Source organism: Bos grunniens, chromosome 19 (assembly GCF_055505025.1).
Source record: "Bos grunniens cultivar Pamir isolate PY7600 chromosome 19, Bosgru_T2T1.0, whole genome shotgun sequence".
In the NCBI taxonomy this organism is placed as follows: Eukaryota; Metazoa; Chordata; class Mammalia; order Artiodactyla; family Bovidae; genus Bos; species Bos grunniens.
Genome location: NC_141183.1, coordinates 37,699,353 through 37,770,362, shown reverse-complemented (window position 1 = coordinate 37,770,362; position 71,010 = coordinate 37,699,353). Strand labels below are relative to the sequence as shown.

At 51.2% G+C, this 71,010-nt stretch overlaps 1 protein-coding gene across 5 annotated transcripts; it reads right to left on the bottom strand.

Moving 5' to 3' along the window:
* Positions 1–14,374: 14,374 nt before the first annotated feature.
* On the bottom strand, positions 14,375–60,900 carry WSCD1 (WSC domain sialate O sulfotransferase 1). Of its 5 annotated transcripts, none has more exons than XM_086359499.1 (9): positions 60,614–60,900; positions 49,484–50,186; positions 42,547–42,661; positions 42,015–42,199; positions 40,171–40,292; positions 25,342–25,501; positions 24,176–24,340; positions 20,671–20,871; positions 14,375–19,066 (listed from the first exon to the last, which is right to left on the bottom strand). In XM_086359499.1, the coding sequence occupies exons 2-9, from the start codon at positions 49,908–49,910 to the stop codon at positions 18,714–18,716; spliced, it is 1,728 nt and encodes a 575-aa protein (XP_086215625.1). In that variant the 5' UTR covers positions 49,911–50,186; positions 60,614–60,900; the 3' UTR covers positions 14,375–18,713. The 5 variants fall into 5 exon arrangements, 4 of the variants coding, with proteins under 4 accessions (XP_086215625.1, XP_086215627.1, XP_086215626.1 ...); XM_086359501.1 differs by lacking the exon at positions 60,614–60,900 and adding an exon at positions 60,564–60,606; XM_086359500.1 differs by lacking the exon at positions 60,614–60,900 and adding an exon at positions 60,122–60,463.
* Positions 60,901–71,010: the final 10,110 nt, after the last annotated feature.

Genomic DNA, 71,010 nt, shown 5'->3' with positions numbered 1-71,010 from the left:
TGCCAGCCCATGCTTAGCTGAGCACACCAGGACTTAACAAGATCTGAATTGTTTCAAGGAGTGTTTTTAACAAGTTGTAAGTGTATTTCACCAAGTACCATTGCTGTATATAATTGATGCAGCTGATGGAAAGCAGTCATGATCCTGTGAATCATTTCTGTCTGTTTACAAGTACATCTCTCTCCCCGTCTTCCAGAAGGATGTGCAAAACAAACTTTAAAGGAAAATGTATGATATTGACATATGGTAAGACTGGCTCATGTGATATGTGAAAAAGAAAAAAGGCAAAGTCATAATTACTATAGATTTTACTTTTTAAAATGCCCACAGATAATTGCTTTTAAGTATAAACAAGGGCATTTGCAAGAATGATTATTTTATCTCCACTTGGTTTGCTTTAAGAAATATGGCTAACACCTTGAGATGTAATTATTTGCTTTCACGTCTTTCTCTCTCACTTCAAGAAGTATTAATAGAAAGCACCTCATTCCAATTTATGGCCACCCTTACTTGCCCCCCATTGCCCTTGCTAAGGCTTAGCACAAGTCTTCATTTATTGAATGTATGAACAAAATGCATAAAGGAATAAACCTGGAAGAAAAACTAAAAACTTTAATAGGGAAGCATTTCTTGCTTGTAGCGATTGAAGTGGTCTAACAGCTTGTATGGCAGTTGGACTAGGGGAATGAGAGTAGAGGACTTGAACGAGCAAGGCTGTATCAGTCAGTTATTGCTATAGTCATTCTGCATAACAAACCACCCCCTCAAACTCAGTGGCTTAAACTATTAGTGATTGTTTTCACAGTCTTGGATCTGCAAGTTGATTATAGTATGGTTTAATCTAGGTGGGCTCAGCTCCAACCTACAGGATAGACTCAGGTCTTTTTCACTTGTTTTTTTTTTTCTGGGGCCCAGTCATAAGTGGCAGCATCTGCCTGGTACATAATCTTCTCAAGTGGATCACTGGAGTATAAAAGAACCAAACTCATTGCACAAGAAAACTTCAAGCCTCTGATTGCTTCACAAATACTAACATCTTATTGACAAGTCATATGGTCCACCCAAAAGTCAAGGAGTGAGGAATAACATGAGGCCATAGAAAGGGTGGGCAAGTAAAATTTATTAGGAAGCAGTGAAGCTTTAGAACCAAAAATGCAGACTACCATGAAGGAAGTCACAGGAGTACAGAGGAGAACAGATAAATGGGATGATAGAAAGAATAAATAGAAGGTGGGGGCAGATGGAATGTAAGTGGGAAGAGGCAGGGGAAATCTAAGATACATTTAGGTTACCAAGCCAAGACTTTAGTCCCCTGAAAAGATAAGAAGCACTACTGTAGGCTGGGAATTCCTGAACTCAGGACACTTCCTAAGGCATCTCAAAGGCCTTCCAACATAATGATGTTATCGTGGCATAAAACTTATTCTGTAATATTGTAATTTCCTAAGAGGTCTTAAGTCTATTGATGAGAATAGAGAACAAAAAGCAAAGTTGGAGGTAAGATGGTGGGCATGTAGCTAACCCACCCAGTATCAACTCTGGGACTCCTTCCCCAGCCGATCAACTCCCCTCTCACCTACCTGCCCCGTGGCTTCTGCTCCCCTCTGGGCCCCACTCTTCTGACATGACTCTCACCAGCTCATCCGTCATTTTCTCCATGCTAAATCCAATGGACACCTGCCACCTCTCCTTTTAATTCTGTCTACCATGGGACACTCAACCACTCCCATCTTGAAATTCCCATTCCCTGGGATTCTTCTTTGTGATTTCCATTTGCATCACCCTCCTATCTCCCTGAACAATTTTTTCTCACTGTCTCTTTTTTTCCCTGGCTCTTTTGAATTTCCAAGGAGGGAAATATTGGCGATGGAGATAGAGAAGAGAAGTAGATGGCAGTACATTGTCCAAAAATCTTTTGCCTTGGAAACAGCTAGAGCCTGATGCTAACAATGCCTGCTGTGATGTAGAATTGGATGGATTGTGAGCTCATCTGGGAGTTATACTGCCTGTTTGAACAGTGACTCCACCGCCCCACCCCCAACCTCCTACCGCTTCCAGTAATAAATACAGCCAATATTGGCCACATCAACATTTATAACTCCTTTCTGAGTTTCTGGAGGGAGATTTTGAAGCTGAATCATCTGAGTCTCCCACACAGCCCTAGGATGGGGTCTGGCACACAGTAGGCGTGCTCTATTGATGGTATCAAGTTAGCATGTATCGTGCATGCAGAGCAGAAGGGGCACAGCCCTGAGTTAAAAAGCTAGAAATGTGCTTCTCCCGCTTCACAACCACTTTTAACCCATCTTCCCATTCCATCTCTCCACCGTTCACCCATTTGTGCTTCATTATGTTTCTTGGTGGCTCAGACGGTGAAGAATCTGCCTGCAATGCAGGGGACCCAGGTTCGACCCCTAGGTGGGGGAAGATCCCCTGGAGTAGGGCATGGCAACCTACTCCAGTATTCTTGCCTGGAGAACTCCATGGACAGAGGAGCCTGGCCGGCTACAGTCTATGGAGTCGCAAAGAATTGGACTTGACTGAGCAGCTTTCACTTTCAGTAGTCTGTCTGAGTCACCATTCACCTCTCCGCTCTCTCCTACCCTTTCTTCATTCACGTATGTGCATGCTAAGTAGCTTCAGTTGTGTCCGACTCTTTGCAATTCTATGGACTGTAGCTTGCCAGGCTCCTCTGTCCATGGGATTCTCCAGGCAAGAACACTGGAGTGGGTTGCTATGCCCTCCTCCAGGGGATCCCCACTCAGGGATCAAACCTGCATCTCCAGCGTCTCCTGCATTGGCTGGCAGTTTCTTTACCACTAGTGCCACCTGAGAAGTCCTCTTCATTCACAGTTCCGTTCAAATGCCACTTCTTCCACAAAGCCTTCACTGGTTTTCCCTCAGGAAACACCTGCTTTGCCTCTGAACTCCCATAGCCCTCTCTCTGCATTTCTTCTGGAGCATCCTTTTTTTTTGTTTTTTAACTTTCCACCTTGTGTCACTGTTTCTTTTGTCTGCTGCTTACATACTTCCTTACCTGATGGCCAGTTCCTTGTCAGGGGAAATTTGTTTCAAGTTGTGCTTTTCCCTAGTATTTAGCTAATGATGTGAATAGAGAAGGTCCTCAATAAATTGGTCAGTAATAAGCAAATGCGGGTGGGAGTGGCCATCTGGGGAGAAATCTGATATGCTGTTAAAAACTCCCTTCTCAAGCCTGTAGGTTCGGCAGAGGGAAGAGTAAAATCAGTTTTTATTGAATCTGTCTCCTGTTTGCAGAATTATTTTGTGGTTTCATTCATTGGGCCAATTATGTTTATGAAGATGAATTACGACAGGCGAGAACCCACTTGCCTGCATTACTGTGTGTTAACTGTGTAATTAGCGGCCAGCGTCTAAGGAGGGGAGTTTGGTGGATATTTCCATCAGAAAAAAAAAAAGCCACATTATGATCCATAAAAAACAATGAGCAATGATCATTTCCTTTTTATTGGTCATTTAAAAACATTCACTGATAATTCTCCCCCTGCTTAATAGGCATATGTTTGCTTCCTTCAAAATATCTCTGTAAAACTGTTACCACCAAAAAAAAAAAAAGACTCTTACATAATCGTTCAGCCTCCTTCCATCACGAAACCTTAATGAAAGATTTTCAAAGACGGAAAGTGTGGAGTTCAGCGAGGGGATTAAACAATGGTGGTACAAGTTATCCTGATTCAGCAGGTCTTTCCCCAGAATGTGGCCTAGGCCAGGCCCCAGGCAAACTGCTGCCTTGTCCTCAAGCCAAGAGACTTTTCACACCTGAGAGGGTTTATCCTCTGTTTTCCATTTGAATTAGAACTGGATGAGTCCTTATGACTAGCACTCCTGGCTTTCCATAGATAATCAAGAGGGGGCTCCTGGTCCTTTCAGGGTACATGTACTCCAGCCAGGCCAAAGGTAAACCCAAGGCTTGCTTTTGTTGTTTAGTTGCTGAATCCTGTTCGACTCTTTTGGACGCCGTGGACTGTAACCCGCCAGGCTCCTCTGTCTGTGGGATTCCCCAGGCAAGTATAATGGAGTGGGTTGCCATTTCCTTCTCCAGGGAAGCTTTCTGACCCAGGGATCAAACCCATGTCTCCTGCATTGGACCTGAGACAGGTGACAATAAATGTTAACTGTATGAGTGAATGACCCTCGGCTGGCTGGATGGATGAATGAATGTTAGTTGGATGGGCAGATGGAGGGCTGGCTGGCTGGATGGATAGATGGATAGATAGAAGTGTGGAGGGACGGATGGATGGATTCTGTTGAATTGGATGGGACTTCCCATATCCTATTTCTTGTGGTTGTGGCAGAGACTGTTTATCTCACTGCCATTGGTTCCTAGCTCTTATGGAAGGACAAGCAGATTCTTGAGCTCCCAGGGAGCTAGTTACAATCTCTAGATCTGCCTCTCAAGTTCAGAAAGGAAAACACTTTCATGTGTTTCCAAAAACACCTTAGGAAATTATTTCAATCTTCCTAAGTAGAAATTCAATCCTCCCTATGAATTGTGTTTTCTTTTTCTTCTTGTTCTGTTTGGCTGTGCAACTTTGTTCTGTGGCCCCTGTCGTACCCTTGGCATCTAGGTTCACTGTCCTACCATGTGCAAGGCCAGAAAAGTGCCAAGGCTGACCATGAGGATTGAAGAGTCAATTGGCAGCCTCTTACAGGCTGGAACCCAGCTCAGCAGCCTTCAGGACATGTTGGTTTCTCTCCAGAAACAAGATCCACCAATTGACTCATGCTTTGAAATGCTGGAAGCCTGACCAAATTTCTCAGCACGGGGGTGTGTGTGTGCATGTGCGAATGAAAGTCTGTATGAGCCCATGTTTCTAGAATTCTCCCTGTGAGGGGGGAGGTGGGAGAAGGAAGGATGGAGAACACTCTAGGACTTGCTCCCCTCCTTCTGAGCATCAGGCAGGACTGGGTGGCTGCCATAAGCCAGTGGACCAGGCCACAGTCTGTATGTTTGCTCCTGGCTGAACTGCAGGTAAATATGGCCCCTCCCTGAGCTAAGCTTGTCTGGCAAGTGCTTATCCAGCATGCTAGGTGTCTCTGGGACTAAGACAGGTTACTCTCCCCACATTCCTGCACCAGTGACCTCCATTTTGTCAGTACCTGTGGTTCCCCACAAGCGAAGCCCAGCTGCAGCCTGGCGCCCGCTTTGCCATGGCGGCTCTCCATCTGCCCTTCTCTTCACTTCCTGCATTCCATTTGGCTTCCTTGGGCTCTCCAGACATCTCCTGCCTGCACTGCTCTCTGATACTGTGTAGCAGCTTTCAAATCAGTATTTGTCCCTGGAGGATCATGGAAGGGGCTGAGAAAATGAGCCAGAGACACCCATCGCTGCTAGCCTGGCTGCAGCACTAAGTTCCTGTCTTCCTGAGGGTCATCAGAGGATTGTCCTGGCCCCAAAAGGATGAGACATGCTTCTCTGTATCCCTTAGGAACATATCTGGAATGACATCCACTGGTGTGGCTTCTGTAATAAGCGTGTCCTTGGAATTTTCCTGAGTTGTGAGGGGTCCACAGTTGGATGATGGAGGAAAAGGTTTATGATCATGACTTAGATTCTAGGAAACGCCTTGCTTTAGTCAATGGAGTGGATAATTTTTCTATATTTGTGTGATTTTCCCCCTCATTACTCATTTGCTCATTGATGTGTTTGATTATTCACTCAACAAACATTTCACAAGCACTGAATGGAACCACTGGGTAAGAGCAGTTAGCTGGCAACTGGGCACCCTAGGTTCAATTCTCAACTCCCTCATTTCCACACAGTTTTTTCAAGCCCCCAATTCCTTATCTGTGAAATACAATTAGATATAGAATCTGCGTCATTTTATTGTTCTGAGGGATCAGTAAAATCACCTTTTAAATCCTCCATAAAAGGCCACTATTATTACTGTCGCTGATGCTGTCATTGTTCAGTTTAGTTCAGATCAGTCACTCAGTTGTGTCCAAGTCTGCGACCCCATGGACTGCAGCACGCCAGGCCTCCCTGTCCATCACCAACTCCCAGAGTTTACTCAACCTCATGTCCATTGAGTTGGTGATGCCATCCAACCATCTCATCCTCTGTCGTCCCCTTCTCCTCCTGCCTTCAATCTTTCCCAGCATCAGGGTCTTTTCCAATGAGTCAGTTCTTTGCATCAGGTGGCCAAAGTATTGGAGTTTCAGCCTCAACATCAGTCCTTCCAATGAATATTCAGGACTGATTTCCTTTAGGATGGACCAGTTGGATCTCCTTGCAGTCCAAGGGACTCTCAAGAGTCTTCTCCAACACCACAGTTCAAAAGCATCAATTCTTCGGCGCTCAGCTTTCTTTATAGCCCAACTCTCACATCCATACATGACCACTGGAAATACCACAGCCTTGACTAGATGCACCTTTGTTGGCAAAGTAATGTCTCTGCTTTTTAATATGCTGTCTAGGTTGGTCATAACTTTTCTTCCAAGGAGCAAGCGTCTTTTAATTTCATGGCTGCAGTCACCATCTGCAGTGATTTTGGGGCCCCCCAAAATAAAGTCTCACTGTTTCCATTGTTTCCCCATCTATTTGCCATGAAGTGATGGGACCAGATGCCATGATCTTAGTTTTCTGAATGTCGAGTTTTAAGCCAACTTTTTCACTGTCCTCTTTCACTTTCATCAAGAGGCTCTTTAGTTCTTCTTTGCTTTCTGCCATAAGGGTAGTGTCATCTGCCTATCTGAGGTTCTTGCTATTACTTTTAGCCAAGTGTCTGGGGGGATGCTAGGGAAGCAGAGATAAACAGCATGGCCCCTGCCCTAAGAAAGCTCACAGTCCAACTGCAAAGGCAGATACAGATAAGACAAGGGTCATTGAGGGTTAGCGGCAGAACCATGGAAATGGACTGTGGGGATTACAGAGGAGAGACCTGTGAACCGCACTTGGGGGAACAGAGAAGGCTCCTCAGAGAAGGCAGGTCCATTCAAGTGGGTCTTGAATGGTATTTAAGATGCTAATAGTCAGAGATGGGAAAGAATGACATTCCAGGGAAATAGAAGACAATGAACTTGAGCAAAGGACAGCTAACCATCTATAGTAGCTGAGCATCACATGAAGATGGCAACAAGGAAGAGGATGTTCATGTGGCCAGATTACAGAGGGCTTTGCATGCCAAGCCAAGGCAGGGCGGGAGGGGGCATTTGGGTTTTATTCTGTTGGCCTTGGGCAGTGCTTCCAGCACCTTCAGCAAGGGAACAATAGGATCTGATTGTTGCCAAGGGTACAACCTGCCATTATAAAAATAAATACATTCACCCGAGACTCTGAGGAAATTGGCAGGAATAAGCAGCCAGATTTTCAGTGCTTTGCCTATGTGAGTTAGCTTCTTGCCACAGGCAAAGGGGCCAAGAAGAATGATGTCATGGGGGCCTTGGGATGCCTCGTGTGCAGAGCAGGTGGCCAAATTGCGCCTAGCAGGCACTGTGAGGCTGAGGAAGTAAACAGGAAGGCATTTAGCACAACGGCTCACTTCCTCCAATCCCTGTGGCTCCAGCCGACTCCTGGCAATCTGGGGAAATTATAGATGGGACGCCGAGGTCTGGTGGGACCGGTAACAAAGCACATTAGAGCCAGATGCATCCGAGTCTGAATCCTCATTCTGCCACTTAATTAGCTGGGTGACCATGAGGACCAATTGTTTAACCTTTCCAAGGCTCAGTGTCCTCATCTGTAAAATGGGAATAATAGTGACTGTTTCTTCCTGTACCTTCTCAGTGGGAGAAGGTACAGGAAGTTTTAAGCATAACACCAGATATGCAGTAAGTGCTCATGTTAGAGCAGGTGATATGAATGATTTTTTTTAAGTCGCTCAGTCGTGTCTGACTCTTTGCAACCCCATGGACTATACAGTCCCTGGAATTCTCCAGGCCAGAATACTGGAGTAGGTAGCCTTTCCCTTCTCCAGGGAATCTTCCCAACCCAGGGATCGAACCCATGTCTCCCGCATTGCAGGTGGATTCTTCACCAACTGAGCCACAAGGGATGTTAAAAGGGACTTTGGGACTCCCCTGGTGTCCCAGTGGTTCAGAATCTGCCTGCTAATGCAAAGGACATGGGTTCGACCCCTGGTCTGGGAACTAAGATCCCACATGCCACTAGGCAACTAAGCCTGTGTGCTACAACTGGAGCCTATGTTCTGAAGCAAGAGAAGCCACTGCAATGAGAAGCCTGAGCGCTGCAATTAGAGTAGCCCCTGCTCACCGCAACTAGAGAAAGCCCAGATGCAGCAACAAAGTCCCAGCACAGCCAAAGATTAATTAATTAATTAAAAGAATAAAATAAAAGGGGCTCTGGGGACTTCAAAAGGCTCTGCACACAGGCCTTCCTCACTTCCCACACCTTCCTCTGTAATATCTTCTTGCAGTTCCGCTCTGCCCACACTGCCAACAGCCCCGGAACTGGCTGGAGAAGAGCAGGAGTACAAAGATAGCTCCCCACCTCAGAGGGTTTATTGTCAGAAAAAACAAAAGCGTATCATACATTTTTCACCACTTTTCTCCTAAGAGGGTAAAATACGCATCGTGTATCTTTTTTTCCCCCCAGAACCTTACAAATTTTAGCTGTAAATGGTAAAACACATCAATGAATTTCCCCATGAATATTTATTGAAATTGCACTTTTAATACAAAGCCATTTGAAAAGTGAAACTCCAAGGAAAATGCATTTTGTGCAGCCATTGATCTTAAAATATTTACTATGAATATGCTCATCCTGGAAATATTGCACACTGCTTTTTATTATTTGTTCTGGATGAAATCGCAGGGATTTGGCCAAGATGGTTTTTACAAGCGGAGCAGTACTGGCAAGATGATCCTCTGGATGGCATTCAGCTTGCTTCCTTTCCAGTCCTCGGTTTTTTGGTTTCTGGCAACTGTTCCATAGACACCTCCGGGATTCAGACATGACTAGTGAACGGAGACTAGAGGCACACCTGGAGCAGGTGAGCTCTGAAAACCGCTAACTAGAAAAGCATGGGCCTGAAGTGGAAGGATCGTCGAGGTCATCTTGTCCAATGCCCTCACCTGTACATGACATGAAAGAAAAGTGAAGTCGCTCAGTCATGTCCAACTCTTTGCAACCCCGTGGACTATAGCCTATCAGGCTTCTCCGTCCATGGGATTCTCCAGGCAAGGATACGAGTGGGTTGCCATTTCTTTCTCCAGGAGATCTTCCCGTCCCAGGGATTGAAGTCGGGTCTCCTGCATTGTAGGCAGACCCTTTACCATCTGAGTCACCAAGGAAGTCCATGACATGACGGTGCCCTTAAAGATTGGATGCCATTTCTCAACTCACCTGCTGGATTGGTAAACCTGGAAAAGAGTGATAATTCCTAAAGCCTGTAAAGATGCAGGGAGATAAACATTGTATACATTGGTAATGAGAATATGAATCGTTGCAAACTTTTTTGAGAGCGGGCCATCAGTATTGATTAAAGTTGTAAGTACAGGACTTCCCTGGTGGTTCAGTGGTTAAGAATCCACCAGCCAATGCAGGGGACATGGCTTCCATCTCTGGTCTGGGAAGATTCCACAGGCCTCGGGGCAGCGAAGCCCCTGCACCCCAACTACTGAAGCCCCTGTGCCCTAGAGCCTGTGCTCCAGAATAAGAAGCCACCGCAATGAGAAACCAACATCCCACAACTGGAGAGTAGACCGTCCACTACAACTAGAGAAAGCCCATGCACGACAACCAAGACCCAACACGGCCAAAAATCAAGAAAATTTTTAAAAATTGTAAGTACACATACCCTTTGAATCAGCAATTTCACTTTTGGGAATCTGTCCTATAGATCTAAAAGCATTCGTGCAGAAATGCATATGTAGAGTGATGCTTTTTACAGCCTAGTTTGTAGGAGCCCTAGCTAGAAACTGCCTAGATATTCACCAAAAGGGAACTGTGTGAATAAAGCAGTCCCTGAATCTGTAGACTGGTGGTCTCTAAGTATTATTCATTGCTCATTTAATGATAGCATGTACTTCCAGAACATGGATATTTATTTTCATGTGTGAATATCTTAAGTGTAGGGTAAACAAATACAATGGAGAAGGCAATGGCACCCCACTCCAGTACTCTTGCCTGGAAAATCCCATGGATGGAGGAGCCTGGTAGGCTGCAGTCCATGGGGTCGCTAAGATTCAGACATGACTGAGCGACTTCACTTTCACTTTTCACTTTCATGCATTGGAGAAGGAAATGGCAACCCACTCCAGTGTTCCTGCCTGGAGAATCCCAGGGACATGGGAGCCTGGTGGGCTGCCGTCTATGGGGTCATACAGAGTCGGACATGACTGAAGCGACTTAGCAGCAGCAAACAAATACAAAATAGAAATTTTAAAGAGATGAGATTAAAAATAAAGAGATAGAACTTTGAATATTTTTTCTTTGTGCCAGTGGGGTGCAGGCTCCCTGTTTTGGAGGTTACTAGAGAATATCATGCTACCTTCCTAAAGGAGTGAAATCAAATATTGGGAACCATCATCTGATTTTGCAAAAGTGTGACTGTACAACGCAGATTGTTACGCCTTTTTATCTTCTACTAACTGATGCACTATCATTCATGGATATAGATATAGTCACACTCACACACACATGGTTTTACATATTCATAAGACTATAGAGAGCAGTGTGAATGGATTATACCAGGCTGTCACTATTGGGACTCCATTGAGGGCAGGACAGGAAAGTTAGAAAAGAAAAGAAATTGGGGAAAGGGGGAAGATCTTTAAAAAGACTATAGCAAAATGGGAAAATATTGCTAACATGAAATTGAAAGCTGCTCAGTCCGATTCTTTACAACCCCGTGGACTGTAGCCCACAAGGCTCCTCTGTCCATGGAATTTTCCAGGCAAGAATACTAGAGTGGGTTACCATTTCCTCCTCTAGGGGAGCTTCCCAACCCAAGGATAGAAACTGGGTCTCCTGCAGTGCAGATTCCATCTGCCAAGGAGAACAGGCCCGTGCGCCACAACTGCTGAGCCCCAGGGCTGCAAGTACTGAAGCCCGTGTGCCTAGAGCCTGTGCTCCTCAACAAGAGCGGCCCCAGCAGCGCGAAGCCCACACACTGCAACTAGAGAGTAACCCCTGCACGCCGACACTAGAGAGAGCCCTCGAGAAGCAACGAAGACCCAGTGCAGCCAAATATAAAATAAGGAAATCAGTAAAAGTTTAAAAAACAATTCACTTATGGGCTCCACTGTCCAGCACAGCCATCAGATCTGAGCTGACATCCTTTGCATCTCATGTCCTCTTCCCAGTTCCATGACTTGGCCTTACCCTGAGCAGCAAAACAAAGCTCAGTCCAGTGATGAGAAAGAGAGAGAGAGAGGTTTGGGCACAGGGTCCCCAGACAGGGCAGCTATGGTTGGGATAAGCTCTACTTGCTGCTCCAAGGGGCAGGAGACCAAGTCAGGCCCAGGATCTTCCTCAGTCAGAACTCACTGGTGCCAGAGATGGTCCCACTGTCCTTGGCTACTGGGCCGTTTGAAGGGAAAATTGAATTATAATCCTAACATCTTCTGTACATCTGAAAATTTGTCATAGTAATTAAATGCTAATAAGGCGAAGGAGATTAAATGGATAGTTTCCTTAAAGATTACACTCCACCATCCAAGGTCAGGTGGAAATTATAAGTAATGTAGTGGTGTAGTCAGATCACTCCGGCTGAATAAATGTCACGACCAAAGCAAGGAGTCACTCAGTTTTCTATATTTGAACATCTCATTAGAGCCTGTGTCATTCAAAGATGTATCGGGTGGCAGAGAGGTGACATTTAAGGTCTCTCATGGAAAGCCAAACCCTTAATTATCTGATGGAGGTTAATGTGGCTATGGAACAGGGGAAGCCTGAGTATAACAGGAAATAATGGATTATGCTAAGAGCTGGTTTCAATGGTAACCCCGGGGAGTGGACCATCCTGGTAGGATGTGGGGCCAGGGCCAGAGTTTTCCTGCCTTGCTGGTTCCCTGCCAGGCTGAATGGAGGGAACCAGGACAGTCCTCCTTGGTATCAAGAAGCGATGCCTGATGGAACTTCCCTGGTGGCCCAGCGTCTAAGACTCGGTGTTCCCAATTCAGGGCCCTGGGTTCAATCTCTGGTCGGAGAACTAGATCCGGCATGCCACAGCTAAGAGTTCGAAAGCTGAAACTAAAGATCCTGCCTGCTGCAAAGAAGATCAAAGATCCCGTATGCCACAACTAGGACCCAGCTCAGCCAAATAAATAAGTAAAATATATATAAAAAAATACAACACTGTTCCTGTCTTCACTGGTTTCAAAGCCAGTGAAACAAATAAGTAAATATAGCTTTTCAAGTGAATGGAAAATGTTGTTGAATTGATTGCTGCTGTGTTAGTCGCTCAGTCATGCCCAACTCTTTGAAACCCCATGTAGCCCACCAGGCTCCTCTGTCCGTGGGATTCTCCAGGCAAGAATACTGGAGTGGGTAGTCATTTCCTTCTCCAGGGGATCTTCCCCACAGCCAGGGATCAAACCCAGGTGTCCTGCATTGCAGGCAGATTCTTTACAGTCTGAGCCACCAGGGAAGCCCATTGAATTGATTATCAAATTTAAAAAAAGAAAAGGAAGAAGAGAAGAAATAAACAAAAATCATTTTTATGTTAAGAGGATTTTACTTCTCCCGGGGCACTATCCATTCTGGAGGAGACCTGACAAAGACTGGCTTTTTCAATATCCGGACTCTGGTCACTTGCAGTGGTCAGGATGGCTGGCATGTGATTTAAAGGGACAGCTGTCTTCAGCAGCCGGAGCCCACACCTGCATGTACATGGAAACACACACAGACTGCTGGGCTCAGGTCCACCAAAGATGCTTATCTAATACTGTTTTGGAGGAGCAGGGCCTTTCTGTTGCCTGGAATGCTTATGACTAAGGAGTGAAAACTCTGAGCTCCTGATTTAATTGTTCAGTCACTAAATCATATCCAACTCTGCAACTCCATGGACGGCAACACGCCAGGCATCCCTGTCCTTCACTGTTTCCCATAGTTGGCTTAAATTCATGTCCACTGAGTCAGTGATGCTATCTAACCACTTCATCCTCTGCCACCCCCTTCTCCTCCTGCCTTCAATCTTTCCCAGCATCAAGGTATTTCCCAATGAATTGGCTCTTCCCATCAGGTGGCCAAAGTACTGGAGCTTCAGCTTCAGCATCGGCCCTTCCAATGAATATTCAGGGTTGATTTCCTTTAGGATTAACTGGTTTGATCTCCTCGCAGTCCAAGGGACTCTCAAGAGTCTACTCCAGCACCACAGTTCAAAAGCATTAGTTCTTTGGCACTCAGCCTTCTTTATGGTCCAACTCTCACGTATATACTGGAAAAACCATGAAGTGAAGTGAAGTGAAAGTCGCTCAGTCATGTCCAGCTCTTTGAGTCCATGGGATTCTCCAGGCCAGAATACTGGAGTGGATAGCCTTTCCTTTCTCCAGGGGATCTTCCCAACCCAGGGATTGAAGCCAGGTCTTCCGCATTGCAGGCAGATTTTTTACCAGCTGAGCCACCAGGGAAGCCCCATAGCTTTGACTATACAGACCTTTGTCAGCAAAGTAATGACTCTGCTCTTTAATATGCTGTCTAGGTTTATCATAGCTTTCCTTCCAAGGGACAATTATGGTTCCCATCTCTAACCTCAGACCTTTGAAAAGCCCTCCTCCCTCTGAGGAAGGCCCTTAACATTGAACTCAGGTGCCCACCAAAAATATCTTGGCAAAGAATTAGCAGTGAAATGAATGGGGTCACTTCCAAACAAGCTGAATGTGCACAATTGCCTCAATTCTAGAAACTTCTGGAAGAGTTATAGGGATGCAATACAGGGGCAATCAGGTGGTTTCAGGGAAGGAGCCCATATTCTGGCCCTAGCCACCCCCACACCTCAAAGCTTCACAGGAAACTCACCCCCGTTCCCAATCTCATTTTTCTTATCTGCAAAATAAAGGATTTGAACTTTGGGCAACTCAGTCTCAGAAACTAAATTTGGTAAGGATTGAATGAGACAATTTATGGTTTGGGTTGGTCAATCAAGAGGATTGATTTTTCCAAGGAAACCCAGGTGACCTCATTATGTACCAACTTAAAAATGTTACTTGTCCTGGCCGACAGAGCACAGCTTCCTACTGAGCATCTCGCATCCACCCCATTCCTGCAAAAAGCAACTTCTTAATCCGACAGCTCATTGTTGTTCTTGTCTCTGTCTTCATCTAGTTCTGCCACAGAGATAGAGAATATCAGAATCCCAGGGTCTCTCAATCCAAGCCCTTTGTAAAAAAACCCTCTGGGCTGTAAGTAACAGAAACCAAACTCAACCCAACATAAACAATAAAGGGAATTTATTGGCTCATGTAACAAACCATCCACAGGCAGGGCCAGTCACAGGCAAAGATAGATCCTATGCTTAACAGCATCACCAAGGATCTGGTTTCCTTCTGCCTCGACTCTCCCTTCTGTTGTCAGCTTTATGCTGGGAGGGGTCCCTCCAGGATTCCCAAGACAGCCCCTGTCAAGACCCAAGGTTACCTACTTCTTCGTTGACATCTAGCAAGGTGAATAAAAAGAGCCTTTACTCAACATTTCCAGAAGTCTTGAAATTCCCTCTGGCTCCATTGCCTTAGGAAACATGACCATCACTGTAGCCAGAGAGATGGGATGAGGTGTGGACTTAGTCCAGGTAATGCATCCCACCCCAGAAATGATGACAGAGACAGCTCCAGCAGAACATAACCCGCCCCTGCCAAGAGACATCAGGGGCTGCTGGGAAAGGAAATGGGGAAATGAACACCAGGGATGCAACCAACAGCCTCCAACTCATCTCCCATTTTACAGATGGGGAACCGAGGCGAGAGAGAGAGAAGGCCTGTTCTAAGATCAGAGCAGTGAAGAGCTGGGACCACGACCCACCCCTTTAATCTGCAGACTTGATCCTATTTCCACTCTACTCTAATTCGACCTTGTTCAGGCCAACTCAGGAAATATTGAGTGGTCATCAATGTGGGTTCAGATCAATCAATTTCTCCCCAAACCTTAATGAACTACTTCGGAAGCATCACATTTTAAACACTTCCAACAAATTTTCAGCCAAAAGAAAACAAACCTCAGTCCCAGGAATTCTTGCAGCCACAAAGATCAACCCCAGCACTTCCACCTCCCCTCTTGGGGCCCCCTAAGAACCAAGTGGCTCCTGTTACTTTTAAGGGGAAAAAATGCATTCTGGTGTGCAAACATTCTCGCATATTCATGCACTCCAAATCTAATTTTAGCTGCACGAGACTTCATTATAAGACGCTCACATAATTAAGCAGTTTTCTTCCCAGGGTTTGGAAGCCTGTCTATTCTTCTCTCTCATTAACACATCACTGGGATTATCAAGAATGAGTTTCAGTTTTTTCAAATTATATATTTTGGTTTTTCCAAATTGATCCACAACGGGAGATGAAATCCATGAAAATTACATGTTTTAACACAGGTTTGTGCAACTCCACAGCTTTGCTATTAAAATTGGAATCTGTAAACAGGATTTCTCTGTTCTGGTCTGATTAGCTACATCTGCCATGCTTCTCTCCTAAATTCAAGCCTGTTTTACTCCTTGGCTGGCTGGGACAGCATCTTCTTTATGGAGAAGCTGAGAGCTAGAGATGAGACCTAACTTGAAGAAGGACAAACAGACTTTCCCAAAAGAACAGACACATCCCCTTCCCGTGCTTCTCAGGAGCTGGTGGGGGCGGTGGGGGGGGTGGTGGTGACTGCTGAGAACCATTAGCACATGGGGCCTTAACATCTTACTCACCCAACGTCCAGGATCAGGTGCTGAGGTTCAGGTATCTTGCCAGGTGGACTGACTCAACACAATGCACCCCAATCCCATCATTCCACTTATCTGCATGCCTGGCTAAGGTGCACAGTAAACTCCAAGGCCATCTGAGCAAGTGGCCCTCCACCTGAAGGAGCGAGGGTCTCTGGGTACCTGGCAGCAGGGAACAGTCTCATCATCTATCAGGAAAAACAGGCTGGGACTGCTGTTCTCCTGAGCCCAGGGGGCCATGCCCTGGCTGCAGTCCTAATCGGTCCTCCAGCCACTCCACTGCCCTTTGCAGACTCCTTGACATTTGAGTCTTCTCCCCAAAGACTGTCTGGGTGGCCAGGAGAGTGAGGGTCACTGCCAGGGAGCCAGTTTCTGGACTGGCTTCCCTCTCCTCCATCACCCAGGGCTGCAGTCTTCTTTGAGATTTTAGGTTCACTCTGGGATGCAGGTATTCCCTGGGCCCCCTTCCAAGGCAGGGTGAAAACTCCTGGTGGATTTCAACTGCTCCTGCTACTCAGGAGAATCAGCCTCATCAGGGCTTGTCGCATACTTGATCCTCGAGCCATGCTGTATCAATAATTGCTTATCAAGACCCTGGAGTTTCCAGCCTTGAGCTGAGCCCCAGCAATGCTTTAGGAGGATCTAAAATGGCCTCAGCATCGGTGTGGGTTTGGGGGAGACTCAAAAAGAACTTGGAGGCCACCAGGAACGGATGCTCAAGGCCATTCATTAAAAATTGAAGGCTAGGGAGGCTTCCCTCTGAGGAAGGGCCTCTCCTCTAGGGCCCTCAGCTCTGCCTGCCCCCACTGGGGTGCTGTCAGTTCCTGATCTCCAGCCAGGGAGCAGATGGTCCCACATTCCCATGCCCGGCTTTCCCAAACCCTTCACGCTGATGCAGAGGTCAGACCAGCAGGCCCAGCCCAGGCCTGGAGAAGCTGCAGAGGGACTCAGGGACTGCCCAAGTTCAAGCCCATCCACCTTTCTCCCTCACAGGGGTCAGTGTGTGGCCGAGCTCTCAAGCCCTCCCTGGGTCCCACTTGTCCTGGGCTGTGCTCCCAGTTTCACCTCACCCTCTAGACTTCAGACCCCTGGTCTCTGCAGCCCCATTTCCGAGCCCAAGATGTGTAGTGAAGGGTGACCCAAGAAGGTAATTAGCATCAGCACCCCTCCCCCTCCCAGGCTGAGCACTGGCTGGCAGTGAGGAGAGTCCTTTTCTCTGTCCCCTCCTCTGTCCTCACCCACCCACTCCCACCTTCTTCCTGCACAGACTCAGAGGCATGCACCCATACCCACTCATCTGTTCTCAAAACACACAAGGGTTTTTCCAAGCCTCTGAGCCTTCGTGCGTGCTGTTCCCTCTGCTTCAATTCCCCTTCCCCTTCGCTCCATTGGAATAATGTCTACAGACTCCTCAGGACCAGTGCAGAGCCGCTGCAATGCATTATCTGACCTCCACACCCCGCACACACACTCGTCTCTTGCTGGATTTCTCACTCCCTCCCCCAGCCCCTCTAGGCCCTGAGCAGCGAAGAGGAGGCCATCTTCTCAGGAGCCCTGTAAGCTCATACACAGCAGTGCCGGTAGCGCCAGCTTCCCATATCCCCGAATGGGAAAGATGTCAGTGTCACAAAAGAGACAGAGGGTGTGACAAAGAGACCCAGTGACAGGAAGTGGAGGGTGAATAACAGTGAACCGAGAGGGCTGGCGGGTAGGGGTCAGGCAGAAGCTGCAGCCGTGGCCTCCCCGCCAGGGTCTTGATGGGCCATGCTGCCCCCCACTTCCTCATGACCAGGAGTGGGGGGATCCTGCGAAGAGCTGTCAAGATGGGTGGGGCAACCAGCCCAGTGGCCCCCAAGACTCATCTCTCCTGGGTCTGCCCAGCCCAAGCAGCCCCCTCCACTGGCACTGCTGGGATATGGGCCCTCTCCTGGAGGCCCAGCCCCCTCCCACCCAACCCGCCACCCCCACCCCTGGTCTCCTCACCCCTACACCCTGCTTCTGGGATAAGGCGTGAGTCCCCAGCTTTATGGGGAGAGTCGGAGAAAGAAGCCAGGCAAGGAGGCGCCAATTCAAGGAGTGCTGACATTGGATGGGGCGGTGGGTGCACAGAGCTTACAGCCGGTCCTGAGGTGGGGGTGTCTGTGGGCGGCTCTGCTCTGCCCATATCGCCACCAGCCCATCCAAGGAGAAGGGAGAGGCCGGGCTACAGAGCCGGTCATAACACCACGCACACTGGGGGATGCAGACGTGCACTCAGGGCTGCCTGGCCCGGCGGCCATAGACTGTGAGCCCGTCTCCAGGCCAGGGTCCTGGCTCCTCGGGGCACTAAGCCCACCCAGCCCAGCATCCTGCAGTCAAAGCCCCTGACCAGCAAGCCTGCACTGGGCTGGCGACAGGAAACCCCGGGTCCCTGAGAACTCAGGGTGCATGTGTGTGTCAGGGTGTCAGAGAGACAGACAGGCAGCCCCTGGGAACACATAACCTGGCGTCTGCGGGCCTGCACTGACGTTCGTGTTTGCAAGTCTGAGAGTGTCAGGCACGCCCAGGGTGGTGGCTTAGGCGCATTAACGGGACACCGTGAGCAGAAAGTGGCAGGTCTAAGCAGGTCTGGCAAGGAGTGTGTGTCTCTTTGCATCTGTCCTGTGACATCGGGTCTGCTGGCTGGGAGTCATGCCCAGGTGTCCCTGTGCGGCAGGGACGCAGCCCCAGGGCGGGCCTCCGTGCAGGTGGCACAGGCCCCTCCTCTGAGCATCCCAGGGAGGCAGCGGCAGGCGAGCGTCCCAGCGAGCACGTGTGCAGCCCCGTGAAGGCGGCCGGCTCCCGGTGGGGTGGGCAGAGCGGGCCTGGAGCCTATCATCTGGGCACGTACTCCCGGGGCAGCCCGGCCCAGTTGTGGTCGCGCAGGGCCTGATCCACCGTCCGGATGTAGCCGTTGATCAAGTCCTTCATCTCCGGGGTGAAGGGCTCAGGGTCGTGTGGGCGCCGGCCGCGCCGCCGGAAGCTGCCTTCCTTGTTGTTCTCCACGCACAGCAGGCGCTCCTCACTCACGGACACGTTGAGGAAGGCTACCATCTCCCTCAGCGTGGGCACCAAGCTGCGCCTCAGCTCCTCGTAGTGAACCACCAGCAGTCGCTTGCCATACTTAAGCCAGTCCAGCACATGCGAGGACCACCACGATGCATAGCTGTTGACAAAGTCCGGCCACTCTGTGGAGAAAAGAAAGGGTGCCGTGTCAGAGCCCGGCCCGGCGGGCCTGGGGCCTCCCCTTCTGGGGGCCAGGATGCTCCATCCCCCTCTGCCTGGGACCAACCTGCCCGGATCCCCCCACCAAGGAAGGATCTCGTGAGGGGTGACCTTGTGAGGGGGACAGTTACTATGAGGCTGGGCTCTGAAGAGCCCCAAGCCTGCCTGGGAGATGTGACCTTGGGTCCGCCTTCCCCTAGCAGTTTCCTTGGAAACACACCAAGACACATGGGGTCTGAATGTTCCAAGAACTGGTTCTCCCTCTGATGGACCTTGACCTCTGGAACCATCCCTGGACAGGAAGAGCCCAGGGTCTCAGGCCTATGGGACACAGCGGAGTTAGACAGCAAGGCTGGGCATCTCTGTTGAGATGACCCTCAGTTCACCTTGATGTTGCCTTGGCAACTGTGCACATCATCCAGTCTGGGTGATGGGGGCTGAGCAGTGTGTGAGGGCAGATGCTGGGCTTCCCAAGGACATAAAGATGCTGTGCAGGCTGGGTTTCCTGTCCCAGGTGCTCCTATGCAGCTACACGGGGTGCATAATTGATGCTTATTGACACATGGGTGTGACCGCCAGTTTAACCAGTGATGTACAACAAGGCAAGGGTTGGAGCTGCAATCTTGGACAGATGATCTGGTCCATGACATTTTTTTTCCAGCAAATTTGGAAAGTCAGTGCCCCCACCCCCTCCCCGCCTCAGTGGAGAGAAGGATGCCAATATCAAGAATCACCCCCAACAAAATAAGCTTCCATAACTGGGTTATTGCACTGTGCTCAGTCACTCATTCATATTTGACCCTTGTGACTCCATGGACTGTAGCCCACCAGGCTCCTCTGTCCATGGAATTTTCCAGCCAAGAATACTGGAGTAGGTTGCCATTTCCTCCTCCAGGGGATCTTCCCTACTCAGGGATTGAACCCTCGTCTCTTGCGTCTCCTGCATTGGCAGGTGGATTCTTTACCACTAGCGCCACTCTGCGATGCTGTGGGAAGCATTTGCTTTCTCTGATCTTCTTAACGATCCTAAGAGGTAGGGGCCATAGGGTTTTAAGGTGAGAAAAGCAAGGCTCAGAAGACAGGGTCTGCAGCTTGCCTGGGGTCACTGGGCTGGTAAGAGGCCCAGGAGGGATCAGAGCTCAGCCTGCCTGCTGGCTCAAGGGGAATCAGAGGGAGGCAGGAATGGCTGGAGAGGGGAGTGGCCTAGGAGGAGTGTGTCAGGGAATGGGGAGAACACCCACCAGCCTCAGCTGACCACACAGGGACAGAAGCAGGAGCCTGCCCAGCCTTGTTTCTCATCATGCCACCCAATCTGCTGGACACAGCTGTATTTCTGACAGCTTCGTTTTGTATCACTCACCGCCCTGACTTGTGTCTCTCTAATCCATTACCCAAAGGTTAGACTGTGTGCCTGCCTTGAGGGTGGCAATCATGACCCCTTTAGCCAACCCCTGGCGCCTCGCTCAGCACCTGGCACACAGTAGGACTTCGGTTAGTATGTATCAGCAGATGACTCCAGGAATAAAGAGGCAGCCCGTCCCCTGCCCTGCTGGCCCCTTCGGCTCACCTTTGCTCTTCCAGTTGCGGTCAGCTGCGTAGCCCAGGTGCCCGGCGCATTTTCTGTTGAACTCAGCCACCAGGGACCTGTATGGGTTCCGGATGAGCAGGATAGCTGAGTCAAACATCTCAATCTCCCTCCTGCCACTCTCGTGGGTCTTCACGCAGATGGTACGCCGGCTGCGCCAGTGGTCCTTCTCGCCCTTGAACCCTGCCCGTGAGAAAGGCATTATGGAGACCCCACTGCCACAGTGGCAGACAGGTGTGAACCCTAACCTGTGCCCCCAGGGAGAGCCGACACTGGTGGGCACTGAGGGGCCACTGGGGCAGCCTCTAACCACAAGGCCTGAGCCTGCCCAAGAGATAGTGAGCGAGGGAGGCATCTAAGTGGGAAAAGATGGCATCTGCAAGAGAAAGCAAATCAGGCACCTCCTGTGGATCCTGGAAGTCAGGAGGCAGAGGCCTAATGATGCCTCCTTTGGGCACCTTCATGGCTATTTCACATGAGCATTGCAGAGAGGCTCATGAATGAACCGCAGCTGCAGGCTCAGAGTGGGTATGTGACTTGCTCAAGATCACACAGCACCACAGCATCAGAGCCAGGGCGCTCTCCATGTGGCTTTGTGTGTCCCTGGGAGGCCTTTGCCATTTGCCCACCTTCCCACGGAGTGGGCAGGATCCCCACCAATAGGCTCAAGGGCAGTCAGCAACTGTAGCCCCACCCTCTGACCTTATGTCCTGTAACTGAGCTCCAGTCTTGCATTCACGGAGACTCTCCCCAGCCCTACACAGCGTCATGCATTTATCAACAAAGATCATTGTGTGCCCATGCCGTGCTGAAATTTATGTCATGGATAAAGGGGTAAGACTCAGAACCTGTCTTCAAGCTTATAGTCTATTGGGGGGAGGGCAGGTGGTTCAGGGGTAAAGAATCTACCTCCAATGCAGGAGACTCCGGTTTGACCCCTGGGATGGGAAGATCCCCCGGAGAAGGAAATGGCAACCCGCTCCAGTATTCTTGCCTGGAGAATCCCATGGGCAATGGAGCCTGGCAGACTACAGTCCATGGGGTCGTAAAGAGTTGGACACAACTTAGAGAAAAAATAACAACAACAGCTATTTGGGGGACAGCCCAAGTGTATGTAATACAGAGGATAGGGGCTTATGGGGACAAAGAGTAGGGGGACCAGTTTGGGAGTATGGTGGGAGGTGATAGAAGGCTTCCTGCAAAGATGTCCCCTGAGGCTAATCTGGCCACATCCCAGTGTAGCCCATGGCATCAGCTCTGGGGACACGCTCCATAAATGTACATGAGTTGGTCTTCAGCTCTTGGAAACATAAAGGAGTCTCACCCCCACCCCATGAATGGCTGGGAAGCATCTATGTCTACAGCCAGCAGCGAGGGAGTCTTTGATGCCTGGAAAATGCAAGTCTCTTTTGAATCTGAAAGTCTGGGGTCACCAGCTGAAACTCAACATGTTTTCAAACTCATCTCTGCCATTGGCCAAACACCAAAAGTCTTTGCTTTGATTCATTCTGTCAAACAGCTGGGAAGTTCCAGGAAAGAATGAGTCAATCCATGGGCCGAGGAAGCATGAGATCTGGTCTTTGACACCCTGAGACCCAGGGTGTCTTTTGTACTGTCTTAGCCTAATTCAGCAGTGACCACTTTTCCTTATAACTCAGACCAGGCTCACCCATGACAGGTTTGGTGTTTGGGCACTGGAGTTGCCTTGAGAATTTCACGTGTGCACGTGTGTGTTCATTGCTCTGACAGTGCTCTGTGACCTGCGGCTATACCTAACCAGTCCCGTAAGGCTCAAAGATGCGCCCAGGTAGCTCTAGAGCCATTCAGACAGTGTCGCCGCAACCCTTGATACCTGGCTGTCGAGCCACTGGGTCACTTAGCCATGTGTCGACCAAGACAGCCAGCTGTTTGAATAAGGTAAAGGCCTTCTAGATGAATATGGTGGGCAGCTACAGCCTGTACACAGTAGGTGGTTCCCAGGGGACTAGACCAGAGTGAGCAGGACCACAGTCTTCATCTGGCTACTTTGCCTATAGGTGCTGTAACACTCAAGGCTCCCAAGGATGAGCTTCCCTGGTGGCTCAGTGGTAGAGAATCCCCTGCCAACGCAGGAGACACAGGTTTGATCCCCAGTTCGGGAAGATTCCAAGTACCACGGAGCAACTAAGCCCGTGAGCCACAACCACTGAGCCCGAGTGCCCTAGAGCCTGTGCCCTGCAGAAAGAGAAGCCACTGCGATGAGAAGTCCTTGCACCAAAACTAGAGAGTAGCCCCTGCTAGCCACTAGAGAAAAGTGTGCAGCAACAAAGACCCAGTATGACCAAAAATAAACAAATAAACAAATACATAAAAAGAAAACCACCCATCAAGCTTTGTGCTACATAATACTAATAAATAAACATGAGTTCAAAAAATTTTTTAAAGACTCCCAACTATGATGAGATATGGACACCCTTGGCTTTTTTACCAGCCAGATCAAGACTGCTGTGGGTAATCACAGAACCTCAGGAACTTTCTGTTTTCTCTAGGAGGTTAATGATAGGCTCCTCTTTCCCTAAACCCAACTCTGAGCTAAGAATCCCAGAGAAACTGTTGTAACACCTGACAACAGAGAAATCTATTTCACCAAATATGTATCCCACTTGGCTTATCTGACGTTCTTAGTCTTAAACAGTGCATAGATTTGAGCCGTTTTAAAGTTCATTTACTTGACATAATGAGGCCTCTTATTTCTACAAGAGAAATATTAGAAATCATTAAACTCTTGAAGATTTTTGGACCTAGTTTTAAGAAACAGTATTTTGATAAGCTACATTTACCTCGGGGGGAAAAAAAATGAACAGATGAAGTCAGTTTCCCCTAATTATTGAGGGCTGTAAAAATTAAGGAAAATTTTAAAAATGTTTATTGAGAGGGAATCTAAGTGACTAGGCTTTCCCTTTGAATCCAGATCAGATCTTGTGAATTTCCTCTCAAAGTGAGGTCCTAGAGCTGACTGCTTCAGCATCACACAGGAGCTTGTTAGTAATGCCAGTTCCTAGGTCCCATCTCAGATTAATCCAGTCATACTCTCTTGGTGGCGGGGTGGGTACAAACCAGGAATCTATGTTGAATTAATAAGCCCTCCAGGTATTGCTTAGGGCTTCCCAGGTGGCTCAGTGATACAGAATCTGCCTGCCAATGAGGACATCTAGGAGACGCCAGTTTGATCCCTGGGTTGGGAAGATACCCTGGAGAAGGAAATGGCTACCCACTCCAGTATTCTTTCTGGAAAATTCCATGGACAGAGGAGCCTGGCGGGCAACAGTCCCTGGGGTCTCAAAGAGTCGGATGTGACTTAGCGACTGAACATGCACACACAAGGCGATGTTGACACACATTCAAGAGTGAGAAGCACAGCTCTGGTGCTCCAAGGAGGACCTGGGCTGCAGAGGCTGCGGTCTGGGCCTGAGAGCTGCCTCCTCCCTTCCCGGCAGCCCTCGCTCACCTTTGTTGTAGAGAGTTCCGTCGAAGTAGTAGCTCCCTGTATAGAAGCCGGTGGCATGCTCAATGAGGTGCCGCGCCCATGTGTTCCCCGCTCCGGGGAAGCTCGACAGAGCCACGAACACCTTGGATTTGGTGGGCAGGAACCTCCGGTCTGTGCATCGAGTGTCTGAAAGTCCAGAAGTCATCTCAGGGTTCCCCATTTCCACTGTGACTCCCAGACTCACAGCCCGACTCCTCTTGGCAGGAAATGCAGACCCAAGCCCCCCATTTAATGGAATGGGAAAACTGAGGCTCAAAGAGGGGAAGGGATTTGCCACCTGGACCTTGGCTGCATGGGTCTGTGGCTGGCCAGAGAGAGCCCCAGTGATGACGAGACCTCCCACTGGACGAGTCTAGTGGGAATCAGTGCCCTGTGGGTGCCAAACCTCATCTTTCAAGTGGTCACAGCCAAACCCTCCTGGCCCAGCTCAGGTAGTTCCAGACTCTGCAGGGGAAGTGGGTTGGGGTCGTGGCCAGGCAAAACAATGTCACACACCAGGTAGAGCAGCAAGGAATCAGGATTCAGAACTTCCGGTGTTAGTCGCTGTGCCCCCTCTTTCTAGGAGGCCCTCCAGGGCTGTGTCAGGGGCACATGGAACCCTCAGGTGAAAGTCTCCCAAGACCCGAGGGCTGTGCTGGGTCACCATAGGTGTTTGATAAAGGTGACAATGACCTTCCCCACCTGCTCTTCCTCTTATCAGCCCCTAAGTTCAGCTGGGGCAGACCTGCTTCTCAGACAAGGAAGATGCTGGGGTCTTGGCACAGTCTAAGTGACTCACTGGTCCCCAGGTATGGGCTGGCTCAGGGATGTCCCAACAGTCACTGGGCTCCCCTGTCACCCAGCCCCACCACCTTGCCATGTTATCCCTCTGGACCCTGCCTCTCTGCTCTTCCTCAAACCACGTTCATCCCCAGAGTCAGATAAAAGTCAGGTGCTCTTCGCACGGATCCCTGCATCCTCTGTCCAGCCTCCAGGGATGGCAGAGGCCTCTCCGTTCATATTATCCCAAGATAGGACCACCCACCAAGATGCCTTCCCCATCCCGGGACCATATACTCAGTCCAGACTCCCAGACCAAGTACAGAAGGAGAGCCCTGCATGCCAGTTCACTCTGGGGTGGAACTCACCCTGCACAGGGGTCTGGTAGACCTCGCAGTACTCTGCCAGCCTCTGGGCCTCAGACTCCTGGCCACACAGCGAGCTGTCCACGGCATCCCGCAGGTTGAACTGGGGGGTGGAGTAAGCACAGTAGCACTCCCAGCCCCGGAGGATGGCCAAGGGGAACTCCTGCCGGGGAGGAGAAAAAGAGATGTGTCTCCAGTGAACGGTGAAAGCAAGGGCCACGCCCCCACTGCTCAGGCACTGGGGCGATCTCTGCGGATGTCCTGCCAGCTGCCTGGGATCAACATGGGTGTCTGTCCGTCCTTTCAGGGCCAGGCACTGAGGCCAAACCCGGGAAGACAAAGCTCAACAAGATGGGACTCTGCCCTCCAGCAGCTCACTGCTGGCCAGTGACAAGCCTATAGTTAACACCAGAGTGCAAATGGTGCTTCTGGGAGGGGTAACTCCAGTGGGGGGACTGGATCTGAGATCTTGGAGACGTCAGGAGTGCCGGGGAGGGAACGGCACTCCAGGTCTGGGAGTCACATGAACGCATGTGTGCAAGGGTGAGCATGGGACAGAGAAGCCCACCCAAGGGCAGCTTAGTGAGGTGCTCAGCATCTTTAACCAACAGACTGTGGAATTCCTGCCAGCCTTCCCTGGAGAGACACGACCTAACCCCTGTTTCTGCAGTCCTGCTTTGGGGTGGTGGGCAGGGTGGATGACAGTTTCCCACGCAGCATCTCTTCAGAACGGGAGGGGTGGACAAGGGCAGGCCTTGATTGCTCTGAGCTGATCCACTCAATGGGGACTTCCTGAAATCTACCAGAGCTAGAAGAAGGACAAGTCGCTCCTCGCAGCCTTTATTTATTTTTTAATATTTATATATTTGGCTGCACTGGGTCTTAGTTGCCACATGTGGGATCTTTAGTTGCAGCATGTGGGATCTAGTTCCCTGACCAGGGATCGAACCTGGGCCTCCTTCATTGAGAGCACGGAGTCTTAGCCACTGGACCACCAGGGAAGTCCCACCTGGAAGTCTTTTACATACATTTTCTTGGTTCCCTCTGGGCAGGAGGCTGCACCCACCACACAGTGGTGAGAGCTGGGGTGCTGGTCTCCAGAAAGCCTGAATGTGAATTCAGGTTCACAGGCTGGGTAACTCTGAACCTCTCTGAATGTCACCATTGAACAAAGGTAATAAAACCCACCTTGCACATCCGTTGTGAAAACTAGATGTGCATGTGTGCTCAGTAGATTCAGTCGTGTCCGCCTCTGCAACGCCATGGACTATAGCCTGCCAGGGTCGTCTGTCCATAGGATTTCTCCAGGCAAGAATACTGGAGTGGGTTGCCATTCCCCCTTCCAGGGGATTTTCCCAACCCAGGGATTGAACTTGAGTCTCCTGTGTCTCTTGCATTGCAGGCAGATTCTTTACCCACTGAGCCACCTGGGAAGCCCAAAAACTAGATGCTGCTGCTGCTGTCGCTTCAGTCATGTCCAACTCTGTGCGACCCCATAGACGGCAGCCCACTAGGCTCCTCTGTCCCTGGGATTCTCCAGGCAAGAACACTGGAGTGGGTTGCCGTTTCCTTCTCCAATGCATGAAAGTGAAAAGTGAAAGTGAAGTCACTCAGTCGTGTCCGACTCTTAGCAACCGCATGGACTGCAGCCTACCAGGCTCCTCCGTCCATGGGATTTTCCAGGCAAGAGTACTGGAGTGGGGTGCCATTGCCTTCTCCGGAAAACTAGATGAGAAAGGTCCAAATTGCCCAACACTGGGCCTTGCACGCAGTAGGTATTCTCACAGAGGAATGGGCCATCCTCTGCCTCCTTCCTCCCACCCTGTGGGCATCAGCCAAGGCTCGCTCAATAATTCTTCCACCCATCTCTCCCACACCTATTACTTGAACACCTACTGTGTACAGGGCACCACGTTCCAGGACACTCAGCCTTATTTCCACTCTGCTTCTCCAGTGGCTCTGGCAAACAATGAGCAATTCGAGTCCCTGCCCCTCCCCCAGGCAGAGAGATGAGAGGAGTCTATTGAGTGTGTGCAAAGGAGGCAGTGGGCGGAGAAAACTTCTCACTGCTTGGGGAAACGCTGAACAAACCTTTTTATTTTTTGCCCACAGCAAAAATTTCATAAATAAATAAATAAAGGAAAATCAATAGCGTTTTCTGAGCGTGGCTTGGCAGAGCCAAGGATCTGGACACTCAGAAAAGACAATGGATGGTGTCCCAGCCAGGGAGGGTGATGCAGAGCCTGGGGGTGGGGCAGTCCCTTAGGAGGAAGGGGGAGGGGAGGTTGCCCTCAGTGGAGGGTGTTCTCCTGGACATAGGGGGGTTGTTCCCTCAGGTGCCTTGCAGCCCCCAGGAAGGCTCCTCCCCACCTCCCACCTCCTCTGTCGAGCCTCAGGGGAAGCTTTGCCTCTGCGAGAATGAGCCCAGAATTTCACCGGGGGGGCCAGGCCCACATCTCCTTCTTAGGGTTCCTGCCACATGGGGACAGGAGACAGGAGGCTTTCACTATTCTTACACACCCCTGCACACACACACACACACTCACACAGCCTGCTTCCAGAGCTCAGTGCTTCCTCTTGCACTAGAAAAGCTCTTCAACATTCTATGAGATCGTAAGCAAGTCACCTCCCTTTTTGAAACCTTAGCTTCTCCATCTGTAAAATGGACACATCCCTTGAGTTGTCCTGCCTGGAAGAGTCAGAGGATCTTATTTCTCTCCCTCTGATCCACCACAAGGACCAATGTGACTGGGACACCTATCCCCCCATGCTTTTTCTGGATGAGGTGTGAGTCGAGGATTTTTTCCTGGATGGGAGGGGGGGCAAGCAGTCACTCTGGGTGTCCACGAGTTCATGTCCAGGGGCACCAGTGAGGAAGCACCGGGTAGGAGAGAAAACACCATGCTTGCAACCCAGCAGACCTGGACTCGAATCCCAGGGCAACAGTTGAGTATCTATGTGACCCTGGGCCAGTAACCGGGCCCATTCAAGTCTCGGTTGCCTCATGGGTCATCGGAGGGCAATAATATTAATGCCATAGAGTGTAAGGAGACGGAGGGAAGATGATGCATAAAAAGGACCCAGCATAGGAGCTCGCCTACTCCTAGCTCTTAAGACCTTTCATCATAGAGGTAGGCCGCAGACCACCCTCCGGACACTCAGAGCATGTGAGAGTCTGGTTCCTAAAACTCCCACTTTGGCTCCCCCTCCAAGGCCTCAAAAGCTCAGGATCAAGCAGAGGTTGGAAGCCCCTCTCCCACGTAGCCCTTGTGGTCCTTTGTCATTTTTGGGGGGGGGTGATTGCTTTACAATGCTGCGTTAATTTCTGCTGTACAACAAAGCGAACCTGCTACAAGTATACACGGACCCCTCCCTCTTGGACCTCCCTCCACCCCAACCCCGCATGCTCCATCCCACCCATCTAGGTCATCACAGAGCACCAAGCTGAGCTTCCTGCGCTTTCTAACAGGCTCCCACTAGCTATCTGTTTTACACATGGTATTGTATATGTCAATCCCCATCTCCCAGTTCGTCCCACCCCCATCTTCCCCCACCGAGTCTGCAAGTCCGTTCTCTGCGTCTGTCTGTGTCTCTATTCCTGCCCTGCAAATAGGTTCATCTGTCCCATTTCTCTTGATCAGTCACATAAAGAAAAGAACCGCTTTGAGGACTCAGTGGCACCAACAGGGCCCTAACCCCGGAACCAGGACCCCCTTGGCCACAGCTGCCGTTGCTGTCAGAGCTGCAGTGACATCCAGCCCCGGCACCTGGGGCCGCTGGGCTTGCCGAGAGTGTACAATAGCATGACAAGCCCCATCAGTATCTGTGACTCGACTCCACCCGCCCCAAGGACCCCGTGTCATTTCTCTACAGAAAGCGAATCTGTGTCCTGACCCTCAATCAGAAGGCCGCTGGCTTTCTGGAAGCCAGCTCTCCTGTTGCTGTGAATTAGTGAAAAGCCATCACAAGAACTGCGACCTCCGGCCTCTCTCACTGCCATCCATCCTCTCCCACAAAGCCCTCATCCCACCTCGTCCCAGACTGACACCTTCATCACAGCAAGTGGTGGAAACCAGCAGCCTGGGTACCACCCGGCAATAGAGTGCACACCGCGCTCTGCATCTGTGTTCCTGCTCTTCTGCAGACACTGGCTGGATCGTGTCCTCTAAATTTCTCATATTGACGATCTCACCCCCAATACTTCAGAATATGACTGGATGCGGAGACAGGGCCCTTCAAGAGGAAATGAAGTTAAAATGGGGCCATTAGGATGGGCCCCCATCCAGTCTGACTGGTGTCATTATAAGAAGGGATTAAGACCCAGACACACACAGATGGAGTGATGACACAGGGAAATGAAGGCCATCGGCGAGCCAGAGAGACAGGCCTCGGAAGAAGTCAACTCTGCCAACACCTTGATCTCAGACTTCTAGCCTTCAGAACTCAGAGAAAATAAATTTCCGTTGTTTAAGCCACTTGGCAGTCTGTGGAACTCAGTTATGGCAGCCAAGCAGGTCACTTCCTGTGCCCTCTGCCTGGACTGTCCTTTCCCAGACACCCTCATGGTTTTGTCTCTCACTTTCTGTAAGACCTCTTCCGTGAGGCCTTCCAGGGCCACCCCATTTCAAGTTGCAAGTCCCTCCTGCCATCACTGAGACACGCCATAACCCCTCACTGTGTTGTCTGCTTTTGTTTCATGCATGTAACTTGCCTCAGCAGAATGCTCTGGCCTTCTCTCAGTCCATCCTGCCCTCTTCTTCTCCCACCCTGCCGCATGTCCACAAGTCCTTTCTCTGCATCTGTGTCTCTATTCCTGCCCTGTAAGTAGGTCCATCATGATTTAACATATATACACTATCATTTAGTGGGAAGCCGCTGTGTAGCACAGGGGCTCAGCTCTGTGCTCTGCAATGGCCTAGAGTGGTGGAATGGGAGCCGGGTGGGAGGGAGGTTCAAGAGGGAGGGGATATATGTATCCATATAGCTGATTCATGTTGTTGTACAGCAGAAATTAACATAGCACTGTAAGGCAATTATACTCCAATTGAAAAAAAATCAGACGGTAAATATTAAAAATAAAAGTTTGTTAATGAAAAAAAAAAAAGAATGCTCTGACCTTGATGTACCACCCAGCCTGTTTGGTGAATGGTTATCAGGACGCACAGCAGCTCCCTCCCACCAGTTTCCTCGGCCCCTTCCCACTCATCTCTCCCTCCCTCCTCCTAGTCTGATTCCCATCAGCACGGATGAGTTTTGTCTATTCTAGAATGGCCTATAAATAGAATCCCTCAGCGCATATGTTTGTGAGTCTGGTTCCTTTCAGAAAAAAAATAGTTTTTAAGTCCATGCATGTTGTTTTATCTGGCAGTAGATTGCTCCTTTATATCGCTGAGTATTATTCCGTGTGTGCACATAACAGTTTGTGGATTCATTCACTTGATGGACCCCTGGGCTGCTTCCAGTTTTACCTATTATGAATCTTGCTGCTATAAACATTCCTGGACAAGAATTTCAGTGGATACACATCTTCATTTCCCACGGGAAAATACCATAAGGATGTAAGGTTTCTGCTTTCTTCTCCACAGCGCTTGTCATCATTCAGTATACTATTTCACTTATTTTTCGTGGTTTACTATCTGTCTTTGGGGTTTCCCTGGTGGCTCAGATGGTGAAGACTCTGCCTGCAATGTGGGAGACCCAGGTTCAATTCCTGGGTCAGGAAGATCCCCTGGAGAAGGGAATGGCTACCCACTCCAGTATTCTTGCCTGGAGAATGCCATGGACAGAGGAGGCTGGCAGGCTACAGTCCATGGGATCACAAAGAGTCAGACACAGTTGAATGACTAACACACACACACACACACACACACACACACACACACACACTGTCTGCCTTTATCCACGAGAATGTAAGCTGAGATTTTTGAGTGCCTGGCGTGCTTTGCTGCATTCTCAGTACCCAGAACAGTACTGACAACATGGTGGATGCTTAATGAATGTTGGATGGAGGAACCAAGGAATGAATGAATGAACGTCCTTTCTAGATCTCAACTCCCCCCAAAGTTGTTGGCAATACACTTGGACATGAGCCTTCTGTGGGTCACTTGTGCCCCAGGCATGAGTAAGAGAAGAAAGTCTGCTCCATCTAAGCAAACTCTCTCTGACAACAGGAACCCCAGGGGGCTCTGCCATCCTGAGACTTCTGTTCAGACAAGAATCTCAGCCACATGGTAAAAAAAAAAAAAAAAAAGTCTGCTCTTGGGCTGGCTCTGTCTCCCTCCCTGGTGGTAGTGGCTGATGTTGAGGCCTCAGGAGCCTGTATCCCTGGGCTGCCCCCACCAGTGACCTGAACCTTTTTGCTTCCTTGAGTGGATTAAACTGTCAGGTTTCCGGGTGTTTGCAGAGCAATGGGAGAGCTGCAGACAGTAATGTGGTTTTATTTACAACATAACCTCTTCAGCAACATCACTGGATCCTGAAAACACAGAACAGTTTTTAGCCCCTTGGGGATTTCTAAGACAGGATTTCCATAAAAATTAAATATTGATAAATCTTATCTTGCTGCCGACCTCCTTGTTTCCTGTACCTCCACCCCAAGCTCCAGAGAGAGACAGAGAGACAGAGAGAATGTATGTGCAGAGAGAACAAAGAGGAGAAAATGAACCAAGAAAGCAAGGCAGAAAAATGGGAGCACAGGCGTGGCACTGTTTCAAACAGATGAGGGGTTCGAAAGGGAGCCGGCTCAGCCTGTGTCAGAGGGCAGGGGGGATATACATTCTCATCCCGGTACTTCCTCTACAGCTTGAGGCTGGGTGCCCAGGATGGGAGCTCGGGTGCGGGCTGGGGCTGTGGTGTGGGTGGGCATTCAGCCTAGAGCCAGGTCATGACATGGCCAGGGCTGGGCTCTCCAAGTGGTGGGGCATGTACACGCATGTATGCTCAGTCCTGTCTGACTCTTTGCAACTCTATAGACTGTAGCCCGCCAGGCTCCTCTGTCCATGGGATTCTCTAGGCAAGAATATTGGAATGGATTGCCATTTCCTCCTCCAGGGGATCTTCTGCACCCAGGGATTGAACCCGTGTCTCTTGTATCTCTGGCGTTGGCAGGTGGATTCTTCACCACTGCGCCACCTGGGAATCCCTGGGTGGGGTGGAGATCCATAGGCAAAGGCTTGGCCGTGGCCAAGGGGTCAAGGAGTGGACATTTCCACCAGGCAAGGAGTGAGGCCCCGAGCGGCAACCCCTCTGGGATCTCCTCTCCTCCATCCTTGCTCTTCTCTAGGCATCTTTCTCAGGATCTCTAGGATTATGCAGCATCACCCCAAACTTCAGAGACAGGAGCTTCAGGTTTCAGAAGGGGAAACTAAGGCTTGGAGGCAGGTGGAAGGAAGCCCACAACAACCTCAGACAGTCAGGGTATGTGAGTGGGAGCAGAGGCCAGCCTTCCAGACTCCTAGTCCGGGGCTTTGCCATACACCACACTTGACCCCTGGGAGGCAAACACGTGAAGGCAGTAGATTTGTGATGAAATCCGTGAACCAGCATGGAGGTTGGCTTTGACCAGTCTCTCGCTTCCAGAGGCAGAACTGGGTAACATTCAAGACACAAAAAGGAGAGGAGATGCCCATGGAGGGAGATGGGGGGTGAAGGGGTTGACTCTTGTTTTCAGGCAAATGTCAGATTGAACGTAAACCTACTGATCCTGGAACTGAGAGCATGTTTCCCTCTGACCTGAGTGCAGGTGCGGAGCTGTGTGGTTTGGAAAGGCAGTTATGGGAAATGGACCCAGTTCAAGGCTTGTCATAAGGAATCCCGGGCTTTGCCAAGCCCTCCTCCAGGGGATCTTCTAGACCCAGGGATAGAACCCATGTCTCTTATGTCTCCTGCATTGGCAGGCAGGTTCTTTACCACTAGCGCCAATTGGAAGCCCCACGAATCCCAGGTTTTGAATCCCATTTACATGACTGTCAACAAACTATTGGGCAGTGCGAGCCTTGATTTTATCATCTGTAAAAGGGGGGCATAGCTTAATGATTAAGGGTTCTGGTATGAGTTTAAATTCAGACAGATGGAGTCTTGACTTCTCCAGCTATAAGGGGATTTGTGGATGGAATGAAATACAGTCATCTCTTGGTATCTGCAGGGAATAGGTTCCAGAACCCACTGCTGATAACAAAATCCTCGGCTCCTCAAGTCTGTGGTTCTACGTCTGCGGATTCAACCAGTGGCTGATGATGTAAACGGTGGTACCTTTTCATTGAAAAAAAATCTATGTACCAGTGGACAAGTGCAGTTCAAACTGTGTTCTTCAAGGGACAACCATACTATTAAGGTGTCTTTCAGAGAGTAGATTCTCGGCAGATTGGTTGGTCTGAGTCTGGGGGGGGCTAACACATGGAGTGTGGTGGGGGCGCTGGGCCATCTCCCTGTATCCACTCTTCTTCACTGGAAGCACTGACTCACTAGTCCCCTTCCATGTCTCCAGCCTCAAAGGTGCCACCTCAAGATAGCTTGGGGCAAATGTCAGAGTGTCCCCTAGGGACTGTCCCCTTGGGCAATGGCTCTCCACAGACTGGAGCCCCAGACATCAGACAGAGGTACTAATTCACAAAACCCAGATCCTTACAGACCCAATCCTTGGCAGAGACGTGAAATTTCATGCCCAGTGGAGGGAATGGAGCCACGCAGGATGGACTGCATCTATCAAGATCTAAGGGGATTTGGTCAGGCCACCGCCCAGCAGAGAACAAGCAGGCTCAGAGTTAATCTGTGCCTTTCCACTGCACAAGCAGCTGGGTTAGCGCCTCCGTTAAATGGACAAAGGAAAAAAAACTCAGAAGATACATCGATGGGAAAACATCCAGGTGGTTACTATTCTGTATGCAGAACTCACACACCCCAAAAGAGGCTAAAAGGGGGCAGGTGGAAAGGATAACACCTCTCCCTGCGATGCCTTTCTCGGTAGAACTACTAGCGGTTGCTGAGAGAACAAGCCTCAGATCACAAGGCTTAATAGCTGAAGCTTCACACGTTAGTAACCTATTTACAGATGGTGCTGGATTTCACACATCAGCCCTGCCATGGAACACACGCTCCCATAAAGGGCCTGTCTACTTGTGCACCAATACGGGGCTTCAAAATTAATGACCCCTCACCCGAATGGGCAGCACTGCAAACAGCTAAGCTCATTCTCACCTTCTGTCCAAATGAAGGAGGTGACAGGATCCGGAGGACTGAGAATGAGCAGGTTTTCTTCCAGCTCCAACACGATCGCAGAAAATTAGACAAGATCATTTTACTGTGTTTAAAAACACATTTACATAGGTCAAGTTGCTCTTGTTGGCAGACAGTCAGATCATTAAGATGCTGATGTGGCCCAAAATGTTCTTTCCTTGTCAAACTACATTCTGGGAGCTCCCCAAATCCATTGTAACTAACTAGCAAAGAGAAAAAAAAAAAGCAGAGATTTTTATCGGGAGCCACAAATAAACCTCAGATGGTGCTCAAAACTGGGGCATGGCACAAGGAAGGCGCCCCCTCTTTTCCTGATTTTGTGCCCCACCTCTGGCATCTGCTGCTCCTGGCGCCCCTGCCCAGTCAGCCCTAATTAAGCCTGTAGCCCCGACTCCCCGATTTAGCTGTGCCCCATTTAACATTCTGCTGTGAGCATTTCCATCATAAAAGACTTTGAAAACATTTTCAATGGCTGTATTATAGTCCACTGTATGGCCATGGCATCACGTAACCATTCCCACATTGCAGTATATCCGAGCTTGTCTAGAAGCCAAATTAGGATGAGATGAAGCTGCAACTGGGATGTCTCTGCAGCCTTGGTTGCTGCTGGCCTTTCTGGAGAGGAAGTGCTTGGCACTCCAGGCAGGAAAGCACAGCCAGTAATCCCCCAATTCACCTCTCTCCCTCACCCTCCACATCCAGGAGAGGACAAAGAAAACCCTTCTGGCAAATAGAACTGTGACCTCTGCAGGCCTCAACTTCTGACTGATCCTCCATCCACCAGACCTCAGGGCTGGAGGTGGAATTTGCTCCTTCATCCTCCCTAAATAATTGTTGAAGATAATCCATCACTAGGATTCAGATGCATGGCAAATGTGAGCTGGGTCTTGGCATGGCTGAGCCAATAGGTTCCAGGTGGCCCGCTGGACAGTGGTTCTCAATGGGAGTGCCACAGAGGACCCCTGGCTATGTCTGGAGACAGTCTGGGTTGTCACATCTAAGCATGGAGGTGCTATTGGTCTGTAGCAGGGTAGAGGGATGCTAAATATCCTACAATGTACAGACAGATCCCCACACAAATTAGCTGACCCAACTGATAACAGTTGCAAGGATGAGCAACCCTGACGTAGAGTGAGATCAGGGTCCTAGTCCAGCTCCCACTGAGAGCTGATACGGACCATCCAGAAGGCCTGAGTCCAAGTCATACTCACAACCACAGGGCAGGACGAGGGAGAAGGGAGGAACAGACATTCTGGGGACCAAAGGCTCACTCTCTCAGATAGATGGTGGCTTTACCTGCGAGCACATCTGTAGCATCATCCTCGCCCTACCTGGAATCCCTAATTCCAGAGCCAGGTCACAGGCAAACTTGGGTCACAGTATTGCCAAGGCATCTCTGGGGGTGGCCCCGAGGACCACTGCCTCCCAGAGGTATCCCAGCATCCCACCCACAGCTATGAAGCCCACACCAGTTACACTGCCCGCTCCCCGCTGACACCGTCCATAGCTCCCTCTTACCAACTGAAAAACATCTGGATTGAGAGGCAGGCCTCTGAGGCCCATTGCAACCTGTCCCCGCCCTACCTTCCACATGGTGCAGTGGAGCCCTGCATACTGGGTGGGCAGGCTGGCTGCTTTCCCAACCCCCTCACCCCTGCCCAGTTATGTGCATTCCTCACACCCCTCGTTTGCCCTTTGACATTGCCCAGCATCAGTGGCTCAGACAGTAAAGAATCTGCCTGCAATGTAGGAGACCTGGGTTCAGTCCCTGGGTTGGAAAGGTCCCCTGGAGATACCCACTCCAGTATCCTTGCCTGAGAAATCCCATGGACAGAGGAGCCTGACAAACTATAGTCCATAGGGTCACAAAGAGTCGGACAAGACTGACCAACTAACAACCCTTCTAAAAAGTTGCAGTCCTCTTTCCTGAGCCTTCCTCCCAGTCTCCTTCATCTTCATCAGGCACAGACCTTACTCTGATGTATGCCAGAGTCCCTGCTTCCTGTCTTAGCCTCTCTTCGGGGGGACTGGCACCCCCTACCCGGTGTCAGTGTATGCATTTGGCCCCTGTCCCACTAAATGTGTCCTGCCAAGACCTGCTTTCAACATGAAAGCTGGAAATAGTGACTACTCCTCACAGCTGCAACATTCTGTGGATCTAAACAATGGGACCCAAGAAAACAACCCCCACCCCCCATCCGACGATACAGGGGAGGCGAGGATAGGAGCCAAGCCGTTAGCACAGATCCTGACACCTGGAGGGCAAAGGTCATTTATGAGACCCTGGGTGCCCCTTCATCCTTGTTCTATCTGAACAATTCGCAGCATCACTGCCCAGAGCTGAGCAGGTAACCCATCCAAGAAATGCATCTCAAGGGGAGAAGTATGAAGCGTTAAGGTGCAAAATGGCATAAGGTACCAAGAGCCTGCAGGTCTCTTTTGGCACATGCTCCAGTGAGAGACTGCAGCAACCTGGATTTGTGTCAGTACATCTGAAGAAAGGCTGGAAATAGGCGTTGAAGAGTTTAAAAGCTTCGAGTTCTGTGTCTGGGCCCCTCACAGGCTGCCCCAGGGAAGGTGCCCCCATACACTGGGGCATCCACCTGGGATGTGGCTTTGAAACCATCCTCCCCAACAGCAGAGTCTCAGGAGTGCCTTGCTTCTCTCTCACACAGAGCTGGGGCATAAGCATAAAATGAACACAGCTTTTGATCAGGGCAGCACAGCAAAGTTTACTCACAGAACAAGGACCTAGCCCCTCCTAGGAAATGTATCCAGCAGATCCACCACAAACACAGAACTACCCCGCTATAAGGATAGTCATCGCAACCTTGTTTGTAAAAGCAAAAGATTGGAAACAACCTAAATGCTTAACAGTGGGGTGTTTGTTAAATAAATTATAGGACATCCATGTAATGGCATAGAAGAGTGAGGAAGCGCTTCCTGTGCCAATTTGGAGCAATCTGTAAGACACAGGGAAGGAGAGGGGGCAGGGTAGTGCGTATGGCTTGTCACCATCTGTGGGGTTTGTAACGCCATCCTGACTCTGTAAAGGAACAACTGCCTGAACGTTCACAGAATTTCTCTGAGAGGGGAAGGGAGAGGTTAGGCCCATCACCTGCACCCAAGGAAGGACAGAGTGGACGACACAGAGGGGTGAGAGGAAGACTTTCCCCTGGACACCCTTGGGTGTCCTTTCACCGTGTTCCACGCGAGCATCTTATCTATGGAAAATAATTCAAAGCACCAAAGACGCACAGCTGTGAGGCTGCCGGCTCCCTTCCTCTTGTTTCTTTTCCTGTCTCCTCCTCGACAGCCCACCCACCTGTCCCCTTCCTCCACCGATGTCACACTGAGAGGCAGCAGCATGAAAAGCATGGGGCATGGGGTTAAGAGTGGGATGTAGGGGGACGTCCCTGTGGTCCAGTGGTTAAGAATTCACCTGCCAATGCAGGAGACAGGGGTCCAGGAAGATCCCACATGCCGTGGAGCGACTAAGCCCGTATGCCACAACCACTGAGCCTGCACGCCTAGAGCCTGTGCTCTGCAACAAGAGAAGCCACCACAACGAGGAGGCCTCGAACCACCTTGAAGAGTAGCCCCTGCTCATCGCAACTAGGGAACGCCTGCACACAGCAGTGAAGACCCTGTGCAGCCAAAGAGAAATAAATTAATTAATTAAATTGTATATATATATATACGAGAAGGAAATGGCAAGCCACTCCTATATCCTTGCCTGGAACATCCCATGGACCGAGGAGCCTATGGGGGGCGGGGTGGTGCTGCAGTCCATGGGGTTGCAAAGAGTCAGGCATGACTGAGCGACCAACAGACAGACAGATAAGAGTGGGATGTAAAGCCGGTCCCTCCATGCTTGTGTATGAGAACTCTCACTCCTGCAAACCTGCGCTGGCTCTGCAGCAAGCGGGGGTCAGACTATCCCCCTTCACAGAGTGCTGGGAGAATCAGAGCTGACCAGCAGGGGGAAGGCTGCAACCCAGCGTCCAGCACACAGGAAGATGCCTGTACATCTGTTGACCCAGGAGGCCAGCAGATCTGGACCAGTTGAGTTCCTCTGATTACAGTGGGGGTCTTTCCAGGGAGCTGCTCTGAACTGCAGGTGTGAAGGAAGCCCGGAGTGGGAGGTCTGCTTCCCTGCTGTGTGAGCAGGTGTCCTTGCCACCTCTACTGGCTCTGGTCCCACCAGCGGGAGAGGGGGAGAAGGGGGCCCCAGTCCAGGTGTCTGTGAATCAACAAAATGGTCTTCTCGGATCCCAGTATTGTGTCTCATGAGCCCTGACACCAAGACACCCTTGGCAGTGGCTTTGGAAATGCTGGAGATGGAAGAGAGACACTTCAAAGGCTGCGCTTGTGCAAGAGGAAAGCATGTAGGAAAAAGGCTTTGTCTCACCCAAATCCAAGGGAAGCATCTCAAGGGGGCTGAGACCACAGAGCAGAGGGAGGGCGGCCCATGGAGGGCATGTCTTTGTGTCCAACTCCACATGTTTTCACTGAAGTCTACGCCCTGCACCCTTCAAAGCACCAGAAGGCTACGGAACTAGGCAGAGTTCAATTCCTGGCTCTCCCCATTCCTGGCTGTGTGACTTCAGGCAGAATGCTTAAGCTTTCTGTTTCCTCACCTGCAAGATGCAGTTACTCAGAACACCTATCCCATTCGGTTGTCAAGAGGATTAAATGGGTTAACCCATGTGAAGTTGGAACAGAAACTGGCATGAAATAAATGATGAGTACCGGTTAGGACTGTTGATAACCATCATCATCCCCATCACAGCCAGGACCCGCCTGTCTCCTAGCCCCACTCGGTTACACTGCCACGTCTTACAGTCCCACCAAAGCCAGTGGACCCCAGGATTTGGAGCAGCCCCAAGTCCTAGCCTACTGCCACTCAGGGCCATTTCCAGGGCCATAGCATCTGGCCCAGTCTGGAGATCTCGGGTCTCCAGCCTCAGATCTCAAAGCTCTTGGGGCAGCCTGCAGGTCTCACCAGCCCTGCTTCACACCCCATCCCAATCATGCCATGTGCAAACCCCATCTGGCCTTGATCGATGTCTCCCACCCCAGAGCTGACATGCGGTGGAGGCGCATGGCCTTTGGTACCCAGTCCAGCCCTTGCACAGAGTCACACTCCACGCCTCAGCCCTGGCTGAGAGACCAAAGGGACTTGAGCGACTACAGCCCCTGAAGTTGGATTCTTGGCCCAATGCTGTCAGTGCCAATAACAGAAAATCCATCAGCACTCCCCAAGTCCCGAGCCAGCATCTTCCAGCTTCCAAACCAAGTCAATTTAACATCTGACACTTGTGCCAAGAGCTCACGTCGGGAAAGGCACGATCCTTTCAGTTTTACAACCTTCACTGACAATCCCCCACCCAGGCTCAGATCTCAGCATCAGCCGGGTCCCTGCTGGCATCCTCAGTGACTCTGCTGCAAAGCCTGCCTCCCTCCCTCCTCAGCTCCCACCCGGGATCCAAGGAGGACAGAGAGCTGCAGTTCCCCACGGGCACCTGCCGCTCCCTGAGACTACCATTCTGGCTGGATGGCTAAAGGACAGAGCTGTGAAGTCATAATTCCTCTTACTTTCTGGGAGCAGAATCCGGAGCACGTCTCCACGGTCACGTTGGCCTGTACCAGGGAGTCGGGGAAGGCATGCGTGATATTCTCTGGCAGTCGGAAGCAGCCCCGGTACGTGACAGTCCTCCCTGCGGGGAAGGAAATGGGGATCTGGTGAGAAGCAGTGCCTGCCCTTCTTGGGGCCTGACCCAGGGGAAATGGCAGCTTCAGATCCTGAAATAGGTGGAACTGCACTCAGGAGGAGCAGATTCCAAATCGGAGAGGGTAAACTGCCCAGACAGGCTGTGGTCAAGCCAGGCTCCTGAGAGAAACCAGACCCCAGAACCTTGCTCACCAGGATCACTGACAAGGGACCACTTGGCTGAAGCTGCTGAACTCATGACCTGCTACTCCCGCCAGCCCTCGGGGGACAGTGTCCATCCTTCCCCCCTCCCTCCTTTCTTCCCTTTCTCCCTTCCTTCCACAAATCTGTTGATTTTTTTTTTTTTTTTCTTTTTCACCATGCTGTGCAGCATGTGGGATCCTAGTTCCCTGATTAGGGATTGAACCCATGCTCCACTGTGAGTACCTCCCTGCAGCCTGGGGGGAGGCAGCATCTGGGTCACCCTTTTGCACCCCACACCCAGTCCTGACCCTGACATACAGCAGGTGCCCTATACATGCTGAGAGGTAAGGATGCAGCATGAGCTGTGAGAAGTCAGTGATGTAAGATGCTGCTGGCAGAACCTCAGCTGCCTCTAGACTTCAGGTGTGGCACAGGCTGTCACTCCCATTTCACACCCTTCTTCCCAGCTCCCCAGGTGAGAGCCCCAGGCCACTTAGGGCAGGAGGGCACCTCCAAGATGGAGCCACAGATGACCTACTCTGCCCCTTCCTCTGATCTCAACCTGAAGCTCAGGTCAAACAGACAAGTTTTTCTGTCTCTGGCAGGTGTTTGTTTGCTTTAATCTAAAATTTCACTGATGTACATACTTCAGTGAAATTGAATCCAACTTCACAAAGAAGTTTCAATCCAGGTCCCTACCTTGGCAGACTCAAAACCTCCTTTCCTGTCCTCCATGGACCCTAAAACCTAAGCCGTGTGGCCACCAAGACCAGCAGCTTCCCCCATGAAGACCCAGTGCTGCACCGCATCGTTGACTGTCTTCATCTCATCATCATGATTCCTAGTTCCCAATGGAGCCGGGGATTTCCTTACTTTTTTGATAGTTCAGCTTTGCATTTACAACAACACATGTTCAGTTTTACCCAGCACTTTCACGGGCTTCCCTGATAGCTCAGTTGGTAAAGAATCCACCTGCAATGTGGGAGACGTGGGTTCGATCCCTGGATTGGAAAGATCCCCTGGAGAAGGGAAAGGCTACCCACTCCAGTATTCTAGTCTGGAGAATTCCAGGGACTGTATAGTCCATGGGGTCGCGAAAAGTCGGACATGACAGAGTGACTTTCACTTTCACCAGCATTTCAGGGTGTTGTATAGCTAGGAAACATTCCTACTATCTGGTCCGCCCCGGGTAATGAAAGTCTGCCTCAGCACTTGACAAAATAGACTGGAACCCAAAGATGGGAGGCCACACAGCATGTCTGAGAAACACCTAGACCAAGGCTCTGGGCCTCCTGATTGGTTTTTCTCTCCTGCAGAGGACAAGGAAAGATGTGGTTTGGTCATGAACTCAAGCGATCTTTGGCAGACCCTAACACCTCGCCCCCTGCCACAAGCCTGTCCAGGGAAGGTGGTAGGGAAGGCAGAGCACAGGTTCCGTCCCACAGAATTTAGATGAAGGGCTGTGGATGCACAGGTGGCAGAGAGCAGGGGCAGACAGAGCTGAGGGAGAGGCTGGCGCACTCACGCTTCCTGGAGCCGGGCTGCAGCTCCTCCACGCGGTACACGGAGAGCCGGCCCACACCTCCGCACATGGAGCTCTTCTCCCCTTTGCACTCGTGGTTACACTCCTCCGGCCCGACGCTCATCGCTGGGAGTCGGTTCCCACAGTAGCACTCGGCCCCAGCCTCCAAGCCAGCATAGATGTAGGACCTGCAGGTAGAGCGGGGCCTGGGGTGAGTCCCTAGCCTGGCCCGGGGCACTGAGGTCTGGATCCAGGAATGGCCACTGGGTCTGGGGCCTGGATAAGGATGAGTCCTGGAATCTCAGGACAGGAACCCCGGGTCTCCTGACACTGAGCCCAGAGCTCTTTCCACAATCCCCTGCCGTCTCGTCAGTAAACCTTCTTTGTTTTGGACAACTGCATCTGATCGGTCGAGCTCTAACCACACTCCAAAAGCCAACTGGCAGCAGAAGCACCACCTCAGGGACACCACTCCTACTCTCTGGCCTATTAGCCTTATTTCCAGTGGAGCTGACCGTTAGGGCCCCCCACTTACCGCTCAGCACATGCGTCCTGGCAGTGGGAGACAGTCATCTTTCTCAAGTCAAAAAACACAGCCCCCTTCAGAGTCCGCTCCTGGCCGTCGTCACTGAAGCATCCCACATAGGTGCCTGCAGGGAGTGAGGGAGAACCACAGCAGAGACTCAGACACCCTGGAGAGTGGGAGGGTCCTAATTCCTGAACCCACCCTTGGTATTGCCCTTCCTGGCTATGACACTTCTCAGAGAAGCCCAGGGGACAAGGTTGTGGTCCAACCTTCCCCACAGTGCTTCTGGACACTTCCAACTTGTTCCCTTCCTGCCCTCTTTCTTAGTTAATGGCCAACAGTCCTGTAGACACCCTGCCAGGAGCCTGGCATCAGCCAGAACACAACTTTCTTCCGCCAGCCCTCACCTGGTTTAATTAAGTCTGGCTGGTTTAATTGCTTCACCTGGACCCCTCTCCTTTTCATCCCTACCCTTCCTAGGCCGGGAGAGGCCTGTCTGCCTCCATGAATGAACTGATAGGCAGACTCTTTTGCCTCCTTGTGATCCAGAAGGAAGAAATGAGTTACGCAAAGTCTGATCTTAGCTAATATAGAGATTTTGCAAACAGGGAGAGCTAGTCCAAGAGAAAAAACAAATCTGCTGGGACATCCCTTGTGGTCCAGGGGTTAAGACTTCGCCTTCCAATGCAGGGGGTGTGGGTTTGATCCCTGGTCGGGAGCTAAGATCCCACATGTTATGCGGCCAATAAATAAATAAATAAACCAAAGCAATATTGTTAACAAATTCAATCAAGGCTGTAAAAATGGTTCACATGAAAAAAGAAAAGAAAATAGCAGCCATCGCAGGAGGGCAGAAGCCCCCATCACTGGAGGTGTATAAGTGGCGTCTATTAACATGTAAGAGGGCTGTTCTGTGTGGGAATCCTTAGGACCATGGGACCCTGAGCCCTCACCAGGTCAGGCATCTCCAGCACATCCTCGGAAGGGGACAACGTTGAGGGGCAAGGCTGCACAAAGCAGTGACCCAGTGGTGCACGTCAGTGGGAAACAGTCCTGCCCTGCCACACCCCAAGACAGGGAGCTGCCTCCCAGAAATGCACAGCGAAGCCCGGAGAACCTGAACGCTAACAAGTGCATTCGGTGTGTAAATGTCACACGCACCACAGCGCATTGAAGGAACTATGCATTAGGAGTTTGCAAACACGCCATCACACCGTCCAAGCTGTGACCGCACACCCACAAGAGTTGTGCCCAGATCTGGATCGGGCACCCATGATGAAGATGCTGCCGGTCTCCCGGGAAACATTGGCACTAAGCTCCAGGATGTCTCAAGTGGCGTCTGAGCAGCACACTGTAGCCTCTGGAAGTTGGGCATTTCCGGGAAGCATTGTGCCCAAGGCCTCCCCACAGCCGGCCAACTCCCAAACAGCTTTGCGGGGAGGAGTGACCATCTCGTCCACCAGTCCTGGATCTCCCAGATCAGGCGAGACTGGTGCTGATTACTCCTGCCAAGAAGCTGGCCCAAAACAGAAGCTCAGGGCCACCAGCTGAATGGTTTGAAGGAATGAGTCTGCCAGCCACATTCCTGGGAACGTGAATCAGGGAGTGACTTTCCTGGATATGAACAGCATGCTTAAATCTGTCTCTGACCTTGACTAAATAATTTCAACATTCTATGCCTCAGTTTCCTCAACTGTCAAATGGATAAATGCACCCCTCCCCCTCCCCTTGCTCATTTCTCCCACCCACATGGTCATGTCCCTGCTCCTTCCTGCACATCCAATCTTTGCTTTCTACTCATCCTTGATGGTATGGCTTACAGCCCTGACGACTCTAATCTTTTGCAGCCTCTCATTTCCCTGCACTGTCACATTGAGTGTCTGAAAAGCTTGCTGTCACGCAAATCCTGATCATTAACTGTTGTTAAAAATTGTGTACACCTGTGTGTTTCGTCTCTGTACCATGACCTAAGGCTCACTGAGGGCAGGGACCACAACTTTCCCTTAGCTGGTGACTTGCTGCCAAGGTCAGACATGATGCCAATAGTGGGTCAGAAATCCTAAAATCCACACTGACATCCTGTGAGGGTACAAGAGGGAAAGCAGGGAGCCCACATGCAAGGAGGGGCTGGTCCCACTGGCTATACCAAAGTGCAATTCCCAGGGCCCCTGGTTAAAAAAGGCCAGGCAGGGGAAGATGGCCAAGATGGTAGAGACAGGACTCTCTGTCTCGCCAGAAATGGTTGAAGATCCAGAAACCTCAGATTAGAGAACACTGGGCTGCAGCAAAAGCAAAGACCTTCAACGTCTGCACAGGGTCCTGCTCCCTTCCAGGCTATGACCCTCTTGAGGCCACCTTCACTGGGATGTCCGCCAGCACACACATGGCCACACACAGTATCCATCCATGGATACAAGCTCCACTCCTCTACTCGGCGCTCCAGACACCACGGCCATGCAAGCTTCTCTCTCTTAATATAAATCTCAGGACTACCGAGACCAAAAAGCTTTCACCCAGGTCAGCGAGAATCAATTGTTCTCCTTAGCCTGCCTACTTAGTAAAAGAAAACTAATATTTGAGAGATTTCTGACATGTGTTGCTCAGCAAAGAAGAAATTCTATTACAGCTTTCAAGTAAACATCCAAAACACAAGCTCGGGGGTTGTTAAACATTTATCACCACTGATGGGAAATTAACCAGAAGGTTCTGGTCACCAAGAGGGGACTGGGCTCACGACCCCTGGAGGCTGAGATTGGCACATACACACACTTGCGGGGCGGGGTGTGGGGATGGGGTGGGAAGAAACATCTCTTGGGAATGAGCTGCCTTAGATTCAAATCCAGGCTCTGGCTGTGTGACCTGGCATGTGTAGCCTCTACTTCCCCGTCTGTAAAATGCACATATGGTCCCACAGAATCCATGGGGCGGTTGTGAGAATTCCACGAGATAACATGGAAAGTTATCTAATGCAGGCGTGGCATGTAGCGTGAGCGCAGGGGTGACTGTTACTGCTGTAATGTGTCATTATTAATAATAAACACTTTTAGATTACTTTACTTCCCCGAAATGCAAACCCTTCATCATTAAAATGGTGATAGCACGGCTGACATCATAAGGCTGTTTGAAGATTAAATTAAATGAGATAACAGATGTCCATCTAGGCAGAACAATGGTTGGCACACAACAGATGCTCGGATAAGCGACAGCTATTATTATTCTCATCCTACACTGTAACCTGGGGCCGGGTGTGCCGATGGCTCTGTAAATATTAGCAGTGCACATTAATAAAAGAGAAAGAAAGGGTTTCGAGCAGTCAGGGTTGGGTTCTTCAAAAACAAGGAGAGGCTAGCCAGCTCCCAGCCGGCTGGTGGGTGGAACTGACCAGTCTGGAGGAACACCCACGCCCGGCTGGCCCCGTCTCTGTAGCAAGACCCAGATACTCCCCTCATTCGTGAGGAGGAGGTGAGCCTTTTTTCCTGGAAAAATAATGAATGGCTTTTCTAACTCCCTGACAGAGGCGAGAATGTGTAGAAAGAAAGGACTTCCCAGGGATGCACTGGGACACATTCTGAGGCGGATTTATTACTTTCGGCTGAAACGGAGGCGATGCATTATTGTCTGTGACTCTGCATCTGTTCATTTGCACATCAAAATGGACATGCCGTGAAGCTATTAACGATGGCTTCGGAGATATTGGAATGTCTTTGGAAATTACTATCAATAAAAAACAAACTGGCTATGGAGAAGTTACTATTTTTCCCCTAGTAAACTTACTGACATTTTATTCCATTATGGATGTTGTCCAAGGTATAATGAAATGCTCAGTGATTGATGGGGCCTCCTGCGGCTTCCAAGGCTTGCCGGATCCCCTTACAGGAGGATGGCGGGCTGCCCGGGGCCGCGAAGAGACGCCCTCTTTGTCTGCAGCTCCAGCAGCTGTCCCGAGGGCGGGCCTCCACCAGGGAGGCCAGCCTGGCTATGCAGGGCCCCACAGAGCCCCAAGAGAGGAAGGGGGCTCCCAGAGGGTTCTAGGGCCAGTGCCCGCCTCTCCCCACTTTCTCTGAAGATCTTTAACTGCGTGACTCCACCACCTCTCCCAGGGTGAATTCTTTCTCCAATCCTGGGGGATATTCAAAATATTGAATAACTAATGGAAGGCATGTACTGGTCTGAATCGCCACCATTCAACACCAGAGCCTGACTGTTCCTGCTGAACTAGGCATTAACTCTTCCGTTGCCAGGTTTGGGGGTCCCCAGGGAGGGTCAATCAGAGTGAAGAAGGTACTCAGAGACTCGGGGCAGAAACCCTGCTGTATAATAGGTGACGCTCTGTCCTGTCTGGATCTCACCACCATCTCTTCAGCTTTTACTACAGCCTCTTGCATCGCCTCTTTAAAAGATGACTTAAAGAGTGCCTGCTGGTTCTCCTGGATGTAGATATTCTACACACAGGGCTGTAAGCAGGTCACCCCGAGTCCTCCTGTCTTCTGGCCAGTCACCCGGAAGCCAGGTTACTAAGAATTTGTCACTTCTGTGTAACGAGCCCCAAGCCTTCTGCATGTACCTCTCTTATGCCTCAGTCATGCTAGGTGGTAATCACTTAGATGCATATCTGATTCCACCACCACAGACGGAGCTCCTCAAGTGTAAAGTGAATAGCACACATGGAGACTCACATGTGCTAAGTGTGGACTGAGAAAAATAAAAAGAGGAATCGTGGCTAATCTGCCAAGGCCATAGAGTCAATAACTGGCAATACCAAGAGACAAATCCAGGTCTGTTTTCAAAATCTATGCTCTTTCCATGGCTTCTTTTTAAGAAATCCACGGTAACTTTGGTCAGTCCTTTATACTTTAGTCGGAGAAGGCAATGGCACCCCACTCCAGTACTCCTGCCTGGAAAATCCCATGGACGGAGAAGCCTGGAAGGCTCCATGGGGTCGTTGAGGGTCGGACATGACTGAGCGACTTTACTTTCAATTTTCACTTTTTACTTTCATGCATTGGAGAAGGAAATGGCAACCCACTCCAGTGTTCTTGCCTGGAGAATCCCAGGGAGGGGGGAGCCTCCTGGGCTGCTGTCTATGGGGTCGCACAGTCGAACACGACTGAAGTGACTTAGCAGCAGCAGCAGCAGTTATACTTCAGTATAAGTGAGCTACACTGGCATCGCCCTGATAGAGACTCGGCTTCTTGATGTGTTGGGAGGAGTTTATAGAAATTACAACTACATGAAATGAGCTACAGAAGTGGTTCCTTGATTCTCCCTCATTCTTACATGGAAGCCTTGCTGAGGAATCCCACACAAGGGCTATGACCTAGAGGATTTCAGATGAAACTTCCTTCTGTGGAAGTTTCTTCTATAGAAGGCTTAGTTCTGCAGTCTTCATTGTATCGGGCCACCATCTTCTTCTATATCCTGCCACTGAGGATTCCAAGCTCCAACCATACTTCTTACACTCAGAGAGCAGTTTTCCTGCGATTCGTGGTACAGGATCAAATAAGGTGGTGACAGATGCTGAGACACTGACTGAGATCAGTCACCACTCGTCAGTGGCTCTGACGCTCCCTGGGTGCTCACTTCACACAGGCTCGGTTTCTAGGCCCTGCACAGTCTGGATAACACAGTGTTAAGAGCTCCGAGCTGGAGCCAAGCTGACCCCATGATGGAGTCCCAGTGGCGTGACTCCAGCAGTTCTGGTCAGTGCCCTGCCTGTGTCCCCCAGGCCTTGCTGTCTCCAGGCTGCACCCTAAGATGCAGGTTCTACCCTCATTCCAAGTCCCCATCTGCTCCATAACATACCCTGTACTGGCCACCTCCTCCCCTGTCTCACATCCCACTCCCTACCCGTGTTCCTGGGGTCACACCCAAAACAAACCACGTCCATGTGAATCCTAGTTTCAGGGTTTGCTTCCAAGGAACCAAAACTAAGAGAATGATCTTGGAGAATTTACTTAACAATTTCCACGCCTCTTCACCTGCAAAACTGAGTTATAATAATAGTGCGTGCATGCTAAGTCGCTTCAGTCGTGTCTGACTCTTTGTGACCCTATGGCCCATAGCCTGCCAGGCTCCTCTGTCCATGGGATTCTTCAAGCAAAAATATTGGACTGGATTGCCATGCCCTCCTCCAGGGGATCTTCCCGACCCAGGGATTAAACCTGTGTCTCTTACATCTCCTTCATTGGCAGGTAGCTTCTTTCCTACTAGCAACCACCTGGGAAGCTCCATAACAATAATAATAGCACCTATAAATACAACACTTACAGGTGTGTGGTCACTGCTACACAAGTGAGCTAATGTTATTAAATAATAATAATTCCTGACTGCCAGTGCATACAATAGGCCCCCTAGTCCAGTGGTCCTCAGCCTCAGTGCACATGCAAACCACCTGGAGACCACGCTGCTCCAGACTGCAGCCCTCACCCCAGAGTTCGAAATTTGGGGAGTCTGAGAGAACCTGAGAACCTGCATTTGCAACAAGCTCCTGGGTGGTGCTGGGGTTGGCAGCATGGGATCCCACTTACTGAACTGCTGCTCTACATTATCACATTTAATCCTCACCACAACCCTGGGGCAGGTATCTCAACCTCCATTTCCAAGGGACCCAGAGAAATTAAGAGACGTGGTCACCCAATAAGTTTGGGGAATGAGCCAGGATTTAAGCTCAGGTCTTCTCAGCTCTAAAATGCTTACACATCTCAACCCCCAGCCACATGCAGTCCAGCTAGGGAGTGAGCAAAACTCCCAAAGGCTTCCCCTCCCAGGCCCCTCCTGTCTATGGTGGGGCTGGGGGAAGCAGGGTGTGGGAAGGCCACAGGCCCTCGGTTCCCACTTCTCAGGCTGCAGCCAGGGCCAGGGAGAGGGGACACCAGTTCTGTGCCCCCAAATGGGGCTCCCAGGAATAGCTCCCATATGTGTAAGGGGACCCAGGCTAAGCACCTACCTCGGCTGCTGGTGGCTGGCTGAGGGGCCTCGGGGCTCAGCGCAGGCGGCCCTGGGGGGTCCGCCATGAAGTGGTGGAACCAGCGACGCCGCAGCTGGCGCAGCTCCGAGTTGCGGCTGCGGAGCCAGCGGGGGCCGGGCCGGGGCCGGGCCAGGGGGCCCCGTAGCACGTCCACGCCGAGCAGCAGCTCCGGGCTGACCCGGCCGTCATGCAGGGCTCGGCTGTCCAGTAGGCCCACGCCCAGCGCCACGGCGGCCACAGGCAGGGCCTGCAGCGGGCCAGGAGCCCGGGGGCCAGGCGGGAGGCCCACGCGGGCCCGCTGCAGCAGCAGCAGGCTGCCGGTCATCAGGTAGGCGGCCGTGAGGAAGAAGAGCAGGAACTGCGTCCGGCGGAGAAACTTCTGGAGTCGGAAGAAAGGTTTGGCCATGCCCCTGGGCGGCAGGGCTCCCAGCTGGAGCCCGGGGACGGCTCCTAGCACCCAGGTGGGAAGGAGGCCAGAGCCTCCGGAGGTGTCATCCCCGCATGCCGGCACTGGCCTGTTCTCTCCTGGGGTTACTGTTCCTCCTGCCCTGTTTCCAGCAGGTGCTCAGATAGCACCATCACTGAGCCCCAGTCCCGGGCCCTACAGCTGTAGCTTCTGCCCAAGCGTCAGAAACTTTGCCATCCTTGGGTTCTAGCGACCTTCATGTCCCAGCTCCGAAACCTGGAAAAGAGAAAGGGTACTTAGAGGCCATAGGAGGGTCCACCTCTCCCACTGCCCCAGGGTCAGGAGCCCCACGCCTCTGTGCTCTGTCTGCCAAAGGGACTGGCTGTGCTGCAGAAGTGAGGGACAGAGAGCCTGGTTCCAATCCCAGCTCTGCCACTGGATGACTATGTGACAGCAGGTGGGCTATTTTACCTCATGGGACCTCAGTCTCCTCATCTGTAAAATGGAACTAACGCTCTACCCTGGAGCAGTAGGACAATCCACTAATGATAACAGGAAGGAGGAAAAACAGCAGCAGTGACCTTGTATGAATCCTTAAACTATGTGCCAGGCTCTGAGCTAGACGCTTTATGTATCATCTCATTTAATCCTCACCCCAAAGTGATACATACAGCATTACCCCCATTTTACAGATGAGGAAACTGTGGCAAAGGGAGACAAAGTAAACTTCCCAAAGTCACACAACTGGGGAGAAGAGGAGCTAAGGGTTGGAACAGCCCGAATTCAGAGCCTGGACTGTGAACCCCCATGTGGTCCAGCCTGTAATGAACCCCACTACCTGTATGTGCACTCAGGCCAGCGCATAAGTATACAGCAGGTGCTCAATGCATGTGTGTACTGGGGTTGCATACTGTCTTTTGGAAATGCTTCTGCAGAGGTGGGTTGGTTTTAACCCAGGAGAGGGCACAGAGGAGGGAGTGGGCTTGCACAGTCTTCCCTGCTTCCTGAAGGGAGGACACCAGAGCAGGAGAGGCCCCGGGGCTGTGCACCTGTCAGCAGAGGCTGGGCTCCTGGTGTAGAGAAGCCTTCCCGGGGTGCCCCTCTGCTCCCCAGGACTCAGCTCTCACACTGGGCTTTGGTTTCCTTTGACAGCGCCTCTGAAGTGCGCTGTCGGGGGTTGGTAAAGGGGCCCGCAGCTGCTGCGAGCTGGGCTGCTGGATAAGGACAGCCTGGAACACAAGGACAGGCTTGTCCTGGGGTGAAAGGCTCCGAGGAGCGTGACTAAGCCGCTGCCTGTAACTAACAAGGCCCGGGACCCCCGCCAGGACCCCGCGGCCCCTCAATGGCTGCTCTGTGCCCTGGGGACAGTGGCCGGGTGTGAGAGGAAAGACAACGTTTGGGCTCTTGTGGCCTGGCATTCCAGGGTCTGGGAGGGGGTGGTGTCAGACCAGCATGACCCTTTCTGATTCAATGCTGAGTGCCACCAGGTTCTGATGCTTCTGGGCAGGGCAGGATCTGAGAATTAGGGGGTCCAGTGGGTCCTTTAGGCTGGGGCAGGGGTGGCAGGGTAGGGAGTCAGCAAATGAAGGTGGAATTAAATGCTGAGTCTGGGAGCCATTTCAGATGGGTCTCCAGAGCTTTTATTTTCTCTCTAAGCTGGTGTGTGCCAGGCCCACCCCGGCCAGCCTCGTCAGATTTGTAAAACCACAGAGAAAATCCCAAGAAATCCGGACTGATCCCCTGCCTCCAGCTTTGGCCCCTCCAATCCATCCTCTGCAAGGCTGCCAAGGTGATCCTCCTAACACGCAAATCTGATCACGGCGCTCTCCTGCTTAAAACCCCTTTCAATAGCTCCCTGTGGCTTTGGGATAAACTCCAAGCTCCTTAGCATGACATACAAGGCCCCCTTCCTGATCTAGCCCAACCAGCTCGTCTCTTGCTGGGCCCTTCCCTTCTGCTTCCTCATGGCGTGCACATGTGTGTGTAAACACACACACACACACAGACCCCATGGTCCAGCAGAACAACCACAGCATGTCTGCCCTGGCGCCTTTGCTCATACTTCACTTGATGTCTTTTCCTCCCTCTTTACCTGGTGAATCCCTCTGTATCTCCAAGACTCAGCCCAGGTGTCACTTCCTCCAGGAAGCTCTCCCTGACCATCACCCACCCACTGGTATAGATTTCTCTGTCTCCCCATGCTGATCCTCATCCCAGCATTTGCCATCCTAGGATGATTTTAATTGTCCTCATACTTGTCAACCATCCTTGCAGGACTGCGACTGACTCCAGGCTAGAGGTCATACGCTATGTACACATTTTGGTAACCCCAGCTCACAACATGAGTCCCAGCAAAAAAGATGCTCAGCCCTCTCTGTGTCTGAATACGTTTTTTAAATGGATGAGAAGATACACTGATAGGTGGATCCTGATATCAGAAACCTGCTTCTGTGGGGGTCTTGTTGTTCAGTCACTAAGTTGTGTCTGACTCTTTGTGACCCCATGGACTACAGCACTCCAGGCTTCCCTGTCCTTCACCATCTCCCAGTGTTTGCTCAAACTCATATCCATTGAGTCCGTGATGCCATCCAACCATCTCATCCTGTCTCCCCCTTCTTCTCCTGCCCTCAATCTTTCCCAGCATCAGGGTCTTTTCCAATGTTGGCTCTTCTCATCAGGTGGTCAAAGTATTGGAGCTTTAGCTCCAGCATCAATCCTTCCAATGAATATTCAGGGTTGATTTCCTTAGGACTGACTGGTTTAATCTCCTTGCTGTCCAAGGGATTCTCAAGAGTCTTCTCCAGCACCACAGTGGGGGATCTTAGGGCAATGAAATCTCAAATTCCGCTTATCCAGAGCTGTGGGGGCCTCAGTAGATAGGTGGGAGACAAAGCAATACATGAGCACGAAGGACACAGCTTCACCAGTTCAGGCCTTAGAGATACGTGGAAGTTAACACAGGTGCTGAGCTTTATATTTGATCTTTCCTGTGTTGTCATTTTAGGAAAAGGGGCTTCCAAATCTGCTTGCAAAAGGCTTCTGGTTACAAGATTGAGATTCTATCAGTGAAAAATCCTATAAAACTAAAATAAAAGGGGAGTGTGGACCCCTGCTGTGGGAAGAAAGGTTCTGATGAGATGGAGCCAAAAGGTGGGCAATGGATCAACAGTTCACAATTTTGAAGGCAAGATGCAGCCTGAATTCCATATACGTTTGTTCAGAGGAGCTGCAAACATGCTACAAAGGGTGCAGCGGGGTGAGGTGTGGTCAGCGCTGATCATTCCAGAATTGAGTGATCACACCTGGGTTCGCCAAGGCACCTCCCCGCGTTCCACCAAGTTCTTTCTGGAGCCACCCCTTCCCACTGGGGCCCTCCCCTAGTCTGGGGAGGTGGACACTGGGCAAGGGGGCAGGGGACAGCTGCTTTCAGGCCAGAGCTCCACGACCCCTGCTTCTGATAAGACAGACTGCTACTCTGAACTTTTCACACTGCAAAGCTGATTCCTAGCCCAGAAAACCTGCCGCTGCCTGGATGGGGGTGGGGAGTGGGTCCATGTAAACCCACAGTATTAGCAACCTGTCGCCAGGCCCAGGCTTCTGCTCTGCAATCGTCCCCGACTCTCTGCCACACTCACCTCTCCCCCAGGGCACAGACAACACCTGATTTATCATCACATCCCCAGATCCTAGCATGCAGCCTGCAGTGCCTGTAAATGTCTGTTGAGTGACTTTATGGGAAAAAGCCTGGAGGTTGGGAGGAGGGGGTGTTGAGTCAAGTGCAGCATCTGCATAAGGACTCAGAGCCAAGCCACAAGGCAGCTGAAGAACAGAAGCAGCCAACACCTGGGGAGGGGGGTATATCTAACCACTACGTGTCAGCTGTGCCCACTGCATCCCAAAGCCAGGAGGCCCTCTATGAGAGCAAATCCACCTTGAGCAAGTCACCGAATGGGTGGTACCTCAGGCTTCCCATCTGTGAAATGGGGGTTAATCAGCATTGTCATGGAACCGAATGAGAGAGGAAACCTCTTATCTACAGCCAGTGGCAAGGGAAGCAAACTTGGAAACTCCTTGGAGGAGAGGCCTTCAGCAGTGAGCTGTGGGGGACATCAGCCACCCTCACCTCCAGTTAGCCTCCAACTCCCTGGGGTGGGACCAGTATCCCACGCTTACCTGCAGCTGCCTCCATGCTAAGATAGGTGTTAGCGAACTGCCTGCTATTTCTTTCTTTTTGAATATTTATTTATTTGCCGCACCAAGAGGCACGTGGGGTCTTAGCTCGCCACTAAGAGATTGAACCTGTGCTCCTTGTACTGGAAGTGTGGAGTCTTAACCATTGGACTGCCAGAGAAGCCCATGCTTGCTTTTTCAATGCTGAAGAACCTGCCTGCAATGCAGGAGACCTGGGTTTGATCTCTGGGTCAGGAAGATCCCCTGGAGAAGGAAATGGCAACCTACTCCAGTATTCTTGCCTGGAGAATCCCATGAACAGATGAGCCTGGCAGCACAGTCCATGGGATCGCAAAGAATCAGACACAACGGAGCGATTAACACTTCCATCCCTCTTCTTTTGCAGCATTTAGTAATTAGGCTACACTGGGTTGTATGTTTCACCTGCACCATCTCATTTACTCCGTATCTCCCGTCGAGGGGGATAACCTGATCACCCCCATTTAAGAGCCTGGGTCTCTAAAGCTCAGCTGGTCAAGGCCAGACAAACCAGGGCCAGGATTCAGACCCCAGCTCCCTGCTCCCAGAGCCCACCCTGTGTCCACTCAGCTGCCCACCTCTCTCCCCAACCCAGCTTCAAAGAAGGCAAGATGAAATCCTGAAAGGGGGTTGGTATGCCTCCATCAGATCTCTTTGAAAACATGCCAGGATGAAGCTCCCAGGCATGGTGCCACACACAGAGCACCCCCCCAGCCAGACCTCCCCCACGCTGCCATGTGGTGACAGCCCCAGCCTCCTGACCCCTCCCCTCCTCTGCAGGTCCAGGCCATTCTCCCCTAAGGCACGCTCCCCATGTGACACCTCCCATCTGGGAATCACGAAAAGTGCTTCGAAGAATCATGGGGGTGGGGGGCAGGGGACCCCCACCCCTGCCTGAGACTCCAGGCTTCTCAGGAGGGAAGGGGCACCACGGAGGCACAGAGCCTCAGGCTGGACAAGGTGGACACCAGATGCCCTGCCTGGGGGTCTGCCAGAGGCCCAAAAGCCACCCTAGAGGAGACCAGGGCCCAGGGGAGGGAGACCCTCAGCTTCTTCCAAGGAATGAGAAGAGAACATTGGGACAGGGAGGCTTCTGGGGGGTCTCTGGGAGGGAGCAGGAGCCTAGCACAGGTGGGACACAGACAACTTGAGCTGTTACTTTGTTGTCATCTGGACCCAGGTGGCAGCCGTGGCTCAGTCTGAAGCGGGGCAGGGGGTGGGGGTGTGCGTTGGGCAGATGGCACCAGGCTGAGATTTCCGCGGGACTGAAGAAAGGAGCAGTGGTGACAGCCAGTAGAGGAGAGAAGGCAGCCATTGGGGCCCGAGGGCTGGAGAAAGAGCTCAGAGAGGGCCCAGGCCTGACCAGTGGCCAGTGGGGTTCAGTCACACGACTCCACCACACCAGCCCTGCCCCCACCAGAGAGGACAGACAGGGAAGGAAAGAACACCAGCAGCCTTAGGAATGCCATGGCCACTGCTGTGTGGGCTGTGACCATCTGCAGATCCAGAGCCGTGAGCTCTTAGCTGGGTGAGCCCCAAACACAAGAAACAGGGACCCACGTGTTGCTCCCACAGACAAGGAGATGGGCATTCGTGGTCCAGCAGCTCAGAGCCCCAGCCTCCATGATTGGCAGGAGGGTGTCTCAGCCTCTAAACTTCAGCAAAGCCCCACTGAGAGCCTCCAGCTGGGCTCGGTGCTATGAATTAGCACCCCTCCCCGTTTCTTCCCACCCTCAACCCCTGCCACTACCCTGCCCAGTCTCAATGCCTGTCATCTGGACACTGTCCCCTCTCCCAGAGGCTGCCCTCTCCCAGCAGCCTCACAAAGAGATCTTTCTAACACCAAGAAAGATCAAAGCTCCAGGCTCCAATGGCTCTCCAGGACTCAGGTGACCAAGTTCAAGCCCCTCAGCCTGGTATTCACTGGCCCTTCCTGGGTCGGTCTCCCAGCAAACTCCTTTCAACATTCCTTCCAGAACTTGATGCCCCACTGGCCAGCATGTGATGCTTCAAGCCCCCTTATACATACTCTTCTGTCGGCCAGGAATGCTAATGGGTGCCCTGTCTTGTGGCTCAGAAATGCTTTGCGGCCACCAACCTCAGCTCCAATGCTACCTCCTCCATGAAGCCTTGCTCAACGGGGAGGCTGGATGCTCAGGTTACGTGTCCTGCCTTGAGTCCCAGGTACACTGTCCACTTCTCCTCCCAGCCTATGGGCCCCTCATAGACACAGGCAGTGCCTGTTGGGTACAGGGCAGGCCCCAGAAATCTGTGCCCATGGGTCACCCTCCCTCCAGTGCTCAGGGCCACACTGCCCTCACCCCCAGGTCCCAAGGCTCTGGGTCTTGGAAGCTCAGAAAGAGAACAAAGGACCCACTAAACAGAGATCTGCTGGGCCCTGGGATGGGACAAGGTTTGGGAAATGGGAATGCAGTGGGGTCCCTGCCTTTGAAGAGGCAAATCTTTTGATCTTCTGAACTTTAGAACTTAAGGGAAAAGTTCCAAATTAAGAAGTGGTGCTTAAAAGGTATAAAACATAATACTAAGGTCAAAACTCCAGTCAAAGCAAAGGAGGTAGTGGGAGGGGAGATTCTTCCAGTGAACTCAGTGCTCTGGATTGGGAAGACCCCCTGGAGAAGGGAAGGGTTCAGATAGAAAAGACCAAATCCGTATGTTCCACCTTAGAGACTGCAAGACTGCTTTCACACACTCTCAAGTGTGCTGAAAGAACTAACAGGTCATCAAATGAATGAGGGATCTTCCCATAAACTTGTGAAGTCAAAATCATTACCATCTCCATCATGGTAAGGCAGAATTTGAGACAGAGAGAGAGGCCAAATTAACCTGACCAAAGACAAGCAGTTATTGCTAGACTGAACTCAGATTTTCAGATCCCAGGTTTGTGATATCATCTACCATATCACGTGGCCTTCCTTCATCCATTCAACTCCAGACATTCCTCCAGACACTCAGCTAGGGGCCAGGGCTGCCAAGAAAGAACACCTCCATGGGGGTGGCATCTCCCCTTTTTAGTTGGTTGGTCTGGAGCCCAACCCACTCTTGCAAGAGCCAATTACAGACTCTTTTAGGCTATCTCTGGGCCACCTCTTTGGTAGAACCCTATTTTGTTCATGTGCTTGGATGTTTCTTCCACCGAGTGGCAAACTCTTGAGGGTTGTCCAGACCTCACTGAGTGATTTGGATAAATCTGAGCAAGTGGGTAGAGCATCCAGCCGAAGTTAGCTTCAACCTCCTCTGGCTCTGTGCCTGAAGTCATGGGATGGGGTACTTATGCTGGGGGGTGGGGAACACCTTGGACTCTCCTGTCCTCAGAACCCTCCTGGCCCCCTCATGAGTTTTCAGCAGTAAGAGACAGAGAATTGAAGTGGAGGAGGAAAGCTTTAATGGCTACCAAGAGGCTCGCAGTATTTGAAGCTGCATATGGTTAACCCAGCCCATTCTTCCAACCACTCTCACATCCACCCTAGGAAATACAGTTCCTCCCTGACTATGTTCTCCAAAAGAGCCACCCTTCAAACAGCTTCCCAGGTGACATGTCAACATGTGTGTTGTGTTCAGTCACGTCCGACTCTTTGTGACCCCAAAGACTGCAGCCCGCCAGGTTTTTCTGTCAATGAAATTTTCCAGGCAAGAATACTGGAGTCGTTTGCCATTTCCAACTCCAAGAGATTTTCCTGACCCAGGAATCCGATCCAGTGTCTCTAGTGTCTCCTGCATTGGCAGGCAGGTTCTTTACCACTTCACCACCTGATATGTCCACATGCTGATTACTAAAGCCAAGAGGAGGAGAGATTTAAAACAGCAGAGCGAAAAGAAGTCCAGGGAAAAGTAGTCCAAGGCCACGTTCCAGCGCTCACTCCCCAGATGAGCGGGGCCTGCCTCCATCCCAGTTCTGCCCCCGCTGGTGGGTCTGATCATCACTCACATCCTATGGATAAGGGTCTAAACACTGAGCTGTATTTCTGCTTTGCAAATAAGATCATCTATAGACACAGAAGGCAATGGCACTCCACTCCAGTACTCTTGTCTGGAAAATCCCATGGATGGAGGAGCCTGGTAGGCCGCAGTCCATGGGGTCGCGAAGAGTCGGACACGACTGAGCGACTTCACTTTCACTCTTCACTTTCATGCATTGGAGAAGGAAATGGCAACCCACTCCAGTGTTCTTGCCTGGAGAATCCCAGGGACAGGGGAGCCTGGTGGGCTGCCGTCTATGGGGTTGCACAGAGTCGAACACGACTGAAGCAACTTAGCAGCAGCAGCAGCAGCATAGACACAGAGAACAAACTTATGGACACCAAGTGGGGAAGTGAGGTGAGATGACTTGGGAGATTGGGATGGACATGTAGACATGACTGATATTATGTATACAACAGATAACTAATGAGAACCTACCATAGAGCTCAGGGAACTCTACTCAGTGCTCTATGGTGACTGAAATGGGAAGGAAATCCAAAAAAGAGGGGAGATACATTTATAGCTGATTCACTTTGCTGTATAGCAGAACTAACACAATATTGTAAAGCAACCACACTCCAATAAAAACTGATTGAAAAATTAAAAGATAAACACGGAACTGCCCCAGAGTCCTTTGCCCTGGCCTCAGTGAAGCTCCAGATGGAGAATCCAGGGGACTGGCCTCGCCAAGGCTGACTGGGGTCTGAGCGGGATGGAAGCACAAGCCAGGTGTGTCTATAGAGAAACATACCTTCCCAAGAAGCACTGCTCAGACACAGTTCAGTCCCAGCCTGGAGGCTCGGGGCTGCCTGTTGAGGCAGACTTACAGGAAAGCAACTCTGCAACTCACTCCCCAGTGCTCCGAGGGCTCAGGCTTTAGCAGCCAACTGGTGGCCCACAATATCCGCTTCTGCCTGACTAGGCAGACAGGAGGGAAGGGGCAGGGGGCCAGCCATCTGCTTAATCCAGGCGTCTCTTCACTTCCAGCCAGACACACAGGACACAGGACAGCACCCCACAGGGCTCCAAGTGAAATAAGGGAACCCCTCACCCCAAAATAAAGCATGCTTCCAGAGGAGCTGTGGAAATAGTCCTGCTGAAGACTGGAAGATGCTGCAGCAGGGAAGGGCCAGGGGGCTTCTCCTCGAGGAAGATGAGGGCTGCCAGGCTAACCCCACCAGCCCAGCTGTCGGCCAAGCTTCCTTTAGGAGATGAACACAGCTGCTCTTCCCCCATGGAACCACTGGGCTCTGGGGGCAACCAATGGGCCCACCGGGGCATCATCTCCGAGGGACTTGTGAGGCCAGAGCTAAGTGTATGGGGAGGATGAGGGCGGTCAGGGGAATACTGGACAGAACCTCCCCCGACCTTGCTCTCTCTCCAGCACTTGCAACCGCCAGGTCGAGGTTGCTGCAGGCAGAGCGCAGCAAGCCAGCCCTCTGCTGCCTGTATTCCCCTCTCCACCAGCCCTCACTTCCTGTGCCTGAAAACCTAGGCGATCCAGAGGAGAAAAAGAAAAAGTCACTCCCTCTCCCCATCTCCTGATCCCAACCATGGCGTTCTGACATGGGATAAGCCAAGCACTCCATAAACTGAAGCCCGCCCTTCCAGCGAAAAGAGAGACGACAGCGTCTAATGTTGTTAGAAAAGTGCAGTGGAGTTCCGAGTCTGTCCATATTGGGTGCTGCTGGGGACCAGGCGAGTGTGGGCAGCAGCAGGATCCCAGGGCAGGGCTGTGAGACTGGAACCCTCATGTCCAGCCTTCCCAGTGCTCAGAGAAGGGTCAGAGGTCTCCCTCCCCGCCCCTGCCTCCCCACTGGGCGAGCCGGCACCGAGCCAGCATCATTCGTGGGCACAGATGCTCAGGGAAAACAGACACCCGGGAGGTTATCCGGAGCAGAGGACCCCCGAGGCTTCTCCTGAGAAACGAAAAACCGCAATTAGCAGCCTCCAGTCATGAATCTCCTACACTTAGGAAGATGCAAAAGCTCTACTTAGGGTAATTTTCCGGACAAAATACATACGTTTCGCCTTTGCCCATGCCTCCGTTCAAGTTCACCAAGAGACGGAGAAAAACCTCCGCTGACCGGAAACCTGGCGTGCTAGCAGAACGAGAGGGAGCTGCCGCTAGGTAAACGTCTCCTCTAAGAAAAGGCAGTGCGCACCCCAAAACCTGTCCTCACCCCTTCCCCGGGCCCGGATCCAAGGCTCCATCCCGGAAAACGGACAGTCTCTGAGGGTTCCAAGGCGGGTATGCGGCTTGGGAAACTGCCTTGAGCACCCCCTCCCCATCCCGCTCGTCCGAAACCTCCCTCCACCCAAGCGCACACACTCCCGGGCGAAGCCGCCCCGGCCCCGCGAGAGGCACCCCCCGCCAGCGCGCCCCGAGCCGGAGCAGGTGCAGCCCCGCCGCGCTCCCGGCCGCGTCTACACAAACTTGTTGGCCCGCGGCTGGGGTAACCCTACCCGCTGCCCGCGCAGGGGTCCCGGCTGGAGCACCCGGAGACCGCACTCACCCACGCGATCGCGGCCAGCTGGGGCGCCCGCTCCCCGCCTCCCCGGGGCGCTGAGCCCGCAGCCCCGCAGTGCCCGGAGCCTAGGCGCCCCCGGCGCCCGCACGCCCCCGGGTGGCCCGCGGCGAGGAGCGGCCCAATGCGCCCCGGGCACAGGGCGCCGCCGCCTGGCTCCCTGGGCTGCGGACGTCCGGGCTGAACCGCGGCGGCAGAGCGAGCGGGCGCCGAACGGGCAGCCGGGCGAGCGGGCGAGCGGGCGCCCGGCTCTGCACATGCTCACTCGCGCGGCCCGGGGACAGCGGCCGGCCGCCGCCGGGTCCTAGAGGCGACCGTCCTCCCGCCGCCCGTGGGAGGGGTCGCCCAGGTCCTGGGGACCAGCCCACCCGGCGCAGCCACACTCGCTGCTGGGAAGCAGAGTCGCCGGCACCCACTTCCATACACACACTCCCATACACACACAAAGAACCTCCCTTGCTGTAATACACACCGGGCTAATGCAGTAGCGCTCACACCAACACACGTCTACACAAACACACTGGACACTGCCACATAGAGGAACAGGCTCCCACACTCGCCCAACACACGGGGACACACAGTGATGCAAACACACTGAACCACTGCTTCACAGACACTCTGACACCCACACTCACACACACAACACACACACACACACAGGGCTCTGTCCTGGGACACTGACAGCCACCCGTTTGCAGCACTCTGATACCAAGCCACAGAGGCAGACAGACACACGTTGGATCACTGTCCCACGCAGAGCTAGACACTAACACTCACATCCTTATGCACACACACACACACACGCACACGCACTCTGAGACAGTCACCCACAGATCGCTACCCCTCAGACAAATACACTGACACCATCTCCCATGCCCACACACTCAGGGCTCTACCACCAACCACTGCACTGCCCCACACAGACCTACAGTGACAGACCCACACTGAGGTGTAGTGATCCACACACCGGAGTCCACTGACACACACACTGCTGTGTAGAGAGTCATACTGGCCATTGGCCCACAGACCCCCTGAGGTGGATAGGCGCTGATACAGACACACAGGTACACAACCACACTGCTACACACCCATCCCCTTTTTAAAATAACGACTGGATCCAACCTTCAGGATTCTCCCTCCACGCCCCACTCCTGCTCCTCAGGAGTCCCCAAGCCACCGTTCTGCCCCTGCCCTGCCAGGCACATCCTTGGCCCTTGTCTCACCTGGGGCTGGCTGCTGAGATGCTCCGAAAACTGGGGACCAGCAGAGGCTGCGGGAACAGGTGGCGCTGGCATGGCTCTAAGAGGGTCTTCCTGAAAGGGAGTTGCATACCTCCGACTCCCACTAGGGGCAGCACTGCTTGGCAAGGCTGGGAGGAGCCGTTTTCAACAGGTGGAGGGCAGGCGGGGAGAGGATTAGCCTGGGGATCAGTCGAAGCTTTATGTAGGTCAGTCAAGTGGCACCCAAAGGGGAAACGGAGGCGCTTAGGTTAGCCCGGCTAGTCAGGCCAAGTGCAGAAATTCAGAGAGTCAGCCCCCCTCCCTGGGATGAAGTAGGGGAGTACTGGGGCCGGGGAGGACCTGGAGGAGGGAACAGGAAGTGAGGGATGATGCTTGCAGGAAAGCCCCCATACACATCTCTTTGAAGTGTGAATGTGTGTGTTGCTATTATTGTTGCTGTTGTTCAGTCACTCAGTCTTGTGGGACTATTTGCGACCCCATGGACTGCAGCATGCCAAGCTTCCCTATCCTTCGCTATTTCCCAGAGTTGGCTCAAGTTCATGTCCATTGTTGCTATTATTACCAAAAACAATAATCCACTGTACATTTTTTGCATTGCGTTTTGATTTTCGAAGCCCTCTCCAGGACAGCTACATCATTTGTGGGACCCAGTGCAAAATGAAAATGTGGGCCTTTGTTCAAGAATGGGTAAGAACTTCAGGAAAGGAGAACAGACGCATGAAACCCAGCGCAGAGCCCTTCTGAGCTTAAGCCCCATGCCCTGCATGAGGCTCATGCCAGTGGAGCTGGCCCTAATTCTTTCATGCACTTAGCCCCCACTTAGAACTCAAAATAAGTGCTGCATGCCTTCACCATCTTCATCTGCAAATTAGAGAAAATGCACCCATTCTTGGGCTTTTGTGAGGATCAAGGGAAATGCTTGGTGAGCTTGTAGCACTGTCTGCCACAGGATACACGCGTAATGCCTTTTAGTAAACATGATATGAAGAGCTTTCTCCCAAGGCTTTGCTACGATCCAGAAATGCCACCTGTGCAACGGTCTCTTGATCCACAGGCTTACAGTACCTTCTCATCCTCCAAATATCACCTCCCCAGAGGCCTGCCCAGACATCCCAGGCTGCATAAAGCATACTCTGTCCTCACCTTGTGGATTTACTTGCTTATTGTCTGTCTTCTCCCAGAGCTTCCCAGCCCCCACAGCTAGAATTTCAGCCCCCACAAAGCCAGGAAAATTCTCATCTCATTCAGAATTATATCCTTAGTGTCTAGCTTAATTCTTGGCACATAGGCATGCCCACCACGTATTTACTAGATAAATAATTAACTGGTTTTTAAAAATGCAATATGCCTAGCATGACGTATTTTTAAGGAACCCAAACAGTTTCCCAATAGTCTCCATGTGTCTTCCCAAGAACTCAGAGACTGCTTATTCCTGTTCAAGTCACAGACAGATCCACGTTTGTGTCCAACCGCTTTATAATGGTCCATTGGGTGCTACTGGCCAGTAGGGAGACCAAGATTGAGTGCCTGGATGGCACATGGCCTTTCATCCCCCTGCCAGGGGCCTAAGGTGGGTTATGGAAGCAGGTGCCCCTCCAGTACCTGCCAGCATCTGCATCTGAACACCCTCCTCCTTCAACTACATAGCTCTTGGCTACTGCTCCATCAGGACCCTGGCAGGTGACACAGCCTTGACCATCCCAGAGTAGCCTGTGAAGGTTGCCTTACGCTCCTGGCGGAGCCCTGCATCATTGGAAAAAGCATCATTCAGAGACCCAGAGAACCTTTGGCAACATCTGAAAAGACGAGGATGCAGTTTCTTCTCTCCTCCTTTGCTTTTATTCCCCCGTGGTGCTGTGACTGGTGCCCCCTCTGTGCACTCAGACCTGAAACTGGCTTCACCACTTTGCTACGCTGCCTATTTACCTGCTGTCTCCCATGAGCACGCTGCAGAGGCTTAAATATGCCTCTGTGAAGACGCCAGCCACACAGATGGTAATTGTACCCCCTGCTGAGCTGTGTCTGCAGATATCAGAGTGTGAGGTGGGGAAGGGTAGGGATCTGTACCCGCCGCCTGGCAAGGGAGGACAGGTCTGGTCTGGGAGCAGCTGGACTTCCTAGGTAGGGGCCAGAGGTGCCCTGAAAGTTTCAGGAATCCAGAGGCAACTGGGATCAGAATGAGGAGGAAACCTGAGTTGCATTTTTTTCAAAAATATTTGTTCTTTCTTTTTTTTTTTTATAATAAATAAAGAAATGTGCCAGGTCTTAGCTGTGGCATGCAGTATCTTTTAGCTGCAGCATGTGGGATCTAGTTCCTCAACTAGGGATCGAACCCGGGCCCCCTGCACAAGTCTTAGCCTCTGGACTACTAGGGTAGTCCCCCAAGTTCCTTTTCTGACTAGACTGGAATAAACTGTGTGACCTCATGCCGAACTTACCTTCTTTTGTCCTGGTTTGCCTTTCTGTAAAATGCTGTTGCTGCTGCTGCTGCTGCTGCTGCTGCTAAGTCACTTCAGTCGTGTCCAACTCTGTGCGACCCCATAGATGGCAGCCCACTAGGCTCTCCCGTCCCTGGGATTCTCCAGGCAAGAACACTGGAGTGGGTTGCCATTTCCTTCTCCAACGCATGAAAGGGAAAAGTCAAAGTGAAGTCGCTCAGTCGTGTCTGACTCTTTGTGACCCCATGGACTGCAGCCTACCAGGCTCCTCCATCCATGGGATTTGCCAGGCAAGAATACTGAAGTGGATTGCCATTGCCTTCTACTTCTGTAAAATGGGCGGTCGTCTAATTCATAAGTGAAGGACCTTGCTTTGAGAGAGGCAGGGGAGCGAAACGAGAGCGCTTCTCTGGTTGGGCAAATGGAATCGTTTTGCCAGAATGTAGTTTTTTAATCTGCAAAATGGGCAAAGAGTCCACTTTCTAGTGCAGAGTTCCTGGCACAGGGTAATATATTCAGTAAGTGATGACATGAATAATTCCTCCAACTGGTGGTATGATGACAATTCTTCCTGGCTGTGGTGTGGTGTGGGGTCTAATGTTGCAGGTGCTGGCCAAGAGTGTGTTGGATTCAGTTTAAAACTGCCTGACCCTGCGACCCTTCCTGTCTGCAACGGGCTGGGGCTGGGGAACAGAAAGCACTGAAGGATCACCAGCCAAGGGCAGAGGTCTGTCAGGTTAGACGCAGGGCTCACGGGCTCAGTTATCAGCCAGAGGGTGTAAGGCCTCTGGTGGAGAGGGTGGCAGAGTAGACCCCCGCTCTGCTCCTCCTGCCTGGTGTTCATGTGCGTGCTGAGCAGAGGAAGCACCCTATCTTTGCTCCATTTTTATGAACTTCTCTGTAAGTCATTCATCAAAGGCCTTGAACTTGGAAGCTGTCATTTAAGAAAAGCTGCTGGAGCACCTCAAGCAGATGGCAGTGATTCAAGAGGAGATGGGTTCATGTTAATGAACTTCTTATTTGGGAATAATTTTAGATTTCCAGAAAAGTTGCAGAGCATTCTTGTGTGCCCCTCACTTAGTTTTCCCTATCGTTAATATCTTATAGGGCTTTCCCTACGGCTCAGCTGGTAAATAATCCACCTGCAATGCAGGAGACACCGGAGACGTGGGTTCAACCCCTGGGTTGAGAAGATTCCCTGGAACAGGAAATGGCACCCCACTCCAGTATTCTTGCCTGGAAAACCCCACGGACAGAGGAGCCTGGCAGGCTATAGTTCATGGGATTGCAGAGTCGGACACGACTAAAGTGACTTAACACAATATCTTATGTGACCAGGGCACCTTGCTCAAAGCTGAGAATTTCAGCTTTGCTATTTGCTATTGACTAGACTGCAGACTTGATTTGTGTTTCCTCTTTCCTCATTCGTGTTGTCTTTCTGTTTCAGATTCTATTCAGGGTCCAGGGTACCACACTGTGTTGTTATCCCTCTCCCTAGTCTCTTCTGTTCTGTGACAGTTTCTCGTTCTTTCCTTGACTTTCATGACCTTGACAGACCTGAGAAATACTGGCCAGGTACCCTGTGAAATGTCCAGAGGGCTCAATTCAAACGGGACATCTCAGACTAGAAGGATTTTTGAACCTGGTGGCATTAAGTGGCTATTTTTTTTTTAATCTACATTGAACTTGCTACAATATTGCCTCTGTTTTATGTTTTGGTTTTTTGGCCATGACGCATGTGAGATCTTAATTCCCCAACCAGAGACTGAACCCACATGCCCTGCATTGGAGGGTGAAGTCTTAACCACTGGACCACCAGGGAAGTCCCTCATGTGACTATTGATACCATCTCTATGCGTGAGCCTATTATGGCCCATTACAAGAGACCTGGTCAGCATCCTAGGGAAAGAAGACGAGGAGAGGCCACAATGGAAGAAATTTCAACAGGATAGGGGCTGGCAGAGGGCTAGTGGCTGGAGGAAATACAATATGAAGTTCCAAATGTAATACTAGCCAGTTCCTGTACCTGATATGCAGGTTCTGCTCATTTCCTGTGTTTCTCTTCAATCTGAGTGTCCTGGCCGCACAGGGCATGTCACTGGGGAAGGAGAGCTGCTGCCCTGAAACTCCCACTTCAGCCCTGCCCTTCCATCCCCCGACTTGCATGGGGCCCATATTCATCTGCTTACACAGTTGGCCATCTCCCCTCACCTCAACCTGATTGAAAACAGCACATCAATGGTAATAGGCACAGTAAAGTCTCCATAAATATCTTCATCAAGGCAAATTAAACCTTCGTTTGGAAATATTTTTAAGAACAAGAAACACACAGACTTAATAGAATAAGCTATGGTTGCCAGGGGAAAGAATGGGAGAGACAGTTAGGGAGTTTAGGATGGACATGTACACACTGCTATATTTAAATGGATAACCAAAAAGGACCTACTGTATAGCACATGGAAATTTGCTCAATGTTATGTGGCCACCTGGATGGGGGGGAGTTTGGAGGAGAATGGATACATGTGTACCTATAGCCTAGTCCCTTCACTGTTCACCTGAAATTATCAGAACATTGTTAATTGGCTATACCCCAATACAAAATAAAAAGTTTAATAAAAGAAAGAGAAACATGTTTGGTTCTTTCCAATCCCTTTCTCTCCCTCCCCTTTGTAGGAATTTCTATTATAGAACCTTAAACACAGCTGTGCTGCTATGCCAGAAAGTGGAGTGGCCACTTCAAGACCATAAGATGACAAGCCAATCCTCTATGTGGGGCAGAGCACAAAGACAGAAGAGACCCAGGTGTGAACCAATGGATGACCCCCTTCCCTGTGGACACATGTTAGAAAAATAAGATCTATTTGTATAGAAATACATCCTGATCTCTTATGTGCTTTTGTCCTTCAAATTGTGAGCCGCCAATATTCAGCATAGGAACAGCAAAGTCCTAATAACTAAGTTTGTGAACCAAGTGAGTAGAAATCTAAAGATCTTGCATATTTTGAGTTTCTCCCTTCTGGAAGTTTTGGTGTATAAGCAGGTGGATGAGTGGAAAGTGGATGGAAGGGCTAGGGCTGTGCAGATGGACCTAAGGAGAAGCAGGCAGACAGGAGGCGGAGGGTAAGCAGAAAAGTTGGATTGTATAGATGCTGAGCTCTGTGACCGCAGGGAGCTCATTTGTCTTCAAGTTCACGGCTGTCACCCCAGCACCCTCCTGTCCCCTGCCCTGAATAGCCTTACCTACTCAAAGCCCCTTCACGTGGCAGCCCCGCCCCCATCTTGCCCAGGTCACCATCCACCCCTCTCCATCCTCCTCTGGCCCCCCACTTTGAGGTTTTCCCAAGCTCTTTGTCATCTCCCCCCATCAGCCTTTGCCATCCCATCTCTGGAGTTCACTCACCCTATCTCCTTTGCCTGGAATGCCCCTCTCCTCGCAATCTGTTGCTCTTTCAGGGCCTGGAACAAACTCTCCCTCCTCCTTGAAGTCTTCCCAGATTGCACATCCAAATTTAATCTCTCACCCCCACCCCCCATCAGTGTTTCCACAGCTTTGTGTTTGGGATAAAAGCCAGGATGGAGAAACACAGAAGCCAAGTAGGAGGAGAAGGTGTGTGTGCATGTGTGTGTGTGTATGGCAGGGTGGGGGGAGGCATGTAGAGCCATTCAGAGATCTACTGACAGAGGAAATATCTATGTCACCACCTGTCTGCCCTAGGTGAGTGTGACAGGGGAAGATGGTGTCACTTAGGAAGAATCATGACTTGATGGGTCCTATGCTAGGCATTTTACATATGTTGATCATGTAATCCTCTTCACAACTCTATTAAATATGTACTGTTTTAGCCCCATTTTACAGATGAGAAGACTGACGCTCAGAGGAATTAAGTGACTGAGCCAAAATAACATATCCAGAAAGCAGAAAAGCTGGGTTGGAGTTCAGATTTGGTTGGCCTCAAAGGGCCTCACCCCCATGGGCTCTAACTTGGTCACTCATGTCCACCCACCTGTCCATCCTCCCAACCCACCCAGGGGACACACAGGGACAGCCTCCTGCCCCTGCTCAATCATCCCAAGGCCGACACATATGTGCTTGTCCTCCATCTCAGATCATGGAGGAATTCTCTGGAAAAAGTGCTGCTGAGTTGTTACTAAAAGAGGACATAGTCAACGTCATGGCTAGAGCTCAGGGGATCATGGGAAGGGGGGGAAGCGGGGAGGGATAGAAGGAGGGAGGGAGAGCGGCTACTTTCCTAAAGATTGTTAAGTAGGATCCAGGAATCCTCTAGGGAGATGGAGAGAAAAGAGGTGCTGAGGAATGGAATTTCCAGCCCTACCCTGCATACACCCTGGTGCCAGACACCCCAGATGTGTGGGCTCACCCACAGGAGGAAACTATCCTATAACAGGACACACACGGGAGTGGAGCAAATTCGGCTGGATAAATAAACTGTTCCCCCATGTTTCGTCTAGTTCCTTCTGCTTCCTTTTATGTGTGTTCCCCAAGGGCAGCTGAGGGATAGGGGAACCAAGGGACAGAAGTGCTAAGAAGGAACAGAAATGCACTGGAGCAAGAAATTCACCAGTCTCTGGAAGAGCAGACAGATTCTGCTGTTCACTAATCATGTGGTGTGTGTCGCTGAGCAATGCTCTTCACCTCTCAGAGCCTCAGTTTTCCCATCTGTAAAATGGAGATAATAAGAATGCGAGGAGATAACATGTATGTTTGGGGAGGGGGGAGTTGGTCCTGTGCTTCCCACCTTACATACACCAAGTTACTTATTTCTTTTCCTTTGGATGTGTTCTCACAACTTTTAGTCATATTTTTTTTGGGGGGGGGAGTGTAAAGAATCCACCTGTAATGCAGAAGACCTGGGTTCAACCCCTGGGTTTGGAAGATCCCCTGGAGAAAGGCATGGCTACGCACTTCAGTATTCTTGCCTAGAGAATCCCAGGGACAGAGGCTACAGTCCATGGGGTCACAAAGAGGTGGACACAGCTGAGGAAAAAACACTTCCACTTCCACTTCTGAGACTAGACTTTGCAACCCGAAGGCAGAGGTCATTCTAAAGTTCATGAAGCCTGCTTTCCCTGGACCTAGGACAGCACCTGCCATGGGGCAGGGAAAGATGAGAGCAGTGAACGATGCTTGGAGTGCCCTCTTACTTCTTGCTTCATCCAGGCCTTCGGGAATTGTACCTAAGGCCGGGGTGTGCACCGGTGCCTGGGAGGGCAGAGAGCTGGAGGATGGCGGGTAAGGTCTGGATGCTGGTGGGGACCTGAGGACCCTGAGAGTGTCTAATTCAGATTGTCCCTGCCGACCCTGCTTTCACCAGTTGGAGCAGCTCATGAGAGCAAGAATATTTTCGAAGAACAGGTGTTGAGACTGAGAAGACTTCAAAGAAGAAATGGTGATGGATGGAGGGGAAGTGGATGGAGGGGAAAGGATACTTTAGGATGGGGAGGGGCTGGTGCAAGTTAGCTGAGACTAGGACAGCACACCTGGAGTGCTGAAGGGAAGGGGAGAAATTCTCTGTGCTTGGCAAGCGGATGGGGGCAGGGAGTGTGTTAGGGGAACCTGAGAGATTTGGCCTTTATCCTGGAGCTAAGTGCTGAAGAGCCAGGGAAATTTTTCACCGGCAGGTAGAATCAGCGATATGGGGAAGGGGTAGAGAACAGTGGGGTCCTGACCATCCTGACTGTCATCCCCAGGCCTGCCTGTTACCATGGCAACCAATGGCGGGGGAGCGTGGAGAGAGATCTTTCTGTTTCTATATGTATGAGTTCGACCTCGATCATCTCAAGCTGAGTCTCAGACAAACAGTGGGTCCACCCGCTTCCCCTGAGAGACCCCAGGTGAGGAAGCCAACTCAGCACTCCCAGAAAGCAAAGGCCTGGCTCCTGACCCCTGGGCCTCTCCTGGTCCCCCTCCCTGTTCACCTGAGGGATGGCAGGGCTCAGGTGTGCATCTGACCAGCTTCCACCCATTCCTGACCACGCTCTGAGGAGCAGGGAAATGAGAAGTGACAGCCAATGCCAGGAGTCACTAAGTCTCTGTCACCTCGATTTCCAAGACAGGAGCTGGTGCTGAGCGAACGTGGCACTTCAGAGACACCCCTGTCCCTGCAGGAGCCACCAGAGCCAAGCTGGGGCCTAGCCCCGCCCCCTGCCGACCTGCCTCTCCCCCAGCCCCGCCTCCCCGTTCCCACTCCACGCCCCCCCCCCGCCCCGCCCCGCGCCCCACTCAACCGCGGATCCTGGACCTTGCTTCCATCCGCAGCCGCAGTCCCGCCCGGTAGACACACATCTGACTCCTCCACACCCAGCCTCAAGTTCAGTTCAGTCGCTCAGTCGTGTCCGACTCTGCGACCCCACGGACTCCGGCACGACAGGCATCCCAGTCCATCACCAACTCCAGGAGTTGACTCAAACTCATGCTTGGAAAAGCCCATGGATGGAGGAGCCTGGTAGGCTACAGTCCCTGGGGTCTGGAAGGGTCGGACACGACTGAGCGACTTCACTTTCACTTTTCACTTTCATGCATTGGAGAAGGAAATGGCAACCCACTCCTGTGTTCTTGCCTGCAGAATACCAGGGACAGAGGAGGCTGGTGGGCTGCCGTCTATGGGGTCACACAGAGTCGGACACAACTGAAGTGACTTAGCAGCAGCAGCAGCAGCATGTCCACTAAGTCTGTGATGCCATCCAA

Coding starts and splice junctions, on each gene's coding strand:
- WSCD1 (XM_086359499.1), bottom strand. CDS start 49,910: ATGGCCAAACCTTTCTTCCGACTCCAGAAGTTTCTCCGCCGGACGCAG. Junction 42,662..49,483: donor GCCAGCCACCAGCAGCCGAG/GTAGGTGCTTAG, acceptor CACTCCCTGCAG/GCACCTATGTGGGATGCTTC. Junction 40,293..42,014: donor GCAGCCCGGCTCCAGGAAGC/GTGAGTGCGCCA, acceptor CCTTCCCCGCAG/GGAGGACTGTCACGTACCGG.